The 71,252-nt window shown below is 38.4% G+C and overlaps 2 protein-coding genes and 1 long non-coding RNA gene across 3 annotated transcripts; 1 reads left to right on the top strand and 2 right to left on the bottom strand.

The window, feature by feature from the left end:
* Positions 1–10,128: 10,128 nt before the first annotated feature.
* utp11 (UTP11 small subunit processome component) lies at positions 10,129–13,133 on the bottom strand. The gene is made up of 8 exons (XM_084385831.1): positions 12,936–13,133; positions 12,604–12,665; positions 12,126–12,228; positions 11,801–11,914; positions 11,626–11,719; positions 11,114–11,244; positions 10,629–10,739; positions 10,129–10,421 (listed from the first exon to the last, which is right to left on the bottom strand). The coding sequence occupies exons 1-8, from the start codon at positions 12,993–12,995 to the stop codon at positions 10,338–10,340; spliced, it is 759 nt and encodes a 252-aa protein (XP_084241957.1). The 5' UTR covers positions 12,996–13,133; the 3' UTR covers positions 10,129–10,337.
* A 4,026-nt stretch (positions 13,134–17,159) lies between these two features.
* Positions 17,160–56,407, top strand: fhl3a (four and a half LIM domains 3a). The gene is made up of 6 exons (XM_084435514.1): positions 17,160–17,318; positions 47,863–48,042; positions 50,447–50,621; positions 53,972–54,141; positions 54,773–54,959; positions 55,122–56,407. The coding sequence occupies exons 2-6, from the start codon at positions 47,887–47,889 to the stop codon at positions 55,271–55,273; spliced, it is 840 nt and encodes a 279-aa protein (XP_084291640.1). The 5' UTR covers positions 17,160–17,318; positions 47,863–47,886; the 3' UTR covers positions 55,274–56,407.
* Positions 37,970–44,597, bottom strand: LOC311276168. Its single transcript, XR_014625037.1, has 3 exons — positions 44,304–44,597; positions 44,037–44,173; positions 37,970–38,040 (listed from the first exon to the last, which is right to left on the bottom strand). It is a non-coding gene; the product is annotated as an uncharacterized lncRNA (long non-coding RNA).
* Positions 56,408–71,252: the final 14,845 nt, after the last annotated feature.

Here is a 71,252-nt window from a genome sequence, read left to right on the forward strand (position 1 = left end):
TGTAACACATTGTTGAATGAATGAAAGTGTCTTGCTAAGCAGTTTGACCAACAAATAGCAGAGTTTGATTGGGAGGAAAGGAAGTGTCATCTCTTTTTCGGTACCAACCTCTCCCTATCGTTAAACTGTGCATACCCCCTCCACCCCTCCTCTCCAAGCGGCCCTGACTGTGTCTCTCCGGGAGGAGAGCGCATTCTCCTTTCATCCCCTTTAGAGGACAAACATCAGCCCCATCTTGCCACCATCCATATTCATGAGCCTCTTATAAATATCTGATAGCGGCCGCTCTACAGCTGTTTAGCTCTGAAAGCAACGCTTAGCCCATACACGCACATACACACACACACACAGGCTTTAACGTAGCACTTACTGGTCCGATCTCGGGCCCTCATCACCTAGTGTGCCCTGGCGGCCCCATGATAGCATCAGCTCATTGCCGGGGTATCACTCTCAACTTAATTAAAGACTAAATGTGACCGCTAAATGAGAAGAGAATCCAAAAGAGCTGTGCTTACCTTCCTCATGACAGCACAGTGCTTATCTAAAGAGAGAAAGAGAGAGAGAGAGAGAATAAGATGGCAAGGATATACAGCTTTCTGTTAATTGTCACTCCCTCATCTGAGCAAACCCAATACAAGGTTACCGACTGCTATACCCATCTTGCTTATATATATATATATATATATATATATATATATATATATATATATGTGTGTGTGTGTGTGAGTGTGTGTGTGTTTTAATATATCGTTTAATTATACAAATTGAATTATTCCAATATGATTTAAATGAATAACTAGACTACATATATATATATATATATATATATATATATATATATATATATATATATATATATATATATATATATATATATATACATATATATATATATTGATTAGAGAAAATTATTATATAGTGTTAATGTGCCTCTCATATTTTGGATCCCTGGCTGCCTGTGAGTCTCAATGAGGGATGTCTTGGTCTGTAAAGGTTGAAAAGTTGAGTGACAATTAACAGAAAGCTGTATATCCTTGCCATCTTATTCCCTCTCTCTCTTTCTCTCTTTAGATAAAGCCTCCTATTAGCTGAATTTCACTATGAAGTCACACAAATCACATACACAGAGAATTCTGTCGTCACTTTATTTAACCAAAAGACACTGGATGCATTGGACTCAATAAATGCAAACTATGACTCGTTTATGAGGTGGGCACTGTGTGTTCTCAACACGAGGCAGAAAAGAACATTTGTGCCTTCCTGAGAAACTGTTCTTTTTTCCCTCAGATAACGCTTCCAGTCTTCCACCAACTCATTAGAAACGTTAGAATTGCTGATCCAGGCAAGAAAAAATGCGCTTTGCTTCGGTTTTCAGAATATCCTTGTTCTGTTTCCAAAACAAATAGCAAGAAATTTAAATATTGCTCTTGTGGTGTGTGTATGTGTGTGTGTGTGTGTGAGGGGGAGGGTTAGAGAGTGAGAGAGAAAGAAAGACAGATTGTGAGGTTTAAGATAAGTATCACAGTACCCAGTGGACTGGATGGGTTTAAAGTATTAACATTAGAGAATACAGGACGAGCACAAGTAAAGGAGAAGCAGAACAAATCACGGGGAGGAAATGATAAGAAAGAATAGACACTAAGAGAAAATAAACCACAAAGACTGAGGAAAGTCAAGCAAAAACATATGGGAACATACACATATAATAAACGCAAATGAGGTGGGAGGTACATGTGAGTGAAAACAGCACATTGAAACAGGATTGATTTGAAGAGACAATAGGCAAAAAATGAAAGGGGCCTATGAGACATGAAAAAGACAGAGGAAGCTTTTACGGAGTCTGAGGGGAGAGAAAAGGAGAGATGGGGGATTTCTTTACCGCTCATTAGCCATGCACAGTGATCTGGCTTTTCTCCCACACCTCGCGGCTTATTACAGCCCGAGCCCTGCCTGCCAGCGCAGCCCCCCTCGCCACCCTCCTCCCCCGGCCCACACAATCACGCCTGCAATCACAGCCTCTAATTAGGTTAATTAATTTGTATCAGCCCTTGTAGGGACTTGGCTGATGAGGCAGCCATAAGAGTATCACTGCTTGGACCTCATTAAAATACAAGAAAGACGACGAGATACAGAGAATGTTGTTGTTTGTGTACGACAGGACAGGACAGGGTCGAAAAGCGTTTCGGATCGGACCCCAATCCCGCTGCACACCCCCACCCGCTCTCTCTTTTCCCACCTTGCATTATCCCCTAGGTGACGAGGCTGTCCTGTTCAGCCATAGACAGGGAGAATATACTGTTAGTGCTCAGGAAGGAGGGGCCCTTTTGAAACAGAAGCATCACATTACAATCAGCGAGGGCCGCTCATCAGGACACTGACGAACACACTCTGATTAACAGCGCTATCTGATTACAGCAATCACACAGCCCGTAGGACCAGTCCCACGAGAGAGAGAGAGAGAGAAAGAGAGAGAGAGAGAGAGAGCGAGAGAGAGAGGGAGAGAGCACGAGGTTTGCTGGGAATGTGTGATACATATATTGGAATGCTCATTCACACTGTTCTTACAGTAATAGGAATAATGCAACATGGAGAGATAAGAAATGTCATGATATAAAAGTATTATTAGAATAGCGAGGCAAATGTTAAAGATTTAACCTTCACTGCTGGGGGTTCTGAGAGACCCCAAGGGCCTCAAAAACATACTTAACATTGAAGTATCAGGTTGATAATTATTCATTTAAAATTTCAAAGTAACATTGATCACTTGTCCTCCGTGAAAAATGTACATGTGTTTGGAGTCTTAAAACCCCCAGATTTAAAGCATGAATTAATGTAATGAATTTATATGCAAACATTCTCGAACTGGTATAAAGACCTTGGTCCCGGCCCTTTTCAGAGCTGCGCTCTTTGTGTTCGGCCTTCCGGTTTATATTTTCCCAGCATGAAGGTAAGATCTCACAGATTTTTGAATGAACCGCTCGTTTGAAAATCTTCACGGTCTACTGACATTTGATTTGTTATGCATGACATCCGCTTCAAACATTACAATGCTCATGATAACTTTCGTCAACTCCACAATAACTAAATCCACCTCACCAGCGAATACTCTTCGACAGCGATGCCATAAAAATATACAGTGCTACTTCAAAAACAGAAGTTTCAGAAGAATTCTGAATTGAAAGAATGAATTCTTTTTTAGAAACATTTAAAACAAAAACACTTGAATAATAGACGATAACCAATATGGTACAGATATATTGTGCATCCCTGCTAGTCACATTTCTGAAACAAGAATGCCTACTTTGTGGTAAAACAGAGTGTTTAAGTTTCATATGAACTTATTAAAATATTTCGAACGGGAAAACGACTCTCATTATTTGTACACATACATCAATGGGGTCAAACATGAAAGTAAGCTTCAGTAGATCAGGAGGGTTTAAGGGATAGTTCACTCAGAAAAAAAAATCATGTCATTCCAAACTTGTATGAATTTCTTTTTTCAGCAGAATGCAAACAAATATATTTTAAAGAACATTGGAGTTCAAACAACATTGGACCCCACTGACTTTCATTGTTTCATTGTTTCAACAGTGTTATAGTGAGTAAATGATGATGACACTTTCCATTTTTGGGTGAACTACACCATTATGGTCTCGAAGTATTGCAGGAGAGCAGTTCACAAAAACATACAGGGAGACAAACAAAGTAGCGAACAGACACAACAAAAATGTGCATCCGTTAACAGGCCATAATAGACCATAAAGCCAGACTATTGTTCTATAAGGCTGAGTGAAGCAGAGTGTAGAGGGATATGCAGAGATAGACAGACAATGACACCCGGCTGCCTGCAGACAAGGACAGATCCAGTAGTTAAAGTGTAATGAACACATCCCCCAGGCACACGGCTGCCAGTGGGAGAGTGATGGACTAACGGTAATACCCAGGCAGATGGGTGCGCGCCACGCCTTGTCCTGTCCTCTCACCCGCAGCGGGTCCCCCCCAATGGGCCCGCCACGTCTGGGGAGCAGAGGGGGAAGCGAGCTCCACCGGGGAGGAGGCCTTAGTGTGATTTAGACTCCCATGCAAATTTAATCAATTCGAGTGCCTCTTCCAAACAGGCTCATGGCTAATTAGTGACAATTTAAAGGGGTCTCTGTGATCCCACCTCACACACGCACACACTCGCACGCAGTGAGGGTTATAAAGATTTTCCTTCAATCGCTTTCCCTCTGGCACATAGACAAACCCCCACCCCTCGAGCTCTCGCTACAATCCGCTACTTCAAAAGCCGTGTGACAAACTGCGGTGCAACTCAAAGGAGGCATAAGAACCTCAGCCATTTTTTCTCCACACGAACCACCGATTCTACTGTTCACCCACCCGGTTGCCCTGCACCATAATTGGCAAATTGATTAGTGCTGTTCTTAACCTCACTCATGAAAGAAGTCTTTGAGGCACGGCAGAAGAGAGGCAGCTAAGGGCTTGACATCCAGCAGGCTCAGGTGTTTTAATAACAGCCAAGGCCATCGTTCTCCAGTCAAAGCTCCTCCGAGTCACCAACGCTGGAAAGTGATTAAGGAACGTCCTTACTTCCAGAGCGTTTCACGAAGCTCAATTCACTATACATCTGTAAAAAGCTCTTGCAATAATGCTTTCAAATTATTCATCACATACTATTTGTGTCTGTAATTACCGTTTAATACATGGAAATTTGTTACAATGTGATGTATTACATGAAAAAACTCTATATAGAGAGATACAAATCTGCAATAAGCAAATTGCTCTGTGAAAAGGTTCTTCCCACTCACTTACATACTGAGGGGCCTCAACATCATTTGCAGCTCATTTTATTAGCGCCATTCAGAATCACTTCATATTAATTACTCAGGGGTCAGGTTAAAGACATTATCCCAATTAATTACTCATCTTAATGATTTCACTACGGTATCAGTCTTTTTAGATATGTTTTTTCAAGATGTGAGACAATTGACAATTATAATTGAAAATGAAAAACTATATAACCACTATATCCAGGTTCTTGACATATGTGAACCCCAAATATGGATTAGTAGTGTTTATGGTTAAGGAGTTTAAGATGGTCTTATTTGAAACAATTCTTTAGTGTGGGTTATTTAAAAGAAAAAAACATTTCTTTGTAATATTTAAAGTAGGCATGAAATTCCACCGTAAAGGCATCTTAATGATATTGTTGTGTACAATTCATTAATGCATGTTTCATAAAAAATGTAATAATAATAATAATAAAGATCAAAATGTCATAACTCGATCTTCTGGTGAAATGACAGACTTCTCTCTGGTGATGTATGTCACCATTCATTTGGTCTGCTTCAATCCTGCTTCTATCTTACAATCACCTGCAAGCTCACATTCAGCCAATCAACAACAGATCGATAGAACCAAGTTCACAACTTATATTTTTTCAATGATCATCCTCACTTGGATGTACGTCACAATATGGAAGAAAGGATTCATAGCTACTTCCGTTACATTGCGACTTTGATTTGAAAAACTTGCTCTTCCTCCAAAACTTCTTGTTTGTTGTTTTAACTCACATCTGATTATTTGCTATAGTGTGCAATGCTCACATTTCACAATTCAATCAGCTCTAGCTAAATAAATGTAAGTGTCGCCCTGCATAATATCCTGTTTAAATATATCACATTACATAAGTAAAACAGGTTGCTAACAGCAACTAACACAGAATTTAAGGATCTTAAAAGTGCACTCAGTAATTGTTTATGTTGTGCTGGCTCAGCTGGTCATGTGATCTCAAAATGGCTGCCTCCATGAGGTGACCAGCTTCATGTGAAATAAAATTTGTTGGCAACTTCATGTTATGTGAGTGTACAAGAGTTTACAACTTCCAAAATAATTATTTATGCCTTTGTGTTTATGTGTATCTCATTTTAAAGGAAAAATAACTGCGTGCACCTTTAGCCGCTTTGAGGCACAGAGATGTATGCGTAGATGCCACATTCAACTGCTCCAGACACATCGGGTTGGCGAGCCCGCCATCTTGGAACGGTCAGCGTGTTGTGTCGTCACTCACAGTAAGAATCAAAGTTGCCACAACATTGCGCAGCTTCTGGTTGGGAAACCACAGAGATTTATATGTTCAGACCGGCTTTAACCGTTCCAATATGGAGGACAGCTTACGTATAGAGGCCAATAGAAACAGCCGGTAATTACGCATATGTATATGTGTGGTTTTGAGGTACAAAACAGTGGCAGAATGACTTTCAACTAACACTAGCCAATTCTTTCTTTTTAGGTGTTATAAATCATTCAAAAAAGATCTATACTTATCCAAAAGAACATGGTTACCTGCAGTCCCTCAATCATTACACATAACACATCAGTACAGTTCCATTGAACAAACCAACAAAAGCACTGAGGGTCAGCGTCCCATCAAATGAGCCTTTTCAAAGCTATTGTCAACTCCATGAAGGAAACAGGAGGCCTCTTTTACATCTCCTAATGTGAAAAACATAATGGGACAATGTGGTGGATTTTGACCAATATCTTTCAAATCTAGGGGTCACTACCAACACTGCACTGGCAGACCTGCAGCCATGACCCCTGTGCAAAAGCTGATCTGAATGAAAGACAGGCTTCAGTAAGAACAGTGGCCTTCTGTGTAACGGCAGACGGAAGCAGAACGGAACTGTGCACACGGCTGCGTGACCCTCCACTCCAAACCGAGGCGGTCGCAGTGACGAATACTCAACCACATGACGCACAAATGCACGCACACTCCGCCTGTCACTTCTTTTGGCTGAGAATTCTGCAAATACAGAAGGTCAATATTGATAGGTCACACAGAGCTGCTTTGTAAATATCACGAGGCTTAAATGTGCATGTTCATGTCATTGTGAACACGCACTTGTAATTCCTTAAAAAAAAAAAAAAAAAAGCATGTATAGAATTTAAAATGCTTAGTGCCAGCATTACAGTACAGCAGCAGTATCCACACCGCATTCATTACAAACAGCTTTTCCTGTGGTCAGTGTTGGCACAGATAGACTCCTGGCTCGCTCCTGCTGAACACAGTGACATTTCCCTGTTCCTGATTCACCCCTCCTCTCTTTCCCAGGAGAGAGTAATGGATGGGGCCTGTTTATGAAGCCGCTGCCACCTGCATGATCAATCAAGCCATGCAGAGACGACACAAAAAGCTCAGTCTGCGCAGACAGCACACAACCTTTCACAATTACACAAGCAGGAACAAGATTGGTACAAGAGTGTTTAAAAGTGGGCCATTGAAAGTTCTGAGAAATGTCATTTCTGTTTAACTCTTAAAACATTATGTATCAAAGTGAAAATGCAAAGGATAAAAACAACACTATTGTATGCGTGTGTGTGTATATATATATATATATATATATACACACACATATACACAGTACTGTGCAAAAGTTTTAGGCATGTTAATACAAAAATTTCACTCTTTCTTATATTGCAGCCATTTGCTAAAATCATTTAAGTTCATTTTTTTTTCCTCATTATTGTACACACAGCACCCCATATTGACAGAAAAACACAGAATTGTTGACATTTTTGCACATTTATTAAAAACGAAAAACTGAAATATCACATGGTCCTAAGTATTCAGACCCTTTGCTCAGTATTTAGTAGAAGCACCCTTTTGATCTAATACAGCCATGAGTCTTTTTGGGAAAGATGCAACAAGTTTTTCACACTTGGATTTGGGTATCCTCTGCCATTCCTCCTTGCAGATCCTCTCCAGTTCTGTCAGGTTGGATGGTAAACGTTGGTGGACAGCCATTTTCAGGTCTCTCCAGAGATGCTCAATTGGGTTTAAGTCAGGGCTCTGGCTGGGCCATTCAAGAACAGTCATGGAGTTGTTGTGAAGCCACTCCTTCGTTATTTTAGCTGTGTGCTTAGGGTCACTGTCTTGTTGGAAGGTGAACCTTCGGCCCAGTCTGAGGTCCAGAGCACTCTGGAGAAGGTTTTCGTCCAGGATATCCCTGTACTTGGCCGCATTCATCTTTCCCTCGATTGCAACCAGTCGTCCTGTCCCTGCAGCTGAAAAACACCCCCACAGCATGATGCTGCCACCACCATGCTTCACTGTTGAGACTGTATTGGACAGGTGATGAGCAGTGCCTGGTTTTCTCCACACATACCGCTTAGAATTAAGGGCAAAAAGTTCTATCTTGGTCTCATCAGACCAGAGAATCTTTTTTATCACCATCTTGGAGTCCTTCAGGTGTGCTTTCATGCGTCTTGCACTGAGGAGAGGCTTCCGTCGGGCCACTCTGCCATAAAGCCCCGACTGGTGGATGGCTGCAGTGATGGTTGACTTACTACAACTTTCTCCCATCTCCCGACTGCATCTCTGGAGCTCAGCCACAGTGATCTTTGGGTTCTTCTTTACCTCTCTCACCAAGGCTCTTCTCCCCCGATAGCTCAGTTTGGCCGGACGGCCAGCTCTAGGAAGGGTTCTGGTCGTCCCAAACGTCTTCCATTTAAGGATTATGGAGGCCACTGTGCTCTTAGGAACCTTAAGTGCAGCAGAAATTTTTTTGTAACCTTGGCCAGATCTGTACCTTGCCACAATTCTGTCTCTGAGCTCTTCAGGCAGTTCCTTTGACCTCATGATTCTCATTTGCTCTGACATGCACTGCGAGCTGTAAGGTCTTATATAGACAGGTGTGTGGCTTTCCTAATATTAACATGCCTAAGACTTTTGCACAGTACTGTGTATATATATATATATATATATATATATATATATATATATATATACATATACACATACACACACACACACACACACAGTTTTAAAAGAACAGTTCACTTCAAAATGAAAATGCTATCATCATTTACTCACCCTCAAGTTGTTTCAAACCTTAGTTCACTTCGAAATGAAAATGCTGTCATCATTTACTCACCCTCAAGTTTTTTCAAACCTGTATGAATTTCCTTCTGCGGAACACAAGGGAAGATATTTTGAAGAATGTCGGTAACCAGACGTACGCCATTGACTTCTATAGTAGTAAAAAACAAATATAAATAAATAAATAAATAATGTCAATGGGGTATATCACCTGTTTGGTTACCAACATTCTTCAAAATATCTTCTTCTGTGTTCAGCAGTAGAAAGAAATTCATACAGGTTTTTTCACATTCATACTTGAGGGTGAGTAAATGATGACAGAATTTTCATTTTGAAGTGAACTAATCCTTTAAGAGTATCCTCTGCTCTCATTCAAAAACAAACTCCAGCATTTTCAGTTGCCAGATACTACTGGAACTTCAAACGGGACAGGGTTCTATAGTCATATGAAAAACAAAGAAGAGCTTTTGGGCAGCAAACATACAAGATGGGTTAGGTGCACTCAGGTATACAAAAGCACCCCATGCCTGCATTAAATATACTGCTGGATCTTTAATGTTGTGGGCCTATTTTTTGCGGGAGGTCATCTTGTTCAGATACATGGCATCATGGATTCTATCAAACACCAACAGACCAAAAATCAAAACTTGACGGCCTCTGCTAGAAATATTATAATGGACTGTGGTTGAATCTTACATCAGGACAATGATCCAAAACAAACATCTAAAACACAAAAATGGGTCGCTGGTCTCAAAATGAAGGTTCTGCCATGAGTGGGGTGAACTCACCAACATGGACCTCAGAATTTAAGGGATTTGGAGAGATTCTGTATGGAGGAATGGTCTCTGATCTCTTGCCAGGTGTTCTCCAACCACATAAGGCATTATAGGAGGGGACTCCGGTGGCAAATGGAAGTTGCAAAAAGTATTGAATAAAATAGGGACAATACTTGTGGCTAAAATGTATTGGAGAATAACATGTCATAATGAGATTTCTCCCCCATTTTCAATTGTTTTACTTCAATGAAAGTTTAGGGTTTTTTGGTGCATTTTTAAAATAAATAATCCAAAAGTTTAAGATATAATTCAAGAGTTGGCTGAATTGTGAAGACAGTAGTATACTTTCAAAAGTAATGCCAACTCCAAGTGGTAGGAAAGTTGCTCATTTTGTGTCAGGTTGTAAGTTTGATGAGATCAGATGAGATGTGCTAGTGCCATCTACTGATAAAACCAAATAACTACAAAACATTACAGACAAAACTTTATTTCAAAGCAAAAAATGAATTGCCATAAATATGTACAATCTCCTTGCCTTATAGTGTGCAAGATGCATGTTTTCTCTTGGTACGTTACAGAGGGGAAAGACAAATCCACAGATTCAGTCCACTTCATAGATATTACAGCTGATTGACAACCACAAGACAGAGAATGTTTCCTCGGTGTGATGATCCAAGACATCATCTTTTCCTCTTGGTCTCAAATCTATAGATGGCAGGAGCAGTGCTGGTCTCCTTACGCACTTTCACTTTCTTAACCTTATCCTGTCAGAGACAAAAACACAACCCAGAAGTCACACAACAATGCAAACAAACAAACTCTTGAAGAATATCCAACAACTATTAAGACAGGATAAAAAAAATATCTAAAAAATACAAGATCATTGTTTAATCCATGCCTTAGTAAACATACATCAGTACTGAAGCACTCATGTTGAAAAGGTTAGGGGCAGTGTAAATGAATTCACTCACTTGTAGATCTTTTCTCGTCTGGATTTTTTGACTAATGACAAACATCTCCTGTTCTCTGTCTATACGTTCTGAAAGCCTCAGATACTGCTGTTTCCTCTGTTTGGCAAGTTTCTGAGAAAAGGGGAATAAACATGTTAGAAAAGACAAATATGAGAAAGAGGACAATAAATGCAGAGAGGAAAATTTGAAAAATATGATTTCTTATAATTTATATTATTGATAAATGATCAATCATTGATATAATGTACTATTTACATAATTATTTATATTAATTGATATTTACAGTTATATATTATCATGGTGACACTTTACAATAAGGTCTCATTCATTAACATTAGTTAATGTATTAACTAAAATGAACAATACATTTGTTACAAAACTTATTCATCTTTGTTAATTGTCGTTGTTCATTGTTTAACAGTGCATTGTACACAGTAAAAATACTTATGTTATGTATACAGTATGCTATACAGAGAATGTGTTACTTTTATTGACTTAGACGCCACTGCTCCCAGAATGCTCTTGTGTGTCAGGGTCTCTATTGTTGGTCTGTTATACACTCTGTCCACCAATGCAGGAACCGTGTTGAGGTGTGTGGCCAGGTCAAAATCCTCCACTGGCATGAAAAAATATATATATATATATATATTTGGGAATTTAATACTAAAAAGAAAATGTCTCTTTTTCAACATGGCGATCCACCGATTATTCTTTGATGTCAAACTTTATCTTATGAAAATACGCATTCAACAAACACACAATACAATACCTTCAACTGAAGCTAAAGTTAAGTAAAATTAAAACGTACATTACATTAATAATGTTTAGTTTTTTTCTGGCTTTGCAATGTAATCATCATAATGCGTGTATATGGTACTATAAACTTATTATTATATAGAGCACATTTAAAATACAACATTAAATTTCATACACTATGTAACAGGTGGATCCCTGCTCCATCTCTGTTTCCTCAAAAGGTGCAGTTATACAAGATTACCTTCTTTTTTTGAGTCCACATAAAAGACATGTTTATTTTTCTTTTCCTCGTTGACATCAAGAAAATGGAGCTCTGACTTCATCCTTTCGATTTTCTGAAAAATAAAACCAATTATTCCATTAATCTCAACTGTAAGGGGATGGCACCGCAAATACATAAGAAGAATCAGCCATACCTTCATCTCCGACACCCGCTTCATTTCCACATATCTGATGTCCTGGGTCCTCATCATCTTCTTCTGCTCATCCGTCATCACTGATTCTTCTGGTTTGATCATGTGAACTCCATCCTAACCGGAATAAACAGAAGCACGATAAGCAGGGTTATATTACAGTAGTAAACATTTGAAGTGGATCCAAACCTTTCATCAAAGTTATACATGAATTTTGAACAATACCCGTTCTTGTCTTAGGACAACTTTTATGAACTTTTTTGACCCACTTCAAATGTTGACTACTGTAGTTGGAAACTGCAAAAAGACTTTCTAAGAGGCAACAAACCTGTAATTGGTTGTGTATCATCTTAAAGTTAAATTCATCAGGGTTCTTATCCATGGCCTTCTTGCGCAAGGCCAGGATGGTCTTCTGTTTCCGGTGGTAGTCACTGTATTACAAATAACAGGTTTGTAAACTGTACTGAAATGATAATGTGCAGCATTAACTATATTCTAATAACAAACAAACCTAAGGTAAAAGTATATAATAGGTAATAAGGTAATATAATATATGTAATGTGTTCTTATCACCATCTAAGATGTCATATTATTACAGAACTCAGTGCTATTACACTGTACCATAATGAACTATAACTACAATTCATTTTAAAGAATGATAAATTACTACTTGTGTAACATTGTGTCACAAAACATTTCAGAGTTCGAACATTTCTGTTCGCAGAGACTCAATCAGCAAACATAAAACTCATTGTGTAAAACGTGCAACATCCAACAATAAAATGACAAATCTTGTTATTTCTTACTCTGCACGAAGTTTGTAGTCCTTCTTCTTCTCTAACAGACCCAAATGTTTCCTGAAACCGAGCTGTGATAGGGGAAAATTCACGTTAATAAACAAGAGATGTGGAGGGCTAAATCTTCTCATTCGCTGCTAGGGAATGACTAAAACTAAAGCGGCCATCGGATTTCAGAAAACCCTTACTTTACCGAATTAACTTAACCCACAACTACATAATTTCAAAAATTAATTTGTCAGATGAAATATAATACATTGATACAACAACTTGAGTCATTTTACAATACAACAATTAGCAAGGCAGCACGCGAGTTACCAGTATGTTTAAACTTAACTTACCTGTGATCGCTCTTTGTGGTCTCGCTGTTTAGTTTTCAAGGCTTTTCGAAAAGAAGACATGGCTGTAAAAATCTGAACACAAATCCGGCTCTGTTTAATGGGAAAAAACGTAAACAGGAATTTGTATACACCGCACAATCTCGAATGGTTCTGCGCTCACGTGGAATACGATGGATCACAGCTAGCGTGGTGTTTATCGGAAGCAGATTCGCAGCAAACCAATTTTATCGTTCCTAATCAAGCATATGAATATTTTTAATATTTGGACATTTATTTAAAAACTACAATAATTAAATTAAATGCAAGTAATAGAATATATAGAATATGAACGATGTATAAAATACGAAATCGTAAAATTGTTAATAATTCGTATTTTTGATTATATAAAAAAATCTAGTAGGCTATTCCTCGGTATTATTTAACCATGTAAACGCTTCAACTGAACCAAAAATATAGATATTTAAGTGTATACCTTAATTTAAAAAGTAAAAGTTTTTTTAGTGTAAAAGAAATGTTGCTTAAAGTGTCGACGGCAGATGGCAGTGTAATCCAGGCATTATACACGACATTCTCAGATTCATCCAAAAACTACCTTTAAAAATGGCAAATTCCATAGTCAAAAGTGTTTTGACTCCAGTAAATGTTATGTTTTGAAATCAAATCACTCACTCTTTCTCCAAAAACTGCACATAGAGTCACAAGCTGTGTCTTTGACACTGAGCTTACACCACAACATTAGCTTTATATGGCCATCTAATCACTGATATCCATCACTGGAGTTGTCTACTGTTCTGTATGAGGAAGATATCCAGGCTCACGGCATGGAAGAACTCAATAACAAACCTTGGGTGCTGAGACACTTAGTTTATATATCCTGGCCAGTGTGTTGACACTTTAAATCGCTTTGGTCATGATAATGACAGCCTCTATCTGCCAAAGAGATTGGTTAACACTAACAAATAATGCTTGGTTACTGGTTTCAATCAGGGTTTTTAAAGAGTGCCCTAGTACAGGCACCTATAATTGAATCTCAACCAGAAATACAGCTTTCGGCCATTAGTGTGACAAATGTCAGAGCAGAAGTCTGATGACGACACCTGTGCGCCTCCTAAGGTCCAGTTTATCGTTGGCTCGTCTTCTGAGAATGAAGGGGAATGCAGAAAATTGCCATTTGGTGTGTCAAAATGCGGGGCATGGGACATAAGCAAGGGCAGAATTGAAATAACAACCAGCATTTCCTCTGGCCCCAAAACACATGCACATTACTCAGAAATACAGAACATCATGGCCTGGTGCTGTGATTCTTTCCCACTGGTTTTTTTTTTTTTTTTTTTGGTAGTAGTAGTAGGCTAGTAATAGCTTAACTCATAAGGCACTGTACAGGTACAGAGGAACTTACAAAATGAAATGCACAAGTTTCATTATGAAGAACTTCATGGAACACTGAAGTCATATAATTTTTACAGTGGAATAACTACAAACACATATGTATTACCTCATATGACATTTTGTCCTTTATTTCCTCTTCATGACTGAAAACAAATCAAATGTGTGAGATGCACATAACATGCAGATTTTTTCGTTGAGAATGAAACCCTTCATGGGGTCACTTTTTCCATATGATGTCATAGCCTTGATTGACCCATGGTTTGTGGGCTTTCAACTTCTTTATGCAAGACATATAAAACCAAGTGACCCAACAGACTTTTCCTACAGAAACTGAACCACAGTATAGCATGTAAAACTAAAACATGAGATTTAAAGCATTTCCCCATGCATTTTAATTGGATTATAGGCCTATATGTTTCTCAACAAAAACAACAATCTTTAGGGAACAACTAGTATTCAAACCTGTGTTTAAGAGAGGGCAGAATGTCAAATGGGCAGGACGAGGGGTTATAGGTTTATGATAGCTCTGAGTTTCTGGAATGTCCTTGCTTGACAGATATATTACTGTTTGGTTTTTAATATAGGCCTTTAAAAATCACACAAATGACATAAGGTTACTGGCCAGTAGCTGAGCTCAAGACCTTGGAATGTCTCTCCTAACCAATGTAAGGTTTCTATACACAGACGGTGAGATTACGCTAATATAAATTAAGAGGAGCTCTCATGTGAATTACATTATTGTAGTATATAACTCAGATTTCATCTGCATTTTCAGGTCATGTTCAATTAATAGAAGTTGTTTGCTTGATTCCATTTGTATATGGTGGTAGTCTGGATTGTGGGAAATCTTATTTATGTTTTACTCCATGTTCTGTGACAGCGGGAAATGTTTTGGAGGAGTATTCCTTGAAACATAGGAAACCATTTAAGAGATTTAAAACTTATAATTTCAGGTTTTACCAAGGATGTTAACAACTCGTATGAATACTAGATCCTTCCAGGAAGAGGGTTCTCTTGAATGTTTGGTTCTCACTCTCAAAATTCGACCACAAAGCCCTGTAAAGTGTGGATATGGGACAATTAACATCCCACTATTTACAATATCCAGTTTGAGCTGGCAGTACAAAACGTCAATATAAAAGATTTGAAGGTCCTAAACACATGAGAGAAATCTAAAGACAGTTTTGTCCTTTTTTTTCAGGGATAAGAGGACTTTTTATATTGAAGGGTATAATGAAGGCATTTCACAATTTACGCTTGATTTAATTTGGTATAATTTGATAAACTTTTCTTTTAAACCATTAAAGAGTGGCAATAAAACCTTAATGGCATTATAGGTCTGAAGCAGAGGATCAGACATTGTAACGTGTTTAAGGGAAAAACTTTCTTGCCACTGGTGTAATTTAATGAATTTCAATTGCACATGAACTCTTTGGTAAGATTATACAAGAGAGTAACTAAACACCTTTCTGAGGCAATCGCTGAGTCTATTTATTGTTAGCAAATAAGTCAACTCAAGATAACTAATTTAGGGTTTCAGTAATATAATCTCTGATATGGCTAAACACAAATTTCATAATTTCATTTACAACAATTGCTCAGTGTTTTCTGCGGTTGCCTGAATTATTACAAGGACAAAGGCACTTTCTTTAATCTTGCAAGAGGTTCTTTATTTTGTATCTTCATCCAAGTATTACATTACAAATATGAATAGGCCTACATGAAAACGGATATCAAAGCAACATTTACCTCTTTGTTATGCAATAACATTTAAGTGCCTGACGGTTTTCCATATAACTCTTGTACATGTCATGTAGCAATAATTTGTTCATCCATTACTGTGGAGTGTGACAAAAGTGTTTTCAATTATTTTGCACAAGAAGTAGCTCACTCCAGTTTTTTTTATGGTCATTATTTCAGAAAATCATTAACATTTCCTCCACTTTTCTTATTTCCATCACAACTGATTTTTATTATTAACACAGTAATGTTCTCAACAGCATTCTGTGAAAGTGATTTCTATTGTTTCATAATTTTTCCACCACATTCATCACATCATAGCATAGCCTATAAAAATGCTATAAATGATTTTCACATAACGAATATCATATAGATTATAATAAGTAATTACTCTTTTAAATATGTCATAATTCTCTTTTTATCAAGGATTTTCATATGGTGAAAATAAAACCAACCCATTTGAAAAGTAGCAAATAAATGATGAACTTTCAAAGACAGTTGAAAAGTTTCCATTGATGAAAGTTTCCAAGACAGTTTCAATGTGACCATTAAACAAAAATAAGTTAAAAATCAACTCATTGACGTAAAGCTAAACGTTGAAGATTTGCCCATATGTTTGAATATGAAAACTATAGCACTGAATCTACCCAGGAAGAGATCCGTTGAACTAGACTCTTTTTTTTTTACCTTTTGAAAAACATACCTGTTCTCTATTCTAATGGTTAGTCTGGTTTTGACAAAACAAACAATTTCAACTCTGTTTAATTAACCTGGTCTAAAATATGCTCCATCCCCCATATACGGCTACGGAGAGAAAAAAGTTGTTCATTGTCATGACGATTCATCCTCCACAGATGTGGGTGTTAAGTAGCCTAATAGGTAAGTATTGTGCTACTTCCATTATTACAGACAGACGCTCTCTTGCGTCCTAAGCTACCGACAAACAACAAGCCAGACAGATAACAATGCAAACTGCCTCAATTTAAAGATCATTTAATGGAACTTCCTTCAGGAAAGAAGGAAGACCGTTTTCATCCACTGGGGCGGGAGCTTGTGACTCACTCAACTTCCTCTATAGTAGCGCATGGAAGAGTTGAGCGTGAGCATTCTCTCATTCGGTGCTTTGAGAGAGAGCGGAACACTTCTTCACACCCGTGAGGAGCAACAGGACTACAGATCTATTAAACAGGCCAACCAAACTGACCCCAGCGCACTCAACACGGACAGACAGAGTACTGAAAGAGTTTTGACAGGGTAAGCTCACTTTTTCTTTTCTTTCTTTACTGTCATGTGAAATTAGAAATTCACGTGACACAGAGCTAATGATTATCAACCCGTTTTTCATTCAAACCCAGCGGGTAAAAATCGATGAATTGTTTTCATTCATCCAGGTTATGGTAGAGTATCCTGAAGACGTGTTAGAAAGTGTATTGTTCTACCTCAGTAGATTCAAATCTTGTTATAACACCTATATGACCTGTTGAAACCTTACTTATTTTGAGCTTTAGTGTAAAATACAATAACTGCTGTACCAGCAGTACCAAAAAGACCATTCATTCTTGAGTGAGTGAGAGAAAATAGACTAATTTATTAAATGCAAGCCCTTTCAATGTCATCGTTAACTCTCCCTAAAGTCAGAGTTTAATGACATGCCTGTGGTGAACTTTTTGTTCTCTAGTCTACACACTTGCAATTCTCAGAGGAATCTGGGACACGTGTCACAACATGACAGTTATTTGTTAAGTTTTCTGACAGCCAAACCTCATGTCTTCATTGGCATTAAATGTATGCATGCGGATAACCATTAGAAAAACAGGCATGCGTGCCGTGGGGGGCTTGACATATTCCTGAGTTTTGTCAAAAGCAGATCCAGGTTGGAACTTGATCGCTCATCTTTGAACACACCTCATCCCAGAACATGTTGCATTCCAAGGCGTAGTGAACAGTCTGAGTAACCGCTCATAAGGTCCCTGTTGCAAGTTACAGCTCACTTTTGCCCTGTTCGGTGAGGTAATAATATATACACCCATTGAGATTGATAATATTTATACTATTTCATAATCTGTGCAGTGTTTATAGAATCTACCCTTGAGTTAAACATAAAACAGGAAATGGGTTACACATATCAGTAAATGATGTGATTCATAAAGACACACCTTGAGTAATTGAAAAAAGGTGAGTGGAAATATTTGATCTATCAATGGGTGGGTCCTCTCTTGATAGATCAGGTCCTCTGATGACTAAACTCCTTTGGCAGAGATTTTTCGTTTAAGCAATGCTTTCTGACTCTGGAAAGGTCTTGACAAGACAGAAAACAGGGCAAATACTGCACTGAATAGGTCAGGGAAATTTGCAGGAAGAACAAATCTGGGTTCTCTACTCATTTCCTCTTTCTTTTCTATTTTCAAGCCCTGCTGCTGTGACTGCCTGGCATCCTGTAGTAGACCTTGCAGGTCATTGAGTTTTTAACTTTTAAAGTGTTTCTTAAAGAGTTGGACACACTTTAAGTGCGTCATGGCATGTGCTGACATGCACGTTTGTGTGTGCGTGTGAAAAAAGCAGAGTAGAGATCTTTGTGGTGCATCACTGTGCCTTTTGGTGCATTAAGAAGCCTTTGAAACTGCTTACCTCAGAGCCAGATTCCCATAGTGTCTGCCGCCAGCCCTCCGCCATTCCATTCCCATTCATTATTCCAAGAGGGGGAGCTCAGAGGCGCTTGCGGAGGAACAAAATCATCCCTTTGAAATTTAAGTTCCATCCCTTTCATTAACATGCCACACGCACTATGTAATCAATTCAATTATTATTTTTTTAATATTTTAATATCTTTTAAAAATTTCTGAAAGAGTAAGATTTAATTTAAGACTTTTTTTTTTGTATTTTTTTTAATTTAATTAATACTTTTATTCAGCAAGGACTCATTAATTGATTAAAACTGACACAAAAGATGTTTGTGTTGTAAAAAAAAAAAAAAAAAAATTTAAATAAATGCTGTTCTTTTGACCTTTCTATTCATCAAAGAATCCTGAAAAAAGTGTATCATGGTTTACACAAAAATATTAAACTTCACGACTGTTTCCAACATTCAGATCAGCATATTAGAGTGATGTAATAGAGACTGGAGTAATGGGTGCTTAAAATTCAGCTGTACCATTACAGGAATAAATTACATAAAAAAAATATTAAAATTGTTGTTTTAAATTACAATAACAGATTTTATCGATTTTACCAACATTGGGGCCTGTTACTGTTTTTAATTAAATTGGTGAGTGTTAGAGACGTCTTTATACACACACACACATTATTAGTGTTTTTAGTGTTGTATATGTGTACATTATCAGTTATTTACTGCAACTTCTCCCTGTTCACCATATTCTATACAAAACTGCTTCATCAAAAGTGGCTTGTGAAGAACTCATCATGTCCATCAAAGAAATCAAAATTCTTAAATTGGGCCGTATTTCATTTGTGCTAACCACAACATGGCTTCCTCTTATAAGAACCGTGGTTTCTGAAGTGTCCTGCTGTGCCAACAAACTTCAGTCTTGTTATTTTTATGATGAGTTTTTTTTTTTTTTGTGGTTCCGAAATCCCTGCACCCTTTGGTAGTATGTAAGGTCCATAAAGTCCAAAAAGTCCATAAAATGTGATGTTGTCATCTCAGAAGTGAATTTCTTGGTGTCTGGAATATTCAGACCCGTCAGAAACTGAAGGAGATTGAAAATGCATTTGTTAGTTTTTTTCACTGATGTGACTGCAGTCTTGATCATGGCCACATTCTTTGGAGACACTGCCTTATGCATGGGCTGTTGTTCATCAGGGATAGGACTGAGTGCAATGCATTTTGGGATGCAGTATTCCATATTGTAAGCTCCATTGAAAACTGCTTACTTGGCAATTGTAGTATACAAAAAATGTCATACTGTGCTTACTATACATAGGCTACTATATACAGCAGCCTTAGAAAAAGTAGTGTGGTATACAATGCTATTTGCTTGGTCACTACAAACACTGAATGTAGTTGTCCATTCACAAGACTTAACAGCATACAAAAGAGTGAACAAGTGTGTCCAAGCCATTAACATTTATGAGACCATCCACATGCAAATCCATTGGACTTGAACATCTATTTGTCAATAGAGCAGCTCTGTAACCAAATGTACAAGCTAACTCAAAGCAAGAGACAATGAACCCTTTAATTCATCTCTAATAAGAGTGCCAGATGAAACAATGTGAATTTAAATGTCTTGAAAGAATAACACATGCCAGTACACTGCATTTACTGTCTTCTTTACATCATCATGAGTTAGTGTGTTGACTCTGGGACCATCCCATATATATCACAAACTCGCTGTGTGAAAATCTCAATTATTATCTCTGGATTCAGACTTTTTGTGTTCTACTGCCACATTTCAGTTCAAACAGCTCATGGGGGACATATGACTGGTTGTTTGGGGGGGGTGGGGGGGGGGGGGGGGGGTAACTTTGAATCAAAGGAAGTCACTGCTGGTTTCCTGCAGGGGACTCCAGGTGCATCTGTGATCCAGTGAGATGGTGGTTTCCTCCCAGACTGGGGAGAATGAATGGATGAAATCAGATCCTCACAGCCTGGGCCCCAAGAGATGCGACCCGCTGCTGTGTGCGGTGTGCTGTCGGCTCGCTTGTACTGTTTATTTACCTTTCCCCTCTCTTCCTCTCGCAAGCCTTATTGTCCTTCATAGACGCTTAGTGTCTTGCTCTGAGCCACTTGTTTTAAACCCTTTTGTCTGTCTTTCTTCCGGTCATTTCTCTACAACACTCATAGTTTGCTCCAATATGCTGCTCTGTGTCACTGTAAGCACCAAGAGGTCAAGATTTGACCAGTTGAGCCCATTCCGATAATGGTTCTCGCATATGCATTCTTCCGCCAATGCGGATGGAACACGTTTCTTGCACTATTCAGTGATGCAGCAATACCATTACAGTGTCATTTGTACGGAAATCAGACAACACTGATTATGCTGAGCATCTTTGTTTTTAGTGAATCAAAACCATATATATGCAACTAGTCTAGTCCGATTCCCGAACAAATGGCAATTTCAAAAAGTCAAAAAAAAAATTTTTTGCAAATTAAATACAAACAGTTTACCTACTGTGTTTTGTTATACTTAAAGGAATAGTTTGGCAAAGAATGAAAATGTGCTTTTAATTTACTCGCCCTCAGGCTAAAATGTAGGTGACTTTCTTTCTTCAGTAGAACACTGATGGACAGACATCATCATGCGATACAAAGCTTGAGTTCCAGACTCTTGTTTGCCTGGTAATGATGATGTAAATAATGTTCAGTATATCTTGCAAAGACTGATCGTTCCGCTTCATAGGACCTTAAATAGGTCAGGAGCCACGGGTATTCATTTCATGTTACCTGTTTAAATTTTTTGACTCTCAAAGTGATGGCAACCATTGACTTGCATTTTATGAATCACCAAGGACTATAGGTTCATCTAAAATCATCTTTAGTGTTCTGTTGAAGAAAGAAAGTCACCTACATCTTGGATGGCCTGAGTAGAATAACAGCAAATTTTCTTTTTTGGGTGAACTATTTCTTTAAGGCTTGAGTGTTTCATAAAAGAAATGTAATGACTGAAGTATGTTGCCACATTTTTATCGTAGTATTGCTATTTAATATAGTTAATTGCAATTGTTCAATTCTATTATAATTCTCTTCTACGCTTCTAAAAAAATACTTTGTATACATCATTTTTACTAATTGTTTTACATTTATTACCTAAATTATCTCATCATTTGAAAATTATGTTTTTCCACCAAATATTTCTTAGTCAAAGATGCTAAAAGAATCATTGATGGAACCAGTACTGGAATCTGGAAGTCCTTATAATTCTCACCCATACCAGTCATTCAAAGCTTGCTGAATCAGATCTTAGAAGTGTGATTAGGCAATGCCACATGGCATGTGTCTGGATTCATGGCTTGCGTCAGTAAACATCTGTTGGTTACATGGATTAAGCAATTGCAGTTTTTTTTTTTATGGACCATGCTTATTATGTCTGTTAAACCAACTGTATCACAACTAGCAGATGTTACTGTGCAATCTATCCATCCACACTCTTTTGTCACCCAGACACAGTCCCTGAGTCACCTTTGACGCACCTAATCTCCGTACAGATCTAGGAATCCAGTCACCTGGTGCGGGCTGTGAGAGGCATACGCTATCCCATCACAGGGTTGGGTTTTCACCCCTCTTCTCGTACACATATCACCAACTCCCAAGTGGAAATGTTCCCAAATCTGTCAGAGAGATGCATTCAACCTGACAATGAATACCCGTACTGGAATGTAAACACTGGTCTGTACTTGTAACAGTCACATAAAACGTGTCTGGTTGGCATTCTCCAAGCTATAACTGGCAAACCTACTGTGACATACTATCAGAAACAGAGTGAAATATGTGTAACTGCAGAGAGTTTCCTGTAAAATCTGTATCCAGTCTAAATAAAACCTGTAGTTGAGGGATGGTGGAAAACCAAAGCCATGGTGCACTGCTATAGAAATCAAAAAAATGTTTACGTTTTTTTTTTTTTTTTTTATAAACACAAAAATAAAAATTAAATAATTAACCATAATTTAATCAAAAAATAAAACACAGGATATCTTTAAAAATGTATAACATTGTTTACAGATTATGATATATTGCCGATGCAACACACTAATAAAAAGCATATCTTGAGCAATAATGGCACATTATAAATAGTGAGATACATGGTTTGATACAAGTCATCAGCTTCATGGCTGGGAGTTTTTGCTACATTGGTTGGTGACTCACCACATGCTGGAAACTTACGGTTCAAACATCTGTCCTGCAGGCTGATTATTTTGACTTGATTCATTCTTGCTGGTAAATGAAACTTTTTTTTTTTTTGAAATGTTCCATCCATTGTGCCACCTTTCCATCTTGATGAAATTAGTAAGGTCTTTGCACTCTGCACGAAGAACCATTATCAGTGACATCAGTTTTAAATATATGAAGAAAGAAGAAAACAACAAGAAAATTCAGAGGTCACAGAGAGAGCTGCAGGAATAAAAAAGTGTACAACACAAACACTTTATATTAAAAAGTTAAAGAAGGTATAGTGTTATGTATTTAGATTTCTGCTTCAAGCATAAAAAGTATAAATTGCTTTTTCAATTTGACATGATGTATACTACTGTATGTTCCGTTAAACAAGGAAAATAATTGCTCCACATAGCACTGTAAAATGCTTTCACTGTCACAATGTCTCTCACACATGCTCAGTTACAAACAGCACTTGAGCTGTAATTTGTCAAGTAGGGTCAATGTGATCCAGTAAAATATATGCTGGATCTGCAGTGTTAACAGCATGGAAGCATGAAGAGAATAGTATGCTAGTGTAGGAAAAAATTTAAACAAATGTTTAGATTTGAAACCACTGGTTGCTCGGCCCAGCTGTTTAGCTTTTTACTGGGCCTGGAATCATCAAGAGGAGCCATTCATTATCCAAGAAGCCATTTAAAAGGATCAATATGCTAAATGAATCATTACATCTTACATGTGCAATATCCCACCGCAGTTCCTGTTTTTGTACAGGGCTAATCTTAATAAAGCTCGGAATCTCCCCATGCGAACACATGCTCAAATCCACATGTGTAAGCAGACACATTTAAGCACATTATAGGGTGCCAAGTCAGGATTGTAAGTGCTGATCACTTCCCAATGCTTAATTAGCCTCCACATCTGTAAGAGATGAGAGCAAATGGCTGTGACATCATTTCTGATGAGAGGAAATCTGACTCAAGTGTTTCCATTCGGTGTTTGCGCATCTGTTTTGTGTTTGTATGTGGGGATGAATGACTAATTTCAGTTGCTTTTGGGCTTCTAAACAAACCTTGACTTTGACAGCATACAAGCTGTCATAATCTTTTATGGAACACCATGAACCGGCTCACCCTTGCTGACCTACAGAGCACACTGCAGTGGAATGCATAAAAAAACCCAATGCTCACTGGGATCGCTTCTGAAATTTTTAGTCTCCTTACACTCCGATTTATACAGACATTTATGTGGTGCACAGCTGTGCAAGAGTGTTTCCGTCTAAAGTAAACAGCTGCAAGATACTTGCATCATGAAGAAATCTGGTAGTGCAATGCAGATGCTTGTGTGAATGGTCAAATGCACTTCTAGGTATGAATGTAAACACATTCAGTTTGTCTTAAGAGAACATGCTGGACAAAGACTACATTCACTCTCTCAGTTCAAATCCAACTATTTGTGTATCCGATTGGAAATTTGGAATCTAATCTAAATGATTGACTCATTACTGTTCAAATCTTATTTGTGTGTCCCAAGGCTTTCTTTCATTTTCCAAAATATCAACATTGGCAACGACGTTGCGTTGGTAGGACTACTCCAAAAAAATATTTGCACATGTAAACGTTCGTCAACCAGTCAGAATCAAGTATTCAGCAGCCCCGTATATACATGTATTTCTGCTGTGGTATCGAAATTGGTATAGAGAATTCTGAAATTGGTATTGGTAGCCACCAGTTTTGGTAGCATGACAACCCTTGAGGTTTTGAGGAGATTTATTTTTTTGCAATGTTCCAGGGAGAGCAGAGGTAGCTGTCGCCTTCTTTGAGGGAACACCTCAAAAGTCTTTCGCTGACCATGGCTCGGCACTTCACAGAAGCCCATAAATGGGAGAAAGTGTCCGTGTTGTGTCTATAAAAGGATGTCGGCTATAGTGGATAGAAAGATGAAGATGATTTAGTGCAGAGGGCCTGGATAAGAGCAGAGGAGTGGGAAAGCAAAGACACTTGTTGACAAGGCTGCCTTGAGCAAAACCTTGAGAATACAAACACAGAGCCGCTTTGAATGCTTCGATGACTTGTTTTCTGTTGACGTTTAGCACATGAAGTCTACCGAACCATGAATTACATTTTAAACAAACTTCTCAACCATTGTCATATTTTGACAGAGGTTCCAATGATGTCAAAACGTGATCGCTCCCATTATAATCTATAGCGCTGTCTACACTGCATGTGTGCAACGTTTTGACTCTTGTGGTGTTGACAGCTGGGTTGATTATAATGGGAACAATCAAGTTTTATTGCATTATGTCACATCCTGTCATACTGATTGCATTAAAGACGTTCCCTTATAGCTTCGGAAAAATTTTAAGAGAATCTAGGAACATATTTAAATAGTTCTGCATCTCTTGTCTAGAGGCGATTGGCATTTTTCCAAAACATTCAAGTCATACAGTAAACCACATAAACGTTATGACATGACTAATAATGTCTCTCAAGAAAAGAAGTTAAAGCTGTCCTGTATTATGAATTTTCCCAAATAGTAGGTCTTAGGAGGAGTTAGAGAGGAATTAAATTGACTGAATTGGAATGAGGGGTTCTTCAATGGAAACAATAACATTGTGTTTCTCCCCATGGCATGAAGTTGCCGTTCTTTTATATACAAGAGACAGAGGGATAGCGAACCAGTGCAGGAAAATGGATGAAATGCATAATTACACAAAACAAGAGCCAGATTGCCTAAACTCAAGTGCAGGAGTGCTGACACTAAAAGCCATTGCCTCACACTGAAAATATCCAACTGCTGAATGTTAATCTTAAAAGCCTTTTTTCATAATCGTATACTGTTTATGATTATGAAAAGAGAAAAAATATATAAACTGAGAAGATTGGAAATGTGTACTGATATTTAACAATGTACATTCAATGTAAATCAATCCTATTAAAACAAGATGCCTTGACTTTGAACTAGGCTGCTAGCTCAGCCCAAAAAACTGCACTCTTTCCTATTAATATGCAGCTGTCATGACAAAATCTATATATTTGGATGATCTATGATGAGATTTTCAGAAAGCCATGTGCAGAACCTGGCGCCACTTGCCACCTAAGACCGATGTCTTTACGTCTGGCTTTGGGTCTGTTTGGCTGTCTGCATATTCATTTATCTGTGGTGAGTTGCTCCACTTTGCCTAAAAAATGCACAACTGCACAGTGGAACTCACTTTGTCAAGTAAATCAACCAGGTTTGTTTTAGTAAGTGGAACAGATGGAGATTATAAAGGGTTGTGGGGTTTAATGAGGTTGGAAACATCATGGCAGAAGGCGGCGTATAGTAAGAGAGGTTTTAGAGGGAGGTGCCCAAGTTTGATAGACACTTAGATGAGGCCTTCTGATTTGATATCTGCATAATTATACCGTCTTATCTGCATTCACCATACTATCCATGCATACGTTTTTTTTTCCACTCAAGAAACAACATACATTTTATCACTTGCAACGAACAAGGCACTGAAGACAAATGGTGTTTTTGCATGGATGCATGATAAAGAGAGTCCCACGTGACACAGTGAGATAAGACCATGATGAATTGCCCTTCTTATCCTCTGCAAAGTCAAAGAAATAGATTTTTTCCAACTTGCCCCATCAGACTTAAAATCGCATAAGCAATCAATGTAGAGTATTACAGTACTTACTTCATGGCCTAAAACATCCTTATGACATGACAACTCAGCAGAAATTGATGCCACACTAGAATATCTGTGTGGTTATCGCTGAATTGGCATTTTAAAGTATGCTACGCTAATTATCGTGCTAATTTTAGCCCTAGTTAATCTAAAGTTAATGAATAGCTAATGCATCGTACAAAGTACATGAAATCAATACTATAGTGTGACTATTTAACATTTGCCAAGTTAACCTAGCATTGATCCAGCAACTAACCAGAGGCACCATGGGCACTGCAGAAGAGAGCAACAGGAGGTTACCCACAAATGCCTTACCCACCTTGGGACTCGGCGACATTATTTTGTCCCTTGACCTGATTTCGGTACATCTGAGATTCAGACCAAGGATGCCAATGAACGGACACAGCCACATATATCACATTTTAGCATTAGTTTTTATTGTAACTGAATTGAGTACTTTGATAATCGAGGAACTAGCAAATTAAACAACGGTCACGGCCCTTACAGGCAGCCAATGAGTGCAGAAGCCTAAACCCAGAGTCTATGAGGTAATGCCTCTCTACCAGCCCCCTCGTTTTGAGAATGACAGAAGGGATTTTGGGGGATGGTGGAGCGGATGGCGGGGGCACAACTGTTTGATTTATGGTCACCTTTGAAGTGAGATCATTCCTGCAGCGTGGCCAGTGCTCTGCTTTCTGGTGCCTGGAGCCCAGTCCCCTGTGAATGGAAATGGGGGAAAAAAGACCCCTGGAGGTCGCCAACACCCACAGCCGTTTGCATGCAAAGTATATGCTTCCCCATTTTATGGCAATTTATAGGCATACGTCTAGCCATGTGCTAAAGTTTTTTTTTTCTGGGTTTGCTTTTCTGCATGTGACATTTATCTTGAAGGTTACAGAAAAACGTGGCAGGAAAGAAAGAGAGGATGGGGAAAAGAAGGGAGGTGGTCTAGATGAGTCCTTGGAGAGTCATAAAAGAGAACCAAGGGAGACATGTTTAAGTCCAATCCAGCCACCAGTGGCGGTTGTTTTTCTTAGATCCTTCCACAGGAAAAAAAAAGTGTGTGTCTGCAGATGCACATGCAAGTCTATATTTAGGAGCATTCTTCTGCATTGAGTTAAAACAATCTGACTAATTCTTTGCTTGTATGTAAGCCAAATATATGTGTGATACTTTCATTTTTATGTGAGCACAGTTTAACATCATGCAGAATAAATACAGTGCTATGCATAAGTTTAGACACCCATGCTAAAGTTGACTAAAAAGAGGAATAAAAAATCATCTTTTGGAAATTTAACTTAATGCCTTAATTAAAAAAATTAGGAAAAATCCAACCTTTAAGGACACCAATTTTCTTTGTGAATGAATAATGTATCGTAAATAAATAAATGTTCTTCCTTAAAATACAGGGTGCATAAGTTTGGACACCCCTATGTTAAATTCCCATAGAGGCAGGCAGATTTTTATTTTTAAAGGCCAGTTACTTCATGGATCCAGGATACTATGCATCCTGATAAAGTTCCCTTGGTCTTTGGAATTAAAATAGCCCCACATCATCACATAGCCTTCACCATACCTAGAGATTGGCATGGGGTACTTTCCATAAGATCATCTCTCAATGCAAATCAAACTAGCTAGGCTAACTGAAATAAAACCATGCCAATCTCTAGGTATGGTGAAGGCTATGTGATGATGTGGGGCTATTTTAATTCCAAAGGCCAAGGGAACTTTATCAGGATGCATAGTATCCTGGATCCATGAAGTAACTGGCCTTTAAAAATAAAAATCTGCCTGCCTCTATGGGAATTTAACATAGGGGTGTCCAAACTTATGCACCCTGTATTTTAAGGTAGAACATTTATTTATTTACGATGCATTATTCATTCACAAAGAAAACTGGTGTCCTTAAAGGTTGGATTTTTCCTAATTTTTTTAATTAAGGCATTAAGTTCAGTTTCCAAAAGATGATTTTTTATTCCTCTTTTTAGTCAACTTTAGTATGGGTGTCTAAACTTATGCATAGCACTGTAAGTGATTAGCATTTTAATATTTTGCAATATTGACTTGCTACTTGTTGTTACTACTGAATATGGTAGGGATAAAGTCTGTAAAGTCTGGCCGATATTTCATGTTATGACCAATAACCAAAAAAGGCTTATATTAAAATTCTATAATATTTTGTCTAAAAACAGAAAAGCATAAAAATGAATATAATTCATCTTAAATTCCACAAGTGAATTTAGGTGTCACACAATTATGTACAGTAAAGTATGAAGAATGGATATTCATTTTGAGATTGGTTAAATATTACTTTTAACTGTTTAATTAGTGTTTTTAAAGACCCCTGTGTTGAAAATCAAGTTTTTAATATTGTTTATTATGTCTATGTATGTTTTTAATATGCTTTAAGACAAACCATGTGCAAATTCTTCAATCAACACCATTGCTGAGAATTTTCTTCTTAAAAACTTCAGTGTACCAAAGACAGTCTCACAAATGCGGTTTGAAACCGCTCCTCTTTCCTATCATCACAAACTTGGCTTTTCCTATCATTATTTCTAAGGATGCTGATGTCTGACTCTGAGATGGCGAACGGCAACATGGTTTGTGAAACATTAGCAACACATTATTAGCTGTTTGAAAACGTAGTCAAACCAACCCTAGTGAAAAAAGTATACTTTATTGTATTTTAAATAATATTTAAATATATATATATATATATATATATATATATATATATATATATTCCCTTTTTCAATAGTACATTGCAAACATACTAACAAAAATGTATCTTTAAATTAAAAGTATATTAGCATCATGCTTTTACCTATTTTCGCAATACAACTTTTAACACACTTTAAAATAATAATTTAAAATATATTTTAGAAAAATATACTTGAAGTGAAAATTCAGGTTGTTTTTTTAAAAGTGTATTTAGTTGCACTTTATTAAAAATATATTTTAGGTAATGATCCTTGTAACAATGCATTGAAAGTATACTTTCAAAATACATTATAGTATACAATAGTATTTTGTACAAAGTATAGCTACGTTTTATTTGTCAAATAATGTACATTTGTTATTGAAGACAAAGTATGCAATTTGTAGTATTTTGAATAAGCCAAAGGTATTAATGAGCCTATACTTTTTGCTCAAATATATCACACCAAGATAGCCTCGTGAAGTGTGACGACATGTGCTTCGGGAGACCTGAGTTCGAGTCCCGGCTGGAGGACCTTTCCTGATCCCGGGTGGATTATAGATAGCCTAGACAGTGTGCAAAGACAGCCACAAAGCTGCAAAGAGTGATACAAGAATTGTAAAGTATGAAAAATATGAATAGTTATGATAAATAATAGTAAATCAGGGATAATGGTCAGTTTAGAAGTCATAAAATAAACTGCAGAATTCCATTACTGAGAATCAGAATCAAGTATTCCAGAGCGCAAAGGAATTGTTTTTCTCTTATCCACCGTTGGGAATTAGACCTGACAGTCTTGTGTAGCTCATTTCCAAACTTTATAGCATTATATAATCTTATCTAGTCTGTTGGATTAGGAGCGGGCCAGTGTGGGGTTGTGGTTGTACGCTGTGGAAAGCAACCACCAACTGAGTAAGAGAAAAGATGTGTGTATGCAGCTGCTCGTAGTGTCGGCCCCTCCTGAACAACTACCCCATTGTTTCTAGATCTTCTGCTGCGTTTATTTTAGTTTTGGTGTGCGCGCATCGCCATTATCATTCTCCCTTGTCTCTGTCTTGCCTTCTGTTTTTGTTACTGACAAATTGTGTTTGTTTGTCTAGCTGTCAGATGCTGTGGGCAGATCTCTGAATCAAGGGCTATAGGAAGATGCCCCCTGAGAAAACTGAGACTTTCAGTTGATATACAATGGAAAAAAGGGCTGCATTACACTGTTATAAGCACAGTTTTACTGGGACTTATAGAAGTTCAGATGTCTTATAGATTGGTTTTGGGATCAGCTGACATAAAGGAAGACCCCCACAATGCAGCTGAGCTTTAGGTCACTTAACAACAGGAAGCCACTCTAGTTTATGTTGTATTGCCAACAGCAGGACAAAAGACAATGGACATCAGGCCTTTATGGCTGAAAAAACCCAACACTTTTTGATATTTGCACTTATTTTTTCGTTTATTTCTATTAATATTTTTTTTTCCATAAGGAATTTTAAAATATAATTACAAAATGTTCTTGTTTGGAGAAAAAAAAAGGTGCAACACTGTGTACTTAATGTCTTTGCTGAGGGAATGTTCTACAGTCCCATGATGCATTGCGAGCAACAATCAAAAACAATGGAAAAATAACTGATTTAAAGTTTTTGATCATAAGTATAGAAACAATATTAGACATACACCAATGTTTAAAAGTTTGGAGTCAGTAATTTTTTTTTTTTTAAGAAATGAATACTTTTTCAGCAAGGATGAGTTAAATTGATCAAAAGTGACCAACCATAAAGACTTTTACATAGTTACAAAAGATTTCTATTTCAAATAAATGCTGTTCTTTTGAACTTTCTATTCATTAAACAATCACAAAAATGTTAAGCAGCACAACCCTTTTCCACATAAATAATAATAAGAAATGTTTCTTGATCAAAGCAGCATATTAGACTGATTTCTGAAGGATCATGTGACACGGAAGACTTCAGTAATGGCTGCTGAAAATTCAGCTTTGTGTCACAGGAATTAAATGAAATTTGCAGTCAGTCTTCTTTAAAAAATATTTTTTAAATCTTACAGACCCCAAAACTTTTGAACAGTATGTGTATACAAATATAGAGGTTTGATGCAAATGAAGCGAGACCACATATAATCAAGTTATAGTTAGTAAATAAGGGCTGATGGCTTCAACAGAACCATATACTATTGATTAAACACCTCTGAGCTCAAGGTAGCTCTGTCTTTAAATGTTTATAAGTTACTGATAAAAATCAATTTCCCTATGGAGAAAATGAATGGTATTTTTACTTCTGGCACCAAACTGTTACAATACGTTTAAACCAAACATCCTGTTTCAACAGTAAATATGCCAACACAGGAAAGAAAACCCATGTGCCCATACTACTCGCATGATGAAGGTAGATATCACTGATGGTTATTTTATTGCTCTGTGGAGCCAGGGCACTGTTTACATGTTGCCATGGAGAAGAACCATAAACAAGATGGTAGAAAAATAAAAGGATAGTATCCTGGACTGACTTCTGATGCTAAATCATCTTGGACGCTTCCTACTGTACTTAGCAGGATCCCTTCACATGTTATGGCATTATTCGTTTTTTTTCCTTTCTATCAGCTTACCTTCGCCAGGGACAAAGAGAGAAAATCTGTCTGTTTCCTGCTGCACTGCCAGTCTTTATTTTATACAAGGCTAAATAAAAATTTCAAAAGCATTGCCTTCCATAAACAATAGTAGTAATTCTGTCATCATTTACTCACCCTCATGTTGTTCCAAACTGTATGGCTTACTTTCTTATAGCACAAAAAGTTAAAAAAAATATTTATAGAAAAATAAATATTTAAGGAAAAATATTTCCTTTACAGAAAGGAATTAAATTAATCACAAAATAAAAGCAAGGAAAATTAAACCGGTAATAAAAGAAGTTAAAAGAGATATATGATACACTTATAAAATGAATTAAAAGAGTAAAAAGATGATGCATAGATAAACTTCTCATCTGGCAACCCACCGGTGTATCATATTTTTCACAACTCCCAGTTTTACTCTGAGATTTTCCCATGCTGATTACACTGTGTCTGTGGTGTTCTTTTGGCGCGCCTAAGAAATCTATTGGACGTCTCCGATGGACCCGATTTTCCCCTAAAATCGGACGGGAGGAGCTCTAGGACTGACTCATGGGGTAACCTCAGTTCACTGCCCCATCAGTCCGCACCCCAAAAACCCATTTGTTCGGAAGCTCTAGGAATGAAATCAATCCAGTCCGCACCCCACAGAACCTCGAGTTTAATTACAGATCAAACTCACTACTCCAACACAGACCCAGGCCATCAGCATGGTTTCATCTCTCAAGTTCCCCAATTAAGTACAAGAACCACAAGAACCAATTCAGTGAGTGATGAATTATGAATTAACCCATTTCGGTCGGTTCTTTACATGCATCTTTTAATCCGGTTCACAAATTCATTGACAAATTGGACTGATCTTCTTGAGTTCAGCTCAACAATCTACTTTTTTTTTACGTGAATTGTGGCTTAAATTTCAGTCTGTTTCTCGCACAAATCTATTGTATGGCTTCAGAAGCCTTGGAATATAGCGCATAAGTCATGTGTACTACTTGTATAGTGTTTTTTGGCCATCACTATGAACTGTTGTTGGATAAAAAAAGACATGAATGAAGATTCTTTGAAATATCTAATATTTTGCTCAAAGGAAAGTTTAGAACAACATTAGGGTGAATAAATATTGACAATTAAACATTTTTGGTGAAATACTAGTGAAGAGTGAATTAATAAGAGTGCATTATTTTCATTGGACGGTCATAGCGGCACCAAATTTGTGTTTTTGAGGGTTAATTGCTTGCAGATGCCTGGACTGACCTGGAAACCACTGCTGCTCTCATTCTGGTAAGACTGACCTCGCTGAATTAGTAACTTTTCATTAAAGAACAAAGTGAGAGAAAGACCACCTAGCTACCATTTTTGACCCAAATTGCCCTTATGCTCATGCGGTGCTGTGGTTATGGTGTAAGCCAGGTTTAATTTCTGAGAATTTCTAATTTAATTTCTGAGAACTTCACATGATGTCAAATGTCATTTGTTGGAGTCACGATACTTCAGTGGAAAAATTAGGGCCATTTTGGACCAAAGATAAAAGGCACTTCCCACTAATATGGTGATAAATGATTTAACATAATTAACCTATAATGAAAAAAAGTCCAGTTAAAATACTTTTTCTTTTATTGATATTATGTTTACTGTATGTTTTACCCTTTTGCGTGGAAAGTATAAAAAACAAACTGTAACACTTTCAGCTTGAGAAAGAATGTAGGAGATAGCACCAAAAACCTTGGAGACTAGACCTAACAGGCCACATTGTAATGCCAACGAATATCAGTTGTGACTAGCAGAGAGAAGTACAAACAAAGAAAGCAAATAGGAAAGGCCTTGAACCCCCTCACGACCTGCTATGCTATTGCACATGAAGGAAAATCACAACTTGACTCAACTTATCGCAACTATGTTCCCACTGTTCTCATTGTTTTCATAACATTAAACAGGTCAGAGCACATCAACTTGACTTGGGTTCTCAGATATTTCTGTCCAAAGTTTGGGGTCGAAAGAGGCACAAAAGAGTGAAAACGACATAAAGATTTACTTTAAAGTTTTGGTAACTGAGCGGATGAGTTCAGGCTCTTCAGTTATGCTGTTGTCTGGTCAATGAACAACGTCTCAGTCAGTGCTGTCATTGGGCATTCCTGTGAAGTGGGTTTGGAAAGGCAAATTTGAATGTTATGCTCAGTCTACCTCACCAGCGATTATTCTAACCATTGTAAATAATTTGTCATGTTGAGGATGGAGCAGTGTGCTCAAGAGCAGTTTCCATCAACAACATCAAAAGACATCTGATCAAGACAAGTGTTCCAGAGGTCAAAAAGCTCTCTGCTACAGCCTGTTGAAAAACCACCAGTGAAATTCAGGAGCCCACCCTTATCCTAAGGAAATGCTTTACAAATGCCCCTTGTGTTTGCCAGACCACCTTTCTGTGTCTTTATTTTCTACCCGGCATGGGGAAGAACGAGTTCAGACATCTGACGTGTAGCATTGCCAAGCCGCTGCAGCACTCTGCTTTAATCGTAGGGTTGTTCTAGAATATACAGAGCGGGACGGGCAGCACTCAGGCATCCAGTGTCCACACTTCACATCTGATGAGTGATCAGCTCAGCATTGGTTTCTACTCAACTCAAGTGTATTAGAGCTTCAATGAGAAAGAGTTCTATTTGAGTTTTGTCAGTCAATCCATTCATCACCAATTATCCTTTTTCTTCCTCCTTTACTTATCTTTTCCTCTTTCCTTTCCCCTTTAGTTTCCTCTTCCCTTCCAGTTTACTTTCCTGTTTTATTTTCCCTTTACTATCCCTTTTCCTTTTCCATTTGCTTTGCAATTTGCTTTCCTTTTCCTTTCCTATTTCCTTTCCCCCCTTTGCTTTCTTCTTTCCTTTGTTTTACATTTTCCTTTTTCTTTCCAATTTGCTTTCATTTTACTTTCCTGTTTGCTTTTCCCTTTACTTTCCCCTTTCCTTTTTTCATTTGCTTTGCAATTTGCTTCCCCTTTCCTTTTCCATTTGCTTTGAAATTTGCTTTCCTTTTCCTTTCCTATTTCCTATTCCCCTTTCCCCTTTGCTTTCTTTTTTCCTTTGTTTTATATTCCCCTTTTCCTCTTTCTTTCCAATTTGCTTTACTTTTACTTTCCTGTTTGCTTTTTCCTTTACTTTACACATTTTCCTTTTCCTTTTCTTTTCTTTTCCCATTTCCTTTTCCCTTTGCGTTCTTGTTTCCTTGACTTTTCCATTTCCTTGCCCATTTGCTTTCCTCTTATTTTCCCCTCTGCTTTCCTCTTTCCAAATTTCCTTTTCCATTTGCATTGAAATTTGCTTTCCTTTTCCTTTCCTATTTCCTATTCCCCTTTGCTTTCTTTTTCCTTTGTTTTATATTCCCCCTTTCCTTTTTCTTTCCAATTTGCTTTACTTTTACTTTCCTGTTTGCTTTTTCCTTTACTTTACACATTTTCCTTTTCTTTTCCCATTTCCTTTTCCCTTTGCGTTCTTGTTTCCTTGACTTTTCCATTTCCTTGCCCATTTGCTTTCCTCTTATTTTCCCCTCTGCTTTCCTCTTTCCAAATTTCATTTTCCATTTGCATTCATTTTATTTTCCATTCCATTCCCTTTTGTTTCCCTTTGCTTTTCATTTCCTCTTTTCTTTCCCTATTCTGCCTCTCCTCTCTTGCATCATCCCTTAAAAGGAGCATGTGTTGATATTCACCTGACAGTATGTGACTTTAGGTTACAGATCTCAGACATAAAAGCAAAGGAGCATTCAGTTACAGACGTTTGATGACACATGGAGGACAGTGACGCCAATGACCATGTTTGGTAAAAAATTCTACTCCGCGAAGTCACTGGGAAACAGAAAAGCGAGCGGGCTCATGGGATTACAATTGTTTTTGTTTGTTCTTGGAGCAATAATATACTCACTGCCTCTTTCTTACTGTCTTACATTATCCTCTGAACACCCTCCCCCAACAATGACCCAACCTCAGTCGTCTTTACCCCGGTTAAAAGAATACTTCTTGTTCTGACTCTCCACCGCTCTCATTTTGCATTATCCTCACCTCTTTTTAATGCAGCAAAGCTGTGAACATTTCATTCACCAGGTCTTTCTCTGGTTTGTCTTGATTTACATGACCTGATACAACTCAAACCATACAAAGCTCCTTTTTCTCTTCATCCCAGTCCACCCTTCATACTGTCAGTTTCTATCTTTGTATTTTTCTTGCCTCTGAAGCTCTTACCGGCAAATACCACAAAAAGTGAAGAAAAGACAGCCCTTCCTGCATTCTTCGGGCAATGACTCTCCAAACCTACTTTGGCACTCTGGAGTCAACTGCATACTTCTGTCAATAGAAAGCAGATGTTAAACTGTAATGTATGGCAGTTTTTTTCCCTCTGTCTCTCTCTACACAGGAAGAAATATGTAGGCGAGACCTTTTTTAACCATCTACATGGATATAAATAAAGATGATGAATAAATCCACCTCTATTTTCACCTTTTCTTGGCGCAGTAGCTTGAGGAGAAGCACACCTGAAATGCAGAAGCAATATAAATGCAAACACTATAAATGTTTTTTGTTTGTTTGTTGACCATAATTTCATAACATTCTATGAAGTAATATATTTCATGGTATATAAATCTGATTCTGTCAATGTGCTATGCTACCACTTAACACTCATCATTTATTTGATTAAATATAGTAAAAACAGAAATATTCTGAAATATTATTACAATTAAAAATAACTGTTTTCTATTTGAATACATTTCAAATGCTGATTTGCTGCCTATGAAACATGTTGTGCTGCTTATTTTTTTGTGGAAACCGTTATACTTTTATATAAATAGAAAGAACTGCTTTTTTTTTATAGATTTTTTGTAACATTATAAGTGTCTTAACAATCACTTTTGATTTGAAGTATTAATTTCTTACAAAAACAAATCTTACTGACTTTTAAACGGTAGTTTATGTATTTTGCACGACGGATGATAAACCAAGCAAAAAATAAATAAATCTCAAATTCGATGACTTTAAGCAAATACAAATAATCAAACCACCTAGCAATGCGCAAAAAACCCCCACTCAGAACGCCTTAGCAACTGCATAGCAAAACCACGTACACCACCACAGAAACCTAGCATTGTGGCAGTGACTTTTGTATGGGCATTGGGCAAGCACTAGTTAGCTTAGTAGCTATAGCTGCAGATTGAATGTAAAGTTAGCATCATCATATTTGTTTTATTGTGCCTCTTCTTTTTTCTTTTTTTCACTTTGGCTTATATTCTCTTTCATACAGAGCTGCAATTTAGAGTAAAGCTTCTGTGAAATAGAAGATTTCTTCCTCCTCAGTGCCTTTGCTAAAGCACAGTGACTTTAGCTAGCACTGCTGACAATGGCTTTAGGGCTTGCTAATTGACTGTGTAGCTCTGCGTGTCCTCTTTAATGGCTGCTGCGCTAGCCTTTAGCTAAACTGTCTTGGCACAGATCAAGTGTAAAAGGTCAAACAACTATAGTGAAAATGCCAAAAAGGTTCATATAAGGCCATTATTGTTGTGGAGGGAGTTAGAGTTAGCCTTGGATGATGGCTTACAGACACATCCATATACCAAGGGCTTGTGGTTTGTGAGGGTGATTTTCAGAGTTTATATATTCACACCTCTCGTCTGCTTAAAAGCTTGGAAAATGACATCCTTGTTAATGTTAGCTCCCTAAGCAGGTGCTCATTAATGTTCATTGATGTTTACGAGGTGAACCTGACTGTGCCATCCTCGTGCGGCATAAGGCTGTGTTTAAAGGGCTCATTGGAAATGACATGTTATGCATGGTCTGTGTCTGTTCTTCTGGCTTGTTCCTGTCTCACATCTAACATGTACTAAAATAGAAGAGGCTTCAAAATGAGCAAACAGACCCAGTACTGATCGGTCAGCCAAGAGTATCTGACTCCTTGCGTCAATGATGCAAGTAGTGATTTAATCTTTTGCAGGGGTAAATAGTACATTTGGTCGATAAAAAGGGTTAGAAAGAAAGAGAACTTGTTTATGCTGGTCATTGTCTGGTTTACGTCAAACCTTGTTGTTTTGCAAAGCTGTCTCGGTTTGGATTATTTGCTGATGATGGTCATTCTGAAGGATAACTGTGGTCAGTGACGTCTGTTCCACATGGCTGGGCCTGTAACAGAAGATGGATTCACGGTGTAAGCGAGACCGAGTCCTTTGCGGTTGCGATGTTGAGTGTCTGGCCAGTATGTATGTTAACTGTTATCACGGTCACACTAGAGAAAATGGGTAGGATTTAAACTCTGTGGCGGCAGTCGAACAGATCATTTACTAACACTGTCAAATCATCCGTTCCAGAGTAAACAACAAAGGCCCAATTTCACAAGCACAGCCATTACCAAGAGGCATATTCTAGAGCAGAGAATCTCAAACATTAGCCTGACTACGTCAGACTTCTTACTTCCGCTCAATTTCATTTCGCTTCTGTACTCAGTCTGAGACAGCGTGATAGCTTTCCGTTTTCCTCCGGCCTGAAAACAGCCGGCCAATCAACGAACAGAGGGCGGGCTGAGAGCCGTGACGTAGACACTGATTGTACCGTGGATGCGTAGATTTACTTCACATAATCTGCAAAAGTCGTTCACAGCCATGTTCACTCCGGTATTTCGCTCGATGGTTTTGTTTTCGCATCATACATGTGTTTACAGTGGAAGTTAGATGCGGCTGAGCATGCGCATAACACATGCCATAACCAAACGTTATGTGATTGGCTTACGGGAACCAATGATTTTAAACTTCAGACAAGCGCCTCCCCGCGAGAAAGAAAACGCTTTTCAATTATGCCATGCCAGACTCTGTCTACGAAGCAAAGCGAAGTAGCAGAGTTTGGTATTACCAGGCTACTCAGACATGGGTCTGCAGGTTACAATAATTGTTATAATATATATTGTTATGCAATATATTATAACCCTTAACATTATAATTGGATGGAAATCAACTACATAAATATTCTTTACTTAAATGTTTTTGTTTGTTATTATTATATTCATTATATTCAATTCTTTTTGTAATATTCTTGAAAAATTTTTTAATTTCATTGGATAACAATAAACAGTTGAGTAGAGATAGAGACAACCTAACAAACTTTTTAACTAGTGAACATTTGGCTCATTTGGGTTCATTAGCTAAAAGTAGCTAGTAAATCTAATTAATTTCAATTAATCAAAAACAAAACCGCAGCCTGGCAAACCTTTAGGTCAGCAGTTTATGTATCTATACATTTTGCATGGTGGATGGATAAGCAACCACAAACAATAAGCAGCTAGCAATGGGCAAAAAGGACTCAGAACGCAGAAGCAACTGCATAGCAAAACCATTGACTTTTGATTGGGCAAGCACCAGTTAGCTATAGTTAGTATCTAGTCACTAAATGTATTATTTCAAGTTGGTATGTAATATAAGTTAGTGTAAGTAGGTATGTAATGTAAGCTTAAAACGGTAAGTAATAATTTTATGGAATTTGGTAGTTTCCTTCAGAGTTTTGGGGTGTTTGAAATCCACTGTTCTAGAACATCAGCACATGACAGCAGATGTGTGAAGACAGCTACTTTATGTATAAAAAATACCTAATGTAAGTAGAGAGAGAAATTCATATATCTCATCTGTCTGTCGTGCACCAAGTACTTTAGAATGGAGATAATGTGTCAATGAGCGAGCACAAACATTTGGATTTGTTTTTGAATGTTATCTCATCTTCATCGCCAATTGCCTCCCTGCTTCCTCCGATAAGGCTCTTTGTCCCTCTCTTCCCTCACTCTCTCTGCTGTTTTTTGCCTTATCTGATGTGACTGGAGCCAATCCTAAAAGGCAATACCAAGTGCACATTTACATCATCTTCACCGCAGCTTTTTCATGTTGATACTGTGGCTTTACAACAGAACCATAAATGTTTTGTTTGTCAGACAGCATCCCATCTTGTCCCTGGAACCTGTCAGCTATTCATTTCAGCATTCAGTCTGATCATTGAAATCCAGTATGGAGTCAGTGTAAAAGTGTGCACTTGTCATTTTAGTGTAGCATTAACCTACCTGTACTTAAAAACTAACACTGTGTATTTGTTATGGTAAAAAATATTGTGGATATAAAAACACTTATTTTTTGGGACAAAATATGTTTGGTCTAAGAAACATAAGAATACCTGCTAAGACGCGTATTTTGGTTTGTGCAACACATTTCACCAATAAAAAAAAAATGACTCCTGCACTTAAATATAAAAAACTTATAACAAAAATGTCCTTTAAGTTTTACATAATATTTCATTCACCAGGTCTTTCTCTGGTTTGTCTTGATTTCCATGACCTGATACAACTCAAACCATACAAACCTCCTTTTTCTCTTCATCCCAGTCCACCCTTCATACTTCATATGCAACACATTTCACCAATAAAAAAAAAAAATTACTCCTGCACTTAAATATAACAAACTTATAACAAAAATGTCCTTTACGTTTTACATAATATTTCATTGTCATATTAATTTAAATTTAGTCTAGCATAATGTAGTCATTGAAAATAAGATTATAGTTGACGAATTGATTTAAACTACCAAAAGTGTGAAATTGTAACAAACTGAACCTTAACTAAATAATCTAGCATCCTGAATACTGTATAATATATAATAGGTGTGTATGCACAGTATTTATAGTGCATTTTATATATATATATATATATATATATATATATATATATACACTATGTTGCCATTGGCCTTCTTTGCCTCAGATGATATACTGTAGTATCTGCTGGTGTTGTGTTTTCTGCTGACTGTAAATCAAATCTAGAGCTATCACTGTGCCTGGAGCTGCTCCAACGGCAGCCTGATCTCAGTGTGCTGCTGTCTGTAAATCCATATGCTACATTTTCACTCGCCAGTTTAATTTATAAACCTTTGCAATCCTACTCACCCTCCCTTACTCTGTTTTTCCCTTAAAGGTGAAGTATGTAATATGTTTAATGTTAATATACATTCTCTTAACCCAGTTTATTGTTACTATTAGTATGCCATTCATGGGTTTATCTTGAACCCACTGAACTCCCCCAGGCACCATCTAAACATTGAGAGCGGTCCACTCAGATCTGTCAGATCTATAGCAAGAGTTTGGGGCGTGGCTACCATAGCAGGCAGAGCCAAAGGGTGTTTAGGCGCTGTGGGACCATGACCCATTACATGGGAATAGAAATTCAGCTTTGGTTACAGAAGTGTAAGCACAATTTCGCTGCATTTAGACCTTCAAAGATGAAAGAGGTCAAAGTGAACTATACTAGAGCCCTGCGCGGGACTGTTTTCTTAATCCTGCTCCCGCAGAATGTCTGAGCAGCTCCCGCAACGTGTGTGTTCCACTCCCGCCCGTACCCGCAATGTTTGTGTCCACTCCCCCCGGCACCCGCAAATGTTCTGCTTGTAGAAACCGACCATAAGATTAAGTAATGCTAGCAGCACACATGACAAACATGATTAGACTTATAAAATTCTATCAACTGTTAAAACAAAACATCTAGTGGAGCCTAAAAACATAGTTCACTAATACAGCCTGAAAACAGAAAGAGAAATCAATATTAACAAAATGCAACATAAAATACAATCCATTTATCTTCTCTGAGGTGAATATATCTGTTGTGTTTGTCGTAACAAGAAGTTATCACGCTGACATCAGTCAACTGTCATTGTGACTGTCATCTGACAAACAGAGTTCCGGTCCGAAGATATTCATCTCAATGAAGAAAGTGTACTGATACTTTTTGGGGGGGATTTCTAGGCATTGTATTTTATGATGCGTATTTACCTAAAGAATAATGAAATAATTAATGACTTGGCCTAGCCTTCTACAGATTGCTATGGAGGAAAATAATGTTACTGATTGACTTTGTGAACTTAATTTGTTGACTCCTTTCTTGTTACGCAGTATTTTTTGACCACCCAATCCCACCTACATTACCATAAAGCATTATCATGCACTAGTTCAGAAAGACAAAGGTTCCAGTTTATATTGTTTACTTTGATGAATCCAATGTAGACTGTCTCAAACAGTTGTGGTGTGTCATGTCAAGAAATGTGCCCTGTGCAAATACGTTGGATTGGTTTATTATAAGTGAGACGCTCTTGCTAGCCTACTCAATTCCTTGCTCATGATACATAACACAGCTAAAATTATTCCTAATTGGTTGGCATTTTTATTCAAAGAAGCCTACTTTTACCTGTTGAGACGTACATTCAAAAGCATCCGTAAGATCTGTATTTGTGATGTTTGAGCTGGAGGAGGTGCGACGTGCGAAAGGGGCATTAACAAAATATGCTTTATTTTTGTAATTCCACTAGGTGCAACTAGTGTCGCAGAAACCACATACTTCACCTTTAAAGGTGAACTAAGTAACTTTTTTACCTTAACTGAACAGCTTCGGAGTCATTGGAATGGTTACATTACTTATTTCGGGTTGAATGGTGGTCGTTTCGCACCCCCCTGGTGCCCGTGAGCGGAAAATACGCACTTGCAACTTTGAGCCGGCGGGCCGCCGGCCGCCGCATCAGGAAGTCTCGCGTGATATCAGGTCTCGCGATGTTGCTTTACGGCCAAAAGAAATCTGCTAAAATGCTGTCATTATTGCGCTCCCTCACGCTGTTCGAACCCGAATGAAGAAGACGTTTTAAAGAATGTCCCATCTGCTTTGATGTCGTTGATCTTCTAGCCTCTGGTGTCTGAGAATCGCCAACGAGTTTTTACAACAGTGTTGTCAAATATCTATTCCGAAGCTGTGGGGGGAGCTCTAGAGAGAAACCTGCGAGCTAAAAGCGAGAATACAGCGAAGAAATCCCGAAGTTACTGAGCCCCGCTTTAAATATTAGAAAAGCTACATATTACATAAACAGTAATTTTTTCTCTTTTCTCATATCAAACAGAGAATATTACATTCTTTACCTTCATCACAAGCCCAAAATGATGTGGCCAATCAAGGCAGCCTCTGTACTAATCTGACAGAATCCATTTGTGCAATGGAATGCATGATATGTTATTCCATTGACAGAATTTTTTATTCTGTCAACTATATCTGACGAAATAAAAGTCAGTGAGTTATTGAATTTAGGGTGTTATATAATAGTCACGGTGAGGTGGCAAGTAGCCATTGCCTCCTGTTGCCCAGGCAGACGTTTGACAGGCCGAGCTCTGGCTGGACCCCAGGAACAGGAAGGGCCCGGGTCAGTTTCCCAGCAGGAGGCATTGCCGGCCTGTTTAATGTGAAGTGGAGCGTGATAGGAGTTTGGTCAGAGGATTAGTGTTGTTGTCTCTGAAACTGCAGTGGGACAGGGGGTCTGCGTGAACACGCCACCCATGCCCCTGTAGCCTTGCTCCCTTTCAGTCTGGCCTCTCTGAAGTTAGACAAACATGCCTTTGTGGCCTTGTCATTCCCCAAGAATCTCACAGACTGTTCTGAGAAGGACCGCCGTATCCTTCAGATACAGATAGGACCAGAAGGCGACAAGATAGCTGCTTTGAAATATTTAAGAGCTGGCCTATGGTCACTAAAACAGTTATTTTCCTCATAGTATTGCAGGCCTGACAGTATGTCTGTACTACTGGAAGTGACCGACAATGCAAAACGCTGCAACCGAGTGAGGTTATCAACGCTGCTGGCGACAAAGCTGCATGTCATCTCAGAGTATTCACTATCACTGTGCAATCAGCAACATGAAAAAGGGCTGTTAGTTAGTATGTTAGTATTGCTACAATAACATGGCTAGAAGCAAAGATTATTAATATTATAAGGCCAGAGACCAGAAACATCAGGAGTTGGCTCTGATCATGTAAGACAGAAGTTATTTAAATAACTATATATATATATGTGTGTGTATATATATATATATATATATATATATACACACAAAATGACAGAATATCTGTACTACTATCTTCAACTTCAAGGACTGTTTTGCTCACAGTTTTGGTATTTAACCACAGGCCACTTCATCAGTAACAAAACACTTTGCACAAATTAAATTCTGCTTAGAATTTCAACTGCAACGTGTCAGAGGATTCCTTATGGTTCTGTACAAAATACCACATTAGATTTCAACCAAAGCCAGCTCTGACTTTGTAAGTAGAGGGAGAGGTCTTACTTCATTTTCCCAGCTTCTGGATTGAATCACTTCTGGACGTTTAGCCCTGGGGTCACTGATGACATCATGCCCTCCACCTTAGTCCAAACTGCCCATTTACTCTCGTGTTGCTTGTTGCTCCCATGATGTTTTAGAAACTGAGCACAGAAAGGAAGTAATAACAACCCCAGCCCTAGACAACATAAGTATTTATATATCATCTGAGTTGGAACAATATTTCCCTCTGTACAGTGAAGGACTCGGTCCTACCTCATCTTTAATGCTTACCAGAAGGCGAGTTATTCTAACTAAAGCTCACGTCTCCCCAGAGACAGTAAACACACTTGTAGTCAGGCTGCAGAACCGCTATTGTTGACGTTACTTGGGTGAACGATGAGGCCTTCGAAACACTGTTGGTGATCCTTCCTGGTGTGTGCAAACAGTCCGTCCTGTATTTAGATGAAATTTAATGTGAAATTTAGCATATGCTTGCCAAATCAAAGAAAAAAGATGCATAGATCTGTCAACTTTCATTATAAGCAACATAGTTTCTCCACGTACATTTACAAGATGTTTATCAGACCTCCATAACTTCTTTTTATAACATGCTACATTTATTGTAGCATTAAGCCTGGTTTCATTTCTCCTCCTTTCAGTCTATCAAGTTGCCAGGAAGTGAGAGCCATTAGCTCTGGAGATCTGAGGCAAGATCAAGGAAGTAGATGGTGATTGTGGGATGGATCCCAGGTGTTCACACACCTGCACAAAAGCTGTCTTTACTCACCTTTACATGTTTTCCTGTGACTTGTCTGCAAAGTTTTTCCTGTTACTGTCATATGTCATTTTGTTATCATCGACTAAAACAAATGTTATTAACAAACATTTTTGTTAATTGAAATAAAGCTGAAATAAAATGAAATATAAATATCAGTAAACTAAACATTTTGAAATTACCTTGGCATGCAACTAACTGAAATAAGTTCAAGCTGAAGTACTAAAAACTAAAAGTGAAATTATTTAGAAATAAAAAACTAAAAATAATAAAAAATATCAAAAGCACATAAACAAAGTATTAAAAATGTAAGTAAAATTAAACTGAAAATATAAAAATAAAAGCCATTATATAACTATAATAGTATATAAATAATGCACTGATGGGCGTTTAATGGTATAATGACAATAAAGAGTAAATAAAAGGAACAATCTACTTAAAATGTGAGCCAATTTCTTATAAATGTTGGTTTAATTTGATCTTGAAAACATTAGTATTTTTAAGACAATTTTCTTTTTTCTTTTTTTCAAGGTGAAAAGTCATTTGTATACACATTATGAATTATTAATTCATAAGAATCATTACATTTCTGGAGATTCACACATGTTAAAAGAGAATATGCATTTTTAATGTACTTTTGAATAAATTAATGACTAAGGGAAAAAAAAGTGTGTCATGTCATTGACCCATCTACGAGAAACACAGAACCATGATACCCTTGATGGGAACGGAGAAGGTTCATATTCCCTCAAGCGCAGGTCTGTAATGATGTAAACCAGGGGCAGCCTCAGGCCACGGGAGCCTTAAACATGAACGTTCCCTAATTTACGAGCAGATTCAGGGCAAAGAAGCTTTTAAAGCAGCTCTCAGCTGAGGGTAAGTGGTATCATCGTAGTAAAAGAGTGTCAGCTGATTATTTATGAAGCTTCAGGAGGTGCGGCGCCCTTTTTTATCTTAGCTTTTCACACCCACGATCATTTGAGCCTTTTGTCATGCCAGGGGAAAGAGGAAAGATGAAACACGGTGGTTGATATCTTTCATCTGGCATCCCGTGATTACACCCTCCCTGTGGGCGTGTGTAAGACAGGCAGCGTAAATAGATTCATTATTTCAGCGGTGGCTGATTATTATTATTAGCTGGGTGGAAACTGATACACTGTGCTTGTCTCTGCCAGGGAGGCCTATCACTATCATAAGGCTTTCCTCCAACGTCTCAGTAATGTTTTGGCAACCTGATAGCGTTGCCGCAACGCTGTAACAATATTATTCCGTGACGGGCACTCGCAGGGCCGTACGCTCACGTTAAGGTCAACCTGGTGTTTTTATTACACTTTTGGTTTATGTGTGTACTGTAAATGGTTTTAACACCTCGCATTGTGAACATGGGGTATGTTATTGTACTGAATGTGAACAAATCTGATCCTTACTCCCCTATGAAGATTGTGTGATGTAAGGCATTACAAAATAAATAAAAAACATAAGTGTTGTTTTGGATCAGTGCTTGTTCTTTCAAAAAATGTAAGAGTTCTTGTCACTTTTGCTGTTCTCTAAACACTCTCCCTAGGTGGTCTGCGCATCCAAGGCAGAAGTGTTTATTCACAAATATTTGCTGGTGAAGCATGCAAATGTGCAGACCTCCAACAGAATGACGTCTTTTTCCAAACAAGAATATAGTCTTACCTTTGTGATCTTGAAGGCCTTTTATGCGTCATGCAGTGATGAGTTTTCTTTTTTTCTTCACATAAATGCCAAAGCGAGAAAGCTTGGGTTAGTGCAAACTCCGGGAATTTGATAAAACCCATGACAAAGAGGAAATCAATGGGAAATCATTGCCAAAACTAAAGCTTTTGCTGCCTATTTGGCCATATGTGCAAGCAAGAACTTATAAAACGTATACCTTTAATTCAGTGTAGCCTTCTGTAAGTAGTTTTGGACAAAAGCCTCTGCCAAACGCATAAATGTAAAATGTATATATAAATTAGGTGATGTGCACTACCGTTCAAATGTGTGGGTAATAGTTGATCTCAGAACTGTTGATATCAAAAGTACAGTAAAAACAGTAAAATTGTGAAATATTATTCCAAATGATTTATATTACTATATTTAAAAAAGTTATTTATTCCTGTAATTGCAGAGTTTTCAGCAGCCAGTGTCCAGTGTCACATGATCCTTCAGAAAACATTAATACTATTTTGGTCCTTAAGAATCATTTCTTATTATTGTCACAGTTGAAAACAGTTGTGCTGCTTAATTATTATGTTATTGTTTTGAAAACCATGACGCATTTTTGTAACATTTTTTAATAAGAAATTTGTAACATTTATAAATGTCTTAACTGTTATTTTTGATCAATTAAATGCGTCCTTGCTAAATCAAAGTATGAATTTCTTCTTTTTTTAATTGAATGGTAGTGTAAGGTGACTAATCAATATTAATAGATCTATCAGTCTGATTTGTGAACATTAAATTATGATTTAATGTTTACCTAATTAAATAGTCCTATATAATTTGCTGAAAGGTGCCAAAAGGCTTGCCATTTTAGGGGCCGTTCACACAGGACATGATCTTGCTTTCAAAAAAAGCAAGATGCAGACAAAACAGATTGGAAAAAAGGTCTTGAGATGCATTTTTTTAAAGTTAAAAGCACTTTAAAAAAAAACAGCTATGTGTTTGTGACACACTGTGTCTTAAAAAAACAGCCATCACAGTGCGAGATGGTGATCAAAAATTTTGAAAAGCATCGCTCAAAGCCATCTTTGCTCGTTGGCCAAGCAAAACAAAGCTCTTAAAACAATGGTTATTTCTCTAAAAGTGGGCTCCTATTGAAGCTCTACTGCAGCTGCCACGTCACATGCAGCACAGAGTCGTGCGCTTGCTAAAATTCCAGCTTCCTCCCTCTCATTTCCCAGCTATCATCACAGAGCTATAAAACTTAATAGACGTTTTGCACAGTGCCTCATGACGGATCAGCATGTATGTGTTTGTTATTGTCTCTCTCTCTCTCTCTCTCTCTCTCTCTCTCTCTCTCAGGGCGATGAAGCTGACAACCAACTGTACCTTCTGTGTGTGTTACAGGGACTGACTCGGATCAGGATCAACATGAGCGAGCGCTTTGACTGTGACAACTGCAAGGAGTCCCTATACGGCAGGAAGTACATCCAGGCGGAGGAAAACCCTTACTGCATCCCTTGCTACGACAGCCTGTTCGCCAACACCTGTGATGAGTGCAAAGAGCTGATTGGCCACGATTCAAGAGTGAGTTGCACACTTAATGGGATAGTTCTCCTAATTTACACACCCTTGTGCCATTCCAAACCTGAATGACTTTATATCTCCTGTGGAACACAAAAGAAGATATTTTGCAGAAGGTTTAAGCTGCTCTTTTAAATACAATGAAAATTATTTAAAAAAATTATTTACCGACATTGAATCTCAAATTTATGTTGAATTTTATTAAATTACTTTCGACGAATTTTGCAGACAAAAAGGTCCACTGTCCATTATCAGTAGTTTAGCAATGTAGCCTACTGTATGAAGCACAGCTCACACAACACAAAGAATGTGAGTGACCTACCTGAACCCTGCGTGGGTAAATCTTTGGCCCTCATTCATAATTCAGGATTGCGTGATTCTTCCTATTGGAATGACTGGATTTCGCCCGCAAAATGTCGCCGAACAAATGTGTCAAGTAAATGTGACCATAGCTTTAGACCACCAAAATGAATTTTTTTTTTTTTTTTGTGAATTCCCTCTGAAGGGATAAAAGTAGTGTCTGATTCACTTTGTACAGCAAAATGTTGCTTTTACAGGAGCATTTCCATGGTGGACGGGGTGGGGGGGAATTAGACTCAATTACACTGTGAAAGCTTTTTTTATGTGGTTTCAGGCTGAAACTGTCCATTTAGCAGTTCTTTTGAGAAAGGCATTTATTGTCCAATTAGAAATGTCATTCAACTTCAGTCATGGCAACAATGTTGAAAACCTCAGGCAAAACATTAGCAACCAATTGAGACTGTAATCCTTCCCGTTTTGAGGGTAACTAATCCCTTCTAAATTAAATAAAAACCAAACAATGCAGTTAATATAGCACTGTAGTAAACTCCCCACAGGAAATCAGGAATCTGTGCACAAACAGACAAAGCTTCTGATGACAATGAGGGACAGCAGATGCTAAATAAAGTCGCTGTTTGTCTTGGCCATTTGCAGCACAGGTCATAAATTTCACCCTCCCTGTCTTATTACTATGTGTTTACATATTTTACATGAGGAGTCGACCCAGACGCCATGTACTCCACACACACACAAATAACTAGTTGCACATGTGCTAGCGTTTGATATGCTGTTTCATTGCCATTACTTGAGATCTTAATCAGAAATGTACTTGGGATTGTGGAAAAGCTGTTTAATTTGTGGCCTCTTTTTACTTTTTTTCCCTATAAACAAGGCTAATCTGTGGGTTTGTCATCTTGTCTTTCACAATAACGCCACATCTTTAAAATTCTGATATGGAGACACCAGTGCACCCTCTGCTGCTAGCTCACATTTGTACATTTACAGTACATAACATTTATGCATTTGGAAGATGCTTTTATCCAAAGCGACTTGCATTGCATTTGCACAGGTACACATTTACATCTTTATCGCTGGGAATCAAACCCATGATCTTGGCGTTGTTAGTACCATGCACTACTGTTTGAGCCATAAGAAAGCTAGTGAAAACCTGTTGGTTTAAAGGGAGAGTTTATCTTAAAGGAGTAGATCACTTTAAAATGAAAATTACCCCATGATTTACTCACCCTCAAGCCATCCTAGGTGTATATGACTTTCTTCTTTCAGACGAATACAATCGGAGTTATATAAAAAAATATCCTTGGCTCTTCCAAGCTTGATAATGGCAGTGAATTGCAACAAACAGTTTGAAGCTTAAAAAAGTGAATCCATCCATCATAAACGAACTCCACGCGTCTCTGGGGGGTTAATAAAGGCCTTCTGAAGCAAAATATTAATCTTTAAAACTTAAAAACCAAACATACGGATTCGACTTTGAAGTCTAAAAGGCGCAACTTATTCGAGTAATGCTACGTACTGCTGATATTTACGCTATGCCATATGTTACTTCTGACATCATAAGTTGTGTAAGTTGTGCTTTAGGCGCAAGTAGACTGCGTATGTTCGGCCCCAAGCTAGTTATTTTACTTTGTAACATGTTAAATATTAACATTTTTCTTACACAAACTCATCGCTTTGCTTCAGAAGGCCTTTATTAACCCCCCGGAGACGCGTGGAGTTCGTTTATGATGGATGGATTCACTTTTTTAAGCTTCAAACTGCAATTCACTGCCATTATCAAGCTTGGAAGAGCAAAGGATATTTTTTTATATAACTCCGATTGTATTCGTCTGAAAGAAGAAAGTCATATACACCTAGGATGGCTTGAGGGTGAATAAATCATGGTCTAATTTTCATTTTAAAATGAACTACTCCTTTAAAAATTAAAAATACATTACAAACCCGTATGACTTCTTATGTGGATCACAAATGTTTGTTCTTCAACATTTCTCTTTTTGTGTTCCAAGGAAGAAAGAATGTCATATGACATTATATTTGTGTAAACTATCTCTTAAAATGTTCGGTAACATGCCTGTGTTGTGTGATTCAGGAGCTGTTTTACGAGGACCGTCACTACCACGAACACTGCTTCCGCTGTTTCCGCTGCGACCGTTCGCTGGCCGACGAGCCCTTCACCAGCCAGGACGATGCTCTTCTGTGCAACGACTGCTACTGCAACGAGTTCTCCTCCAAATGTGTGGCCTGCGATAAAACCGTCATGCCTGGTACAAATGACATCAGCACACCACAGACCCCACTGGTTATAACTCATGTCATTATCTGATATATCCTGTTCAGGCTGGTCTCAAGTCCAGTTCCTTTTTCGCCGCTCCTTTAGTTTGTTCTCAATCCTGTTGTGTAAGACTGCAAGTCTTCACACTTTTGAAACAGACAGCTTGCCATGACCACAGGTATGCAGGTAACATTAGATTCTCAAACATTAAGGAGCCAAAACAGAGAAAGGGGGAAGGTTGCAAAGTTCTGCCAAAGCAAATCCAAAGTACTAGCTGCATGACTAAAGTAGAGAGAAGTGAGAGAGCGGTGAGGACCAGGTTAGATGTGACAAAATAATTGCCAGTCTGCCTGGCTTGCTGTCTCTCAGCCAAATCATTGCGCATGGCTGCCGTCCAAGCCTCTAAAGATAGGAGGAGATAAGCCAGTAAAATATTTCAGCAAGGCTGCATCCATCTGAAAAGTAGGTAACAATTCCAGGAGGTTACGTATGTTCTTTTACAACGCTTGCAAGGTGAGACCTATATTGAAAGACCTTTACGTATTTTTATAATGCCTGCAAGGCCCAAGTGTGAAACTTCTGCAACTAATTCCTGAACCACTTACACTACTGTTCAAAAGTTTGGGCTCAATAAGATTTTTTTTTTTTTTTTTTTTTTAAGAAATGAATGCTTTTATTCAGCAATGACATAGTAAATGAATCAAAATTGACAGATGAATATTCTATTCATCAAAAAATCCTAAAATAAATGTATCACAGTTTCCACAAAACTATTAAGCAAGCACAATTGTTTTAAGCATTGATAATAATAAGAAATTATTCTTGAGCACCAAATCAGCATGTTATAATTTCTGAAGGATCATGTGACACTGAAGTAATAGCTAAAAATTAAGCTTTGCCATCACAGAAATAAATTGCAATTGTAAAACATATTACTCTAGAAAATATCGTAATATATTTGACCTGTTGAGTAATTCCATTCAAATTTTATATAACCAAAGGTGATGTCATCATATTATTTGAATACTGAATTGTGAGTGATCTTCTTCCTGACATTTATTTGCATATTGAATTGCAGTTCTTTCTTGCACCTATTTAACCTTATAAAGTTGCCTTTAGACTAAAAGACGTGTACTGAGTATCATGACAATGGGAAAGCGGATCTGATGTGGTGTGTGTGTATAATTTAAACAAAATGTTTAATTTTAACACTTATTTTGCTGCCTTGCAAACACTGCTATAGAGTTGTGCAGGGATGACATCCGAATCCCAGAAGACTTATTTGCCACTGGTTCCTTCGAGATTTTCCTATGGGGTTTTATAATGGGATTTTTCAATTTATGAGTGACATAAAGCCTGTGGTAAACATAACTTGACAATACTTTGACGTTTTGTTCTACAACATACACCACACACACTCACATCCCAAACTGCCTTATCTTGTTACTTAATAGAAACATACGTTTTTAAAAAATAAACTTTAAAACTCACATTTTCGGTATGGCTGTGTAATTTACGCTGTAGAACAAAATGCCATCATACGTATCATAAGTATCTTAAAGTTATGTTTACCACACACTTTATTTTACTCATAAATAGAAAAATCTCGAAGGAACCACTGGCGAATTAGTCTTCCGGGTTCTCACGTCATCCCCGCATCACTCTATTTCCTCCTCGAAATGTAAATCAAGTTGCTATTGACATTAAAACCTGTGGCTGTTATTTTTGAGGTAAATCCAGTGAACAAATCAAACTGTATTACAACCTCCAAAAGTTGCCAAACCAAAAACAAGAAGATAAAAAAATATTCCGCCACAATTTTGAATCCAGATTCATGCATGTAATCTGAGGGCTACATTATAGGAAGAGGAACACATTGTTAGTGGTTTGTGATATACAGATGACAAGGGAAGAAGAAAGGGATGGAGGGCTCTGTTTCACAGATTATACTTTACTTTGATGAATGTGGTGGCATATTTTGAGGTGAGTTTTGAACTTGAGCGAGACAGCCTTGATGTAACTTGATATTTCTTCTAAATGTCTTTCATTATCCAGGGGATTACGACCTTTATCTTTTGCTCTCTGTGTAAAGCGTTGGTGATTTTGACAGTGGGGCCTCTGGAGTAGGTTCTCAGCAGGGCTTTTGATCTGGTTAACGTGTGAAACGCTTAGTGGATTATGAAGGTCGATCTTTAACCTTCTAATCAGTTGATGAGCCTCGACTGTCAGATCATCATTTTGTCACTTAGAAAGCTCAAAATCGTCTTTTGTAGGGAAATCCCAGCGATAAGTAGTCTCAGTTGAGATCTCTCAGGAAACATGCAGTTGTCTTTCAAATTGGGTGAAATGGCTGTTAGTGGCATGCTCCCACAATGGGATGCTGCAAAGAATAGGTGATTATGATGAGCCTCCACTTCTGTTAAGCTCCTTTGGTGGTCCTAGAAATGGAAAGGTTTTTTAATAGAATGAGAAGTACTTTTCCACCAAAATGGCACCATTGCTTAATGCCCGGGACACACTTGACGACTAGCTGAAACATTCTAAGACTGAACTGAACACACTTACAGACTCTTTCCAACGACTGCAGCAGATTTTAAACACAGACTGAACGCGACTGTGCTTTTGGGCATGATCAGTCATAAGTATTAAATTACATTCATAATCAGCCTTACAGTCGTTAAGTGTGTCCTAGCTTAACTGGGAGATCTGATATGGATCAGAACACAGGCGTTTCCCCTGACTTAAGGACAAAACATGGCCATGTAACTTAGTAACCAGTGGACACAAATAAACAAAGTGCATCATGGTCTTTGTCTTACTTGCAGTGGTGTAAAATATTTTACTTTGTTACTGTACTTAAGTACATTTTTTAAGTATCAGAGTGTTTCTATTTTGGGAAACTTGCACAATATTGTACTTTTTACTCCACTATATTTCATAAAAACATGTCTTTCCGAAAAATATCAGCACAACCTCAGAGACGGTGTCCGATTCGTGAACGAACTGTTTCTTTTCAATCAACTTGTTAAATCGGTACACAGATCTCACTGAATGATTCATTCGTGAATTGGACGGATCCGATTGCATCTGTTGAGTCAACAACTCACTGATTCAAATGATCAAAGAGCGAGTCTCCAGTTAGTACTGAATTCACAAGTCTGATATGTTTATGAAACTTATTTCAAATAAATTAAATTGGCATATAATTTTATTTATCGATTCACAGCCCTAGTTATTATATGGTTAAAGTTACTTTACCAGCAAAAGTTATAGATCTTGTAGCACCGTGGTTTGAGCAGGAAATTGTTTATTTTAAAGGCTTCCTTTCTTTTTCTCTCACAGGAACCAGGAAGCTTGAGTATGCCGGCTCCACATGGCATGAGAGCTGTTTCATTTGCAACAGCTGTCAACAGCCAATAGGCTCCAAGTCCTTTATCCCAGATAAAGATGACCACTATTGCGTACCCTGCTATGAGAACAAGTTTGCACCACGCTGTACTCGATGTAAACAGGTCAGTGGTGGGATTTCACTAGCCTCTCTGCCTGAAAAACATAACCATGTGTTCCTCATCAGTCCACACACATTCCTCCACAAAAAGTCAGAATTCTGACCTCATTTCTCCTTCATGTTGCAGATCAGAACACTAGTCACTGATTAACTCTGGCTGTCAATTTCACATCCTGTCTTGACAGGCAACCATCTGTTTGGAGTCTTGACTCTATATTTCACATTTATTAATGCAAAACTATGTATTTTCAAAAATCTGTATAATTAGGCTGGTTTTGAGTTCACCTCACCCTGATTTGATAAGTTATTAACAGCTAGATGGTATGCAAAGGAATAAAATTGTAGGCTATGTGGAAGTCTAAAAAATTTGACTAACTTAAACTCTCAAAAATGTATTCTGAACATGTAAGGCTGTAACGGTGGTGCTTTAATCTTGCTTCAGATCTAGATAGAACTACTCAATTGTTGGACAACTAGTAAACTTCTCAACTATAGTGAACCATCCCTAGCATTTAATTGTTACATATTATATGAATGAACACTCACAAGACTGACAAGATGTTTTATGTCTAACAAACAATGGTTACAAAGAAGTTGTAACTATTGTTTGGTGTTTATGTCTCTGTTGAACTCAGGCCTTGGCTAAAGGTGGTGTGACCTATAGAGATGAGCCGTGGCATAAGGAGTGCTTTGTGTGCACAAGCTGTAAAGTCCAACTAGCTGGCCAGCACTTCACCTCCCGTGAGGATAGCCCATACTGCCTCAAATGTTTTGGAAACCTGTACGCTAAGAAGTGTGAAGCCTGCAGCAAACCCATTACTGGTAAAATAGGCATGGATGTCACTTTGTTTTAAAAACCGATTGGGAGCTTTAGGGGTTGGGGATTACAGATATGTTCATTTAGACATCGTATAATGATTGCGTCATGAACTCGTTTAATAAAAAAAGTTACAAATATCTTACGTGATTTTTATTTCCTTATAGGTTTTGGTGGAGGAAAGTACATCTCGTTTGAGGAACGGCAATGGCACCAGCCCTGCTTCACCTGCTCTCGATGCTCCGTGTCCCTGGTGGGTGCCGGCTTCTTTCCCGAGCAAGACGAGATCCTCTGTCGCACCTGCAACAGCAACCTATAGAACCCCCATCCACACACCTTACCTTCCCATATACATACATTCGTCTTTATTTTACACTGCTGTGCCCTCACCTGAGAACTTCCCGTCTCAATTGACGCCCATGCTGATACTGCTGTGAGATTACAGCAAACTACCCCCTCACACAATGGTCTCAGCTTCACCAAAATACTACCACCGGAAAAAAATACCGGATGAACAAGACTTTTAAAAGATGCACCAAAGATTGCTGTTGAGACTTGAAAGCCATGCAACGTTGAGTCCCTACTGTAGTCTGTCCGTTGCACAATCCAGATCTGATGTGCCTACTAGTTATTCCCATCTTTCTTTTTCCTGGCCAACCAGAGCTGTCATTAGGCTGGTAATGGTCATTAATGGGTGGATGTAGCCTTGTGTTTGCAGCCTGTGAAAGAACTCAAACAGATTCCTTTATAAACACCCAAAGGTTAAAGGTTTGGTGTTCTGTTAAAGTGACTGAACGGCCATTTAGAATTGTTCCAAACACTCTGCGCCAAGTAAAGTGAAAGAACAGGAATGAATGCACAACTTATTTTGTGTTTTGGGTACAATAAAAATTACAATTTGAGAAGCAAACACCCAAAGCTAAACATCTAGCTTTTACACACCATGTATGACACATAAATATGTATGTGACTGTTGAATGCTGTAGTTAGTGAGCACTTTTTCTAAAACTTCACTAAAACCTTTTGTTTCTAAGCAGAATTTGTCCTCTTGATGCATTGCACAAGCATTCAAAAAAGTGGCGAGTCTTCCAAAATGCATAGAAATATCAGAAAAAATAACAGCTGAAATGTTTCTGCGGTCTATAGATGAGTGGAAAAATGAAGTTCGAAATGCATTTTGTATACAGGTGGAAGACGGACTTGCATTTGCACTACTATAGCTTGAATTATCTATAGAAGCACAGAAACTAAGATACAGTACATGTTACACTGTATATACACAAACTTCATACTATTTCCTGTTCACTTTTTGTTTTTTAATTGTTTGATAATTAATTTGTCTACATTATGACCTCTACAGTCAGAATTTTCTTAAATCTTTATAAACATGTCTCTGTGTTAAGAGTGAATGCAATTAAACAATATTTGTGTCAGTTTGTCACAAATGATAGTATGCATGTTGTCAAATTGAGTCAGTAAGTATTATTATTTTTTAATGCCAATTTTACTAGTTTCACTCTCTGGATATTTCTAAATGTATAAGTATATATTCACTTTGAGCTTAAATGCAGGAGAGAAAGAGTTGGCTAATGTGCATTTAATGAAAATGATTCAAGTGATACAAGCTTTGTAAGTTTGGGGTGTGGTAAAAAAAAAACATTTCATTTTTTTAAAAATTAAAAACAATTGTTATTGATTGTTAATAAATTTTTTATAAATTAAACAAATTGTAACGTTTTTTTCCAGACTAGATTATGCAAAAACACCAAAAACAAGTATTTCTGGTACAAATTGACTTAATTTAGGCCAAAGACATTCAATTTCATACCCAAAAGCCTACTATTGTCACCTTCCTAAAATAATAGCCTAAGTCATTTTTTGATTATTGGTTCAGTTTTTTGTGTTTTCTGAGAAGCCTGAAAAAATTTCTTGGCCAATTATTTTCGGAAGGTGACACTATCCAATACAGTCTTCAATCTCATTCGGGGTTACCTTGTGCCTCTAGATGGGTGTGTTTATGTGCAAACGTGCTGAGTGTGCTATTTCTTCACCTTGATGAGGCATAAGAACTTAAAACAAACACGTGGCCAAATCCGTTCTCTCTCAACACTGGTGAAGGTCTTCCTCCCCTTCTCTTTTTCAGCATTTTCACCAAAGAAGGAAATGGAAAAGCAGAACGGGTGATGCTGGTGGGGGAGGGAGGCCTTCTGGTGGACGTTGGGATAGCACGTGGGAGAGAACAGCCAAAAACAAAAATGAGAGGACGACAGAGGAGAGAGGGAGGGAAGATTGACGTTTTTGGAGCTGGTCCATGACACTTCCACTGGGGTTCAGTTACATACACACACTCAAGAGGTTTATGGGAAAAAAGAGAGGGTCAGTGAGGCAATAGAGGATGGTTAGGAGTATCACATGAGTGGTGGGTGAATCATTACCAAGGAAGGCTTGTGGGAAAACCGGACACTCTGAAGTTGAAGTGATTCAAAAACTACACCGACTGAAGTGGCTCCTGTATTTAATTCATCATAAAGTAAGGAAGCCATCAAAACTGATACAGTCACTCAGATGAATGATGAAGCCCAACAACTGCACAATTGTGAAACCTTGTCTATTATCCAGTTGTGAATGGATTAACTTTACCTGACAGTCTAATGTCTGCGCTGTGTGTATATTAAAATATGAACATTGTAGCTGATACACATGGTACATTAGTGCAGCAGATCAGCAAAGTATTGTGGGGCAAAACCAAGGGGTTAAATATCTGTTGGTTAGCATGACGCTGTTAGCCCCTACTGGTAGTTATCGGTAATACTACTAACTGATTTTCCATTAACAAACATCCAAAAGTAGCCATGTAATGTGACAAAATACATGTAATTGCAAACAACACTGTATATATTTACCAGTTTACAAAAAGAAGAGGACCAAGAACTGATCCCTGGGGTACACTTCTTGTGAAAGGTAAGAAGTGAACCAGAAGCGACCTGTGTCAGCGATGCCAGTTGCTGAAGTATATTATTTCAGAAAGTATTAAATTTCATGGTTAAAGGTTCAAATTGAGAAGATTGAGACAACAGAAAGGAGGAGGTCATTAACAACCTGTCAGTGCAATGTCAAGGATGAAATCCAGACGGGAAAGGCTTATACAGATTATTTGAAATTTGGTGCAAATGGAGCTGACAGGAATACAATTCTCTTCAAAACATTTTCTTTAAAAGGTAGATTTAAGATACATCAAGTGTAATTATTTAAATCTGCAGGATCTAGACAACATTCCTTGAGGATTGGTGTGACAACATCAGAATTGTTGTCTCACAAAAAAGGGAGGATAGATAGGGGATGAGTGTGGGATGCTGTTCTCTAGATAATATACTAGATTAAAGAAGGATTACCAATAAAGGAGAGACTGATAAGAGTGAAACTGTAAGGTTTCCAAAGAGGGAATAGTCTTGATCACAACCGATGGAGAAATAAATTTCTTGCAGAACATTTCAAAACAAACTTATTGTGGACTCAAGATGCATGCAGAACGTTTTTTTCTAAGGCACGTTTATAAAAGCTACTTAAATGTCCTAATTGAACTAAGGCTAATCCTGGCTTAATCTAAGCCTTGTCTGTGAAACCAGGCCCTTTCAACCGCTTCTGTCCTGAATTCCTCAAGAGGAGAGACTATGGGCGGGTAAATGTATGTTTTCTTTTTTCCAAATCTTTCGAACTAATGGACTAAATAAGCTCACACAATTTACATATGAACGCACCTGGAGACAATGGAAAAACATGAGAGCATCAGCTTTCGTTTCTGCTCTGATAGCCGCAAGATCACGCTTAATGTGGTGTGTGCGTGTTAAAAATCAGGAATTGTGAGAGAACATCGGGCTTGGTACGTTTTTCATCTTCAAACCAGACTTGGGTCTTCAGCCGACAAAGTTTAAATCCCGTCTGGCTAGCACACTTCCCATAATGTTTACACATTAAGTTTGTAGGTGGACAGTAGGCGGTCTTTTGTGAGTATTCGAACACATTCTACCACATGAGTGTTTACGCTACGAAAGCAGTCCAGGAGAATGTGTTTTCGACTGCCTCTGGAAGTGGTTGAAAGTGGACAAGCTCAAAGGACAAATATGTAGAGTTTAGGGCAGTTCTATAGTGCAGAATTTGTTGAAAATTACGCTTAGGAACTGGTTCTTTTTAATAATTCAGTAAAATCGATTCACTAAACATTCTCAAACTCACTTGAGAGTTAGTGGTATGTACAGTATCAGACTCAGTTAATCATTCAGAGCAGAGTTCACAACCAATACAAAATGAACTATGAAGCATTACTTGTCATTTAAAACACATATTTACCGAACAGAACTTTGTTGTAATAAAATACAAAACCAGAGTGGCAGTAAAAGTATAAATAGCAGAAAATAAGAACATCTGATGTTCTTGTAAGTTCATTTTCTTCAAGACATCACTGCTGATGCAAAAGCTGTAAACATTCATTTTAAACCAAAATATCTCTGATGTAATTTGTGCAAAGAATTAAACTCCATTGCTTGGATTCTACTTATAATTATCCAAATCATGCCCAGAGAATCAGCAGAGAAGTCTGGCATGAGAAAGTGTGTGATGTCATCTCACTTTATTCTCAAGTGACATCTAAAAGCTTTGTATATTAAGTGCTGAAATGTCCACAACATTTAGCCTGTCTGGTGAAGCCAAATGCTCTCTGAAAATACCAGATTATTTATTGTACTGCTAGTTCCCATGATGACACTAAGTGGTGAGTAATGAAGCACTGTGGGAAACAATAGCTTATAGCATGTTTTGTGTGCACTTTCATTAATCTTTATGTCTTTATAACCCCAATTGTGATTGTGGTTCTTCTCTTTACAAGTCTTATTAAATTTTTCACATATAAGCTGAGAAATGTAATACTGGTTTATGTGTCCAAAACTTGTTATTATCACGGCACATTTTCTAACACATGCCAGACAGTGATTATTTAACCAGTAAAGACATCACACTAAATTTGGCAGTAAAATTAGTGGGAGGCTAATGGAACTTAAATGCTCATTAAAACCGGGACTCCATCTCAACAGGAAGTGGCTCTATAAAGCACAGATCAGTCCATTTAGCAAACAGCATCCACGTTACGAACTAGCACATAGGTCACACCATTTGACAAACACCTGATCACAATTTAAACATTATTGTGAAATGTTTTGAAAGCTTGTGCTTCAGATATGGTCAAATTGAATAAAGTAGTAGTTTTAAGTCAGCCTGTTGGTAAAATGAAGTTCCCAGAAATGGATTTAATCTTGTTTACCTAAATGGCCTTTATGAAATTACGGTTGAGATGAGAGATCAAGGACCCATTTTCAGGAAAAGTAGTCTGTTTGTTCTTTTTGCTGCATACTGGCGCACACAACAGAAACCTAAAAATAGCGTATATGATGGCTAAACAAGGTCAACGTCCTAAGCAATTTGGGAGCTGAGGAGATTCGCAGCCGTTGAGAGTCCTTATGAATCACATCGATTACGCATTTCAGCTTAAGTTCTTCCATGTGTCCTAACAATGTAACTGTTACACAGTCATAAATTATGTCAGCGCTGATATCTTATCACTTACAAAACAGCTGCAGTTTACAGGGTGACAGAGTCCCGTAGGTCTAGACATGCATTCACAATGATTAGTCAGCTTGGTTGGGGTTAAATTGTCTCAGATTTCTTAAATCTTTTTAAAAGTCAATTATTGGGCAGTTTTCTGATATCATTTTAGGTCAAGATGACAATAACTGCAGAATATTGACGTACAAAATTCAGTATGGAGTGGAACGGTAAGCTAAACTTTTATTTCTTGCTTCGAAATCAAGCATAATAAACATCATATCTGGATATTTGAGATCTCTAGAAAACCGGCTACATCATCATTTAGAGGTTGGTGTGTTTAAACTAGCAAGAGAAATGGAGCGAGAAGAGGAGGAGGAGGAGGAAAAAGAATTGTGAAAGGGAAAAAAGGGATGACCTTTCACTGTTGCCGCTGTGAAACGTGGCACTAGGCATGTGCAGCGAAGGAGCCGTGTAAAACCAGGCAGTGCATTCCAAGGGTTTACTCACAATCCCAGAGAAGCTCTCGACCGGTCTCCGTTAGCGTTTGGTTTAGAGCGAGCGTCCACATGACACGGTGCTCGGTCGCTGCTTTGGCCACAGACATGTCTGTGCAGTCAACACTTGGAGACACAAATGCTTGAATATGCAAATTAAACTGAATCTCACAACATAAAATAATAGACAAATATTACAGTTGCATAAAGACAGCTGATTTTGGTCAAAATCTATTCCTTGAGGGGAATTAAAAATGGGAACACGGGATGTCTCTCCATCTATATTAATCCAGTTCAAAAGTACAGTCAATGTATTTGATATTTCTGTCAGGGACAACATCATTGAGGTCTGTTTCAGCAAATTGAGCCAGATGTATTTTTGCTGTAGACATTTTTTTAAAAACCTCATCACTCTCGATTCCTGTCAACACAACAGGCCGAAAGGAGAGATGAGAGAATTTGTAGCTCAATGGTAAAACACAAAGTCATCAGTCTAAGTCTTTAAGTGACACCCTCAGGCTCGATGTTTAATGGTAAAGGTCTGGAAGCTGCGCCTGCGGTTTGGCTTTCCCCAAAATATATTCTTCCTCCCTTCTCTCAGTCTTTATCTTTCTCTCTCGCTCTGAGGTCAAGACATTTCTTTCCTGTGGATGGACTACGATGGTTTGAGTGGTTATCCGACACTCCATTCTTCAAGCAGCCATTTCTGCGGGTGAAAAAGGGCTGCGTTGCCTAAATATAACAATGTGTCAGGCTTACAGTAAGACAACTGAACGCCATCTGTTACATTTGTGTTGGTATATCACCAAAACTCCATTTGGCAATACAACGTGTACTTGGACGTGCATAGGAGCTGCATTTTGTCAAACTGCGGTGACTGAAACAAAACATTGATTTGCATTATCAGCTATTGTTATCATCAAGATTTTTCTTTTATGACATTTAAATAGTGATGCACAGATATTACAATTCTGGGTGATGCCAATAAACCTATGTTAAGAACTTATAACCTAATAAACAAAAGCAAATGTGAAGCAGTTGAGGCGAAGGAGACAATTACAAACACCCTACAATTGATGCTCTCAAATTCATTCTAGACTAAGGAATTCAGTCAGAGATTAAAACCAATGAAGGGTCTGTAATACCTATCTGTTAGCCTTGCTATTTATCTCAATAACAGTTGCTCAGCTTGCGCTGGAAGTGCGCAATTTGATTGCCATCTTTACTCAGTTCTGAATTGTTGAAGCTAATCATCTGATCTGAGTCATAATGCCATGTGACTAACCAGGAAAATCATGTTGGCTCTACTTGGCTAATTGCACCAAAAAATAAACCTTTTCCTAGCAACCGTCCTAAGATATGAGAATTCCTAAACATTTCTTTAAATGTTAAATTCTGTTTGTATTTTATGGCTGCTTCTATTTTAACATTACTCTGGCATGTGCACCAGTAGATCAGGTCATGTGAAGCCATGCCTAATTCACTGAAAACACAGCACATCGTCCCTCAAACAATTCTTCGTTTTTTTTCCAGGAATTATTGCATTAAATTAAGCAATTAAAAGTACAAACACAGACGCTAAAATTGACTCATGACAACCTGTCATGTGGCCCTGGGGCATTTCACAATGGTTACACTGATGTCTAAAAGATCTGAGCTCTAACACAAGTAGGGCAGTTTTCACACATGATGATCAAAGTGAATTATGTCCTAAATTTCCTTAACATTACTCACTTAATCGAGTCTCATGAGTCTATTTGGCAAGCTTTCTGTTTTTAGACAGGACCCGATCGAAAGCAGCAATTTAAAAATGTTAAATATTTCCATCCCTCCCTAATGTATGCTATGATGACTATCAATACAGCATAAGCAGGTACAGAAATGTTGCTGATAGTATCAGTCGAGAGTAAAATTCAGAACAAAACAAGTTAATTTTATGATGCACCGTCCTCTAGTGGGCAAACAATGAATCACAAACAACATACCTACTATTTTTTTTAATGGTTATCTCATCATGTCCTATTTCTTTATTTCTTTAATATTTTTTTATTGTTTATTCTTAATATTCTATTAACATTTTTAGTATTTTAACCTATATAATTGCAGAAATATGGTATAGTATAATATGCAGTACTCTGTCCTACTGCTCTACATACATCTGGCTCTTATAAGATGTTAAGGACAGTCAGTCAAAGGAGAGTCTGCAACGTCATGATACAACACTTGCACAAACAGGACTTAAAACTGAATTAAGAATTACAACACAATCCAGAGAAATAAGATACTTGATACATAAAAAAGAACATTATGCATCATCACTGATATCAAAACTCAGTGAACTGACAGGCATATTGATAACACTTTATAATAACTATTCATTAACAAAAATTACACATTTTAACAGAACAGTCGTTTTTGAAAATTCAAATGTGGACTTGATTCAAATGACGTACATAAATATTTTAAAGTATTCTTTTTTTTTTTTTTTTTTTAATCTATTAAGCTTTAAAGAAAGTTATAATAAAGTGTCACCAATATAGCGTGGACATAAACTTGTTTGTGCTCTGTGTTGTATAGGCTAAGTCATTTTCTTATTAATATTAATTAGGCTACATGATGTTTGTCCAATAGGCGTTATTGGCTGAAGAATGTTTAAGCTGGTTAAATAAGGAACCATTATGAGGGCATGATTCATGAATCAACATTTATGAATAAATTAAGAGAACACAACCGAGAGAAAGTTGGCTTGACGTTTGACATTTGTCAGAAATTGAGCCTATAGGAAATCTTCAATAGATCGGTAACGATTAGCATAATGACAAGAAACATGCTGTGCTTGATTATTGTTTAAATGCAATTAAAACACACTGTTTTTGTGTTTTCATCTGCCTCGATGTCTATTGCAACTGCTAGACTTTATAATGCAATGATGTAGGATAGGGGCCGTCTACAAAATACAGAACAAAGAGCATAAACGAACAATTATCCTATCCAAATACTTCACTTTACTAAAAAATATATATATATATATATATATATATATATATATATATATATATATATATATATATATATATATATATAGCAATTAGCAAATAGTGCACACAGAGGATTGAAACACACACACACACACACACACACTCTTAGCTGCTAAAAAAAACGTAAATATTACATATATTAAAAAGATTAACAGCAATGACAATAGTAATGTTATTAATGGTGATAAGTGTTATTAATACTAACTTACATTTAGAGTTAAAACTGTAATATAAAATATATATACAATTTAATCCAAAAGCCAAAGGGTGTGTCCTAATATTTGGTAGTCTACTAAAAGTACTACTTTCAGTTGGAATGACTATAAGTGATGCAGAAGAAATGCTATTGATATTTAAATGTGCTATTCAAATCAATTTTTCGAAAATACATCTCAAATCTAATGCGAGTGTTTTGTTACTGGTTCTTAAAACAAAATTTCCATGCATATTTTACTCTCATATGGAATTCAGAACTCCATTGAATTAAATTCAAACCTGTTAATAAAGTATTTCAAACATACGCATTCTATCTCAACATTAAAGGGTGTGTGTTGTTACTGGTTCGTAGAAGAACAATAAGGTTAGTTTTATTCACAGAACTAGGCCTACAAGGCGTGTTATTGATATTAAAAGAAATACATCAATTAATTGAAAATAAAGGGTTCTGACTCAATTTCAAAGAGTGTGCTGTTACTGGTTCCTATTTTAAGGTTGGCTTCATTCACATAGGCCTAACTAAAGCATACCACATAATTGAAACACAACAATTGCGAAAAAGCTAGTAAAGCCTTCCAAAGTGTGTCCAGTCCCTAGAGGAATATATTGCACTTGTTTGACTGAATTTGAAATTAAATGTTTTTAATTAACTTCTAATGGTGTGTCTTGTTTAGACCTAAACGAACATTTCCATGTGTCTCTGGACACGTGCTTTAGGCTACAGCATTTTTCAAAATACGACTCATGGCGCAATACACTATAAAAAAAAGTAAAAATAAATACATAAAAAACGGGACAGAAAGACAAAATGCGAGAACTGATGCACTTTTCTCTCTGATTACTTGGATGGAAAACAACACCAACAGCAACCAAAAAAAGGTTGAATAGTCTCTTGTATCGTAATGCATTAGGGAGTTACTTACTTTGAAGATGACAATGATGACAAAGATAAATAAAAGAAAACGCAATTTTGAAAATCAATAAAAATAAAAAAAGCTAATAAATAAAAGAAAAAGCGAGCAGCGCCCTCTGTTGGTCAAATAATGTTTCTATGTGTTCAACTTCAGAGTAGATTTAGGCTATTTGTGGTGCGTGTCTTACCCACGGGCCACGGTTAAATCTAAATGAATAAATAAAATGATTATAGCCTACCCTCAAAATAATTATCGGAATTTGTTATTGTTAGCATGACTGTTGCTCCAAATTGTTCCAACGAATTATGTGAGAACCTACAGTAAAATAGGCTAAATAGGCTACATTTGGAAAATACCTTGGGGAAAAAAAAACGATGGTTCCATGACGGTTTAAATTTAATTTTAGTGTAGTCTACATTTGAATTTGGTTCCCGTAAAGTTCACATAAATAATCACATTGACATGTTCTAATAGGTTTGACTGAAACTGCCCAAATAATTGTAAATATGTTCTGTAGCCTATTATTTCTGAATAGCCTATGTCTATTTATTTAGAATATATATAAAAAAAAAACTAGCAGTCTTCTTCTTTTTGTGTTTTGCTTGAAAAGTGTGCTTGTGCTGTCTTTCTTTTAAGTAAATGCTGGAGCCACTGTATTATAGGCTACACACATTCTAAATGTTAATCTTGTTGCTATTTGTAAGGCATTATTTTTATTATGTATTGTTTAGAATGTAGATTCAATCTCATAACCTTAGAAAATTATATAGCTAACAAAATTACCCAAGTAATTATATAACAAACCATAAATGAGAACGTCTTGTACACAAAGACCCTCAGATGAGGAGTGCTGGAGCACAACAACCACTAAGTGGCAGCACTTACCTGTTATTGTCAAAACTCAAGACACTTTTATATTCATAAACTACAAAAGATACGGTGCGTCTCTTGGGCCTTTTTAAATGAAATCGCAAGGTAAACTAGACATAGTTAGAATAAAAAAATAATAATAATTTGTTAATTTTTTACTAAGCAATGAAAAAGTTAGGATGCAAAAGAACAGATTCTTTGATGACCTGAATGATGTAATGTAAATGATAATCTATTAAAGTTAACATGAAATATTTTTTAAGGAATATTGCAGTAGGCTATTTATTTTAAATGATTTATCCGTGTACATTATTGTTTTTTTTTATTCTTGTGCCCTCATAATCTTTCATCAAAATAAATTCCCCTCATTTCTAGGGACATCTCTTCTCTTTGATGACGTGTTCACTGGCGCAAGGGCGGGAAAACCTGTCACTCACATGAAATCACAGCAATAGCAAACCTGTCAGGGATCAGCCAGGCTCCACCACCACACAATCAAAGAGATCGCACATGCACGTCATCTGATCATCAGCACAGTCAACACAAAACCACTCACCTCGTCACATGTCTGGTCTTGTTTGAATAAGGACTCACTTTCCTGTTACTCTTACCTTCCTACGATTTATGTTTAGTGTGATCGTCTACCGTCCTGTTTCTCCAAAGTCTCCATTGTCTTCCTCGTTCCACTGTGTGTACTCCAGCGATCTCTCACCACAGCATCCACTACCTCCTTCATCATCTGCAAAAGAACCACAGACTGTCAGTATCACCATCATTATTCAAAGACATTCTCCATTATCGTCACCCACTGGTGCTCACCACTACTTGTTTCAGTAAACCTGTTTCGTATCATTTTGTCTTGAGTCTCTGTTCCAAAACAGAAGACCAGACCAACACAGCGTGAGAATGAGTTCCCCGGATCCTTTCCAAGGGGTTGTGGATGCCCTCAAGTGTGCACTTTCCTCTACCACTTCCTTATCACCCGTCACCACTTCTCCTTCACCACCAGTGGCCTCCAGTCCCGTGGCCAATCCAGCGCCCTACTCTGGCTTGGCAGAGGATTGCGACGGATTTCTGCTACAGTGTTCGTTGGCCCTGGAGATGCAGTCACCTCGTTTCCCCACCGAACGAGCGAAGGTAGCCTTCATCATTTCCCTGCTGACGGGGCGAGCACTCCACTGGGCCCAAACCATCTGGAATCAGAATATGACCATTACGCAAACACTGAGCAATTTCATCTCTCACTTCCGCAAGGTCTTTGAGATTCCTGATGGTGATTCCTCTGTGGGTGAGCAGTTATATCATCTCAATCAAGATAAAGATTCCTTTTCTGATTATACCCTCAAGTTCCGGACCCTCGCAGTGGCTAGTGGGTGGAACAAGCGCTCACTCCTCACCACCTATTAGCAGGGATTAAATCCTAAAGACTGCATCTCGCTGCATATGCCATGGGTCTCGAACGATTCATTCATCTCGCCATCCAAACCAATCGTCGTATGCAGCCCTGCTTGGAAGACCTACAGGGCCAGCCTTCACCTTCTCCGCCTTGTCAGCCAGAGTTTACCAGCTCTCCAGAACCAGTCCCCATGTAACTGGAGAACACTCGTCTTTCTTATACTGAGCGGCAGAGGAGGCTGACCCATGGAGGATGGATGAGGAGAATGTCTGTACTGTGGCGATGGTGGCCACATCATTTCTGCCTGTCCCAATGGTGAGTGTCATCCATTCCTCATCAGTAAATATGAAACCACTTATTACTGAAGTCATCCTTACTGCCTCACATGTCTCTTTTCCAGTACACAACCTCCTCGACTCTGGGTCAGCCGGGAACTTCATCTCTGATTCCCTCTGCCGCCAACATCTCAACAAGAGCAATGTGCTCCTTCCTGGTTCTGGAGAATTCCACCACTGGTATAATTCTAGGGCGCCCGTGGCTAGTGCAACACGATCCGGATCTCTCCTGGACCACCGGAAAAGTCCTGAAGTGGGACGATAGCTATTTTCCACATCTGCCTCAACCTGTAATTCCTCTACCAGTCCATTCAACCTCCATCGAGAGCCCTGTGGAAGAACAGTCCATCGAGATTCCAGCCTGCTACGCCCCCTTCTGTGACTTTTTTGCCCCAAACAGGCATCGTCATTGCCACCACACTGGCCATGGGACTGCGCCATCGATCTCCTTCCGGATGAGCCAGTGCCCCACGGTAAGATCTATCCCTTATCACTCCCAGAACAGAAGGTCATGGAGGAGTACGTTAAAGAGGCTCTCCAACCCTTCCACTTCCCCTGCTGCTTCGAGTTTTTTCTTCATGGCAAAGAAGGGCGGGGGCTTGCAGCCCTGCATAGACAATAGAGCACTCAACAACATCACCGTAAAGTTCCGGTACTCACTTTCTCTCATCCCAGCAGCCCTGGAACAACTTTGTGGAGCAGCCGTGTTCACTAAGTTGGACCTCCACAGCGCGTATAACCTCATCCAGATACGTGAGGGGGACGAATGGAAGACAGCCTTTGTGACCGCCACTGGACACTATGAGTACCTGGTCATGCCGTATGGTCTGGTAAATGCCCCCTTCGTATTCCAAGACTTTATGCACGAGGTGCTCCGGGAATTCCTTCATCATACCGTGATCGTCTGCATCGATGACATCCTGATCTATTCCCGGAGCCTGGCCGAACATCGCCATTACGTTGCGGAAGTCCTCCAACGCCTCAGAGAACATCACCTCTTCCTCAAGGCCGAGAAATGCTCCTTCCATCAACCAACCATCCAGTTTCTCGGCGATAACATCAGTGAACACGGCATCCAGATGGAAGAAGGGAAGGTGAATGCGGTACGGAACTGGCCCACACCTGCCACCATCAAAGAGCTCCAACGTTTCCTCTGATTTTCTAATTTCTATCGCCATTACTACAGTTCCACCACCTCCCCGTTGACCAACCTCCTTCAGAAAAAGCCCAAGTCTCTGTCCTGGACACCAGATGCCAACCAGGCTTTCCAGAGCCTTAAAGACTCGTTCACAAGTGTACTGCTCCTAATCCACCCAGACCCCAACAAGCCGTTTGTTGTCGAGGTCGATGCCTCCACTACAGGGGTAGGAACGGTGCTATCGCAGCAGCAGGGGAATCCAGCACGTCTCCATCCATGCACCTTCTTCTCTAAGAAACTATCCCCGGTGGAGATTAATTACAACATTGTAACCGAGAACTACTGGCCATCAAGCTCGCCTTGGAGGAGTGGAGACACTGGCTGGAGGGTGCTAAGGAGAGATTGACAGTTCTCACCGATCACAAAAATCTTCAATATCTCCGAGATGCTAAACGCCTCAACCCCAGACAGGCAAGATGGGCTTTGTTTTTCACCCGCTTCCATTTCACCATCTCCTATCGTCCCGGTACAAAGAATCTCAAGGCTGATGCTCTATCCCATCTCCATAACTCTGAAGAGAAAACCGAAGACCAGGAGCCCATCTTGCCTCAAAAGATCATCCTGTGCCCCATCCAGTGGTCCATCAGCAGCTTTCCTCCTCCAGTGTCTCCGGGCCATCTCCGCCGGGGTGTCCACCCGGTCGTACCTATGTTCCCCGGTCACAATGCAATAATCTCACGCACTCTGCACATTCTTCCGTGGGCACTGGCCATCCAGGGGCCAACCGCACCCTCTCACTGCTACAAGATCACTTCTGATGATCACCAGGGATGTGAGAAGGTTTGTCCAGGGATGCCCAGACTGCGCCATCTCCAAGAGCCCACGCCATCTTCCATCCGGCAAGCTCCTTCCGTTGCCTGTTCCCCAACGCCCCTGGTCACACCTAGGAGTATACTTCACCACCGACTTACCTCCCTCCGAAGGTAACACATGTATCCTAGTCATTATTGACTGATTCTCCAAATCCTGCTGTTTGATTCTTTTGAAAGGTCTACCTACTGCCATGAGCACTGCGGAGCTACTCTTCAACCACGTTTTCCAACACTATGGGTTTCCTGAGGACATCGTGTCGGATCGAGGCCCACAGTTCATCTCCCAGATTTGGAGGGCTGTCTTCAGACTCCTAGGTGTCACCGTCAGTCTCTCATCCGGATACCATCCTCAGATGAACGGGCAAACGGAGGGGAAGATCCAGGAGATTGGCCGCTTTCTGAGAACCTTCTGTCATGGCCACCAGAACTCTTGGAACCAATTCCTAGGCTGGGCCGAGTCCGTGCGGAACTCCCTCCGTCAGCCTGCCACTGGACTCACTCCCTTCCAGTGCGTGCTTGGCCTTCCAGCTTCCACTGTTCCCGTGGTCCGGGGAACCCTCCATGTTCCCTCCGTTGACTATTGGTTCCGAGAGAATGAGAGGGTCTGGGACGACGCACATCATCACCTTCAAGGGGCAGTGTGCAGACAAAAGACCCAGGCAGACACTCGGAGAGCGGAACCACCTACCTTCCAGCCAGGACAGAAGGTCTGGCTTTCCACACGGGACATCAAGCTGCGCCTGCCCTACAAGAAGCTGAGTCCCAGATTCGTTACCAGCTGCAGTTACCTTCACACTACAGGATTCCCTCTACCTTTCATGTCACTCCTCAAGCCCTATCACTCACTGTTTCTGTTCCCCTGGCCCCCCTGCTACAGAGCTCCCCCCCCCCCCCTTCCATTAATACTGGAGGATGGAACAGTCTACATCAGGGGTTTTCAAAGTCTAAGACGGTGGGATTATGATGATTATGACAATGGGGTTAAAACACACACACACACACACACATAGCAATGTCAGACTCTTAACTCCTCACTTTTATCATTGTTTGTGTTAACATGAAAAGTGCTGAAAAGTGCAGTTAGGCCTCGTTTACACTCTCAGTGAAATGTGACCCAATTGTTTGCTCATATGTGACACAGATCGTATGTGTTCTATGACCGTGTAAACAGGAAAAAAACGCGTGCATTCAGATATTTCGAGATTGGTTTTAGGCCTCATTCATATGTGGAAATAAATCAGATATGTGCCAATGCGACTGTCATGTAAACAGGCAGATCGGATTTTCTGAGGCATTAGGCAACGTCTCCGCGGTTTAATGACGAGAGAAACCCCATTTAACACGTGAATCGGGCATCTGCAAAGGGACAGATGGCCCGACGAAACGCAGTGTCGTCGTAGGAGAGGAATGTGAAAACCTTTTCCTCG

The sequence above is a fragment of the Rutilus rutilus genome (genome assembly GCF_951802725.1).
Source record: "Rutilus rutilus genome assembly, chromosome: 17".
Taxonomy (NCBI): domain Eukaryota; kingdom Metazoa; phylum Chordata; class Actinopteri; order Cypriniformes; family Leuciscidae; genus Rutilus; species Rutilus rutilus.

What these genes read in the sequence shown, in the direction of transcription:
- utp11 (XM_084385831.1), bottom strand. Translation starts at nt 12,995, where the DNA reads ATGTCTTCTTTTCGAAAAGCCTTGAAAACTAAACAGCGAGACCACAAA. An exon ending in TGATACACAACCAATTACAG is followed by an intron (nt 11,915 to 12,125) that starts GTTTGTTGCCTC and finishes TATTCCGGTTAG; the next exon opens with GATGGAGTTCACATGATCAA. An exon ending in AGCGGGTGTCGGAGATGAAG is followed by an intron (nt 11,720 to 11,800) that starts GTATGGCTGATT and finishes TTTATTTTTCAG; the next exon opens with AAAATCGAAAGGATGAAGTC.
- fhl3a (XM_084435514.1), top strand. Translation starts at nt 47,887, where the DNA reads ATGAGCGAGCGCTTTGACTGTGACAACTGCAAGGAGTCCCTATACGGC. An exon ending in TGATTGGCCACGATTCAAGA is followed by an intron (nt 48,043 to 50,446) that starts GTGAGTTGCACA and finishes TGTGTGATTCAG; the next exon opens with GAGCTGTTTTACGAGGACCG. An exon ending in CTGCAGCAAACCCATTACTG is followed by an intron (nt 54,960 to 55,121) that starts GTAAAATAGGCA and finishes ATTTCCTTATAG; the next exon opens with GTTTTGGTGGAGGAAAGTAC.